Raw genomic sequence first — 72,089 nt, 5'->3', positions numbered from 1 at the left:
AAAAATTCTAAATATTCATATTAACCTATAGTGAAAATCGTTTACCGAAATTCAACCTCGAAGTGCCCCTAAAAATAAATTTCACAATTTCCAATAGACGTTTCGTCCGAAATTATGAAAATAGGCTATTGCGCCATAAAATCATAAATAATCCACTGAGTCTAATGGCGTAGATCATAACGCATTCTGACACTTCTAACTATCTTAAATAATTAAACTCATAAATCTAGCACCATAGTGAGTGATAACATTGATTATGATGACAAACTAAAACCTAAGCGATTGGTCGATTCGTAAAAACTTATGGGTTTTTCACGAGATTCCTAAAGTCAATAGAAATTCCACCAAAGAATTTCTAGCGGGCTGTTACAGTATCACTAGTGATGACCTCAATACCTGCTCTTTCTAAGTCCATTAACAACCTATGTTGAGTGGTAAGGGCTGCAACTGCCGGTCCCATTGACTTCCTACTTAAGGCGTCAGCTATAACATTAGCTTTGCCTAGGTGATAATTGATGGTGCAATCATAATCCTTGATCAACTCAAGCATCTCCTCTGTCTCATATTAATTCCTTTTGGGTGAATAAATATTTCAAACTCTTGTGATCCGTATAAATTTCGCACTTTTCCCCATACAGATAGTGTCTCCAAATCTTAAGTGCAAAAATGACTGCCGCCAGTTCCAGATCATGCCTGGGATAATTTCATTCATATACTTTTAGTTGGCATGAGGCGTATGCTATAACCTTCCCATATTGCATCAGTATGCACCCCAATCAAAGCCTTGATGCATCGCTATAAACTACAAATCCACCTCTAGTAGTGGGGACTGTTAACACTAGAGCGGTCAACAATCTATGTTTCAACTCCTAGAAGCTTTCTTTACACTTTACTATCCATTCAAACTTATTATTTTCTCTGGTGAGTGCAGTGAGAGGAACTCCTATCCTGGAGAAACCATCAATGAATCGACGGTAATAACCTGCCAATCCCAAGAAATTTCTAACCTCAAGAACATTCTTTGGTGACGACCAACTAACTACTGCTTCCACTTTTCCCGGGTCCACTGAAATGCCATCTTTCAAAACTACATGCCCCAGAAATGCAATTGAATCAAGCCAAAATTCACACTTCTTCAATTTAGTAAACAACTTTTTATCTCTGTGTGTCCCAAGTACCAGCTTCAAATGTTCTTCATGCTCAGTCTTGCTTTTGGAGTATATCAATATATCATCAATAAAAACAACCACAAACTTATCCAAAATTTCATGGAACACCCTGTTCATCAAATCCATGAATACTGTTGGGGCGTTAGTCAGGCCAAAAGGCATGACCAAAACCTCATAATGGCCATATCGGGTCCTGAAAGCTGTCTTTGCCATGTCTTCTGCCCTGATCTTCAATTGATGGTAACCCGATCGAAGATCAATCTTTGAAAATACCTGAGCACCCTGGAGCTGATCAAACAAATCTTCTATACAGGGTAGCGAGTACTTATTCTTTATGGTCACCTGATTAAGTTCCCTGCAATCAATACACATTCTCATCAATCCATCCTTCTTATTCACAAAGAGAACTAGGGCTCCCCAAGGTGATACACTGGGCCTGATGAAACCTTGTCCAACAAATCTTGCAACTGCTCCTTGAGTTCCATTAATTCAGACGGTGCCATCTGGTAAGGTGCTTTCGAAAGGGGTGTCGTGCCTGGGATTAATTCAATAGCAAACTCTACCTCCCATTCTGGCGGAAGTCCAGCTAAATCTTCTGGGAAAATCTCTAGATATTCACTCACAACAGGTATTTGCTCTAACTTCAACTCCTCTTTTGGTACTTTTACCACGCTGACTAAGAATCTCTAATAATCATCACGTAACAATTTTCCAACCTGAATGGCAGATATGACGGGTGGATGCAACCTCACTTTCGACCCTGTGAACCAAAATTAACTTTCTTTTAAGGGTCTAAAAAACACTTCTTTTTTAAAGCAATCAATACTGGCATGGTAGCAAGCCAGCCAATCCATACCCAAAATCACATCAAATCCAATCATGTTAAACACTATTAAATCTGCTGGCATTAATCTTCCCTCAATAGATAAAGGACACCCTGATAGAATCTCATCATAGATTACCAAATTTCCTGTTGGGGTTGCGACCACTAACTTGTGCTTTAACTTTTCAATTTCTAAAGTGCAAAATCTAGAGTAAGTCATGGAAACAAATGAATGTGTCGCTCCCGAGTCAAATAACACAGTGGCATTATTAGAAAACAAAGAAATGGTACCTGTGGTCATAATCAACATCATTCATGAACTAAAATTTCCAAATCTTAACATCAACCAACAGATTAATATCTTAAAACAAAACAAAGAAGTCATACCAGTGATCACATCATTCCTATCCTCAGCCTCTCCAGGTGTCAAAGCAAAAACCTGTGCAGGCGCAGTAGTACGCTGGAAGTTGCCTCACGTTGTCCCTTCTGCTCTGGGTGGTAATGGCCTGTTGCTGTCTAATTGCAATGGGCAGTCCCTGAGATAGTGACCCGTTTTGCCACAACATAAGCATAGTCCCGCCTCCATTCTGCATACTCTGGCATGTAGTCGGTTGCAAGTTCTACACTGATATGCTTATCAAGTGCCCGAAACCGGCCTCTTACCCATGCTACTACCTTCATTCCTCTTTTTCCATGATCCCTAGTCCATGCCAGAATGATACCCATATGTTGTGGTCCTCTTCCTCTGATCATGCAATGCAGCGCTCCATTGAAGGCTTCGTTCAAAAACTGTGACCTTATTTACCACCTCTGAAAAGTTTCGAATCTGGAAGCCCATTACTCACTCATAAAGTTTTTCATTTAGCCCTTGCTCGAATTTACACGCCTTCTTTTCCTCATCTGGAATAAAATACGCAGCAAAATGGGATAACTTAGTAAATTTAGCTTCATACTGATGTACAGTCATAGTTCCCTGTACCAAGGTGGTGAATTTCATAGCCTTGTCCTCTCGGACCGAGCTTTGGAAGAAGCGTTCTAGAAAAATTTGCTTGAAATGCAGCCAACTGACTATTTTTGTCCCTTCCGCTTCTCTAATGGTTCTTTCAAAAACCCACCATCTTTTCGCCTCCCCAGTCAGCTTGAACGTGGCGTATGCCACCTTTTGTTCATCTGTGCAGGTTAGGACCCACAATATCTCCTCAATGTTCTGAATCCAATCCTCCGCCAGGGTTGGTTCGCCTCTCCCATCAAATAAAGGGGGGTGGATCCGATTGAATTGTTCTACGGTACAACCTCCTTCATTAAAGTTGTGTTGGCAACATGAGGGATTCTGCGTGAGGTCATCTATTAATTGATGAGCCGCTGCTCGTAGTACTTCAGAAGTACTCAAGTTGGCTTCCCTTTCATTCTCGTTTGAGTTCAGATCTGACATACTACGTTCTCGACGACAAGGTGGCATCCTGACAAAATAACTTGAATCTTAAATAATCGTTTCAAAAAATTATAAAGTTCATATAAACATAAATAATTAGTGGTATCCATAAAACAAAACATATATATAATATTTCAAAGCAATAAAGGTACCTATAATAAAGGAAAAAGAAGTACGCGCAACAATAGTAATGATAAATCTCCAAAGTCTAAAACCTTAACTCCATCAAATATATTTAAAAAGTCTCTGGAATCAAACCAAACCACAAACAACATGAATCCAGCTCATAGACTTGTAAAATCCTACACATCAAAATCATTCCTAAATCTGCAAATTCTAAGACCTCGAATACCTACAATATTCTACCTTATAGTCCTCTCCACTATCATGTCAAATTTGAAAATAATATCTTAAAGTCTATCTATACTCCAAAATCTCACATACTATAGTCTATTGAACCTCAAACCTGGCTTTGATACCAAATGTAACGCCCCATACGCGGATGGGTCGAAGAATTACTACCTGTCACTTACAAACTTGTCTTCCAAAGTAGCTAAAAACTCCAAAGATCTCATAAATAACACACGATCTCATATTTTCCAAATAACTATAATATAAACTCCATGAGTCATCATAACAAAATAACATAAACCAAGGGGCTCCACAATATCCCAATAATCTCAACATAATAAATTGATACATCTTAAGTCTTAATAGATCCAAATAACATAAAAAACTTCAAATACTCAAGTCAAACCCTTCTACTAATAATGGTACCCTTAGATACTCGTCCTTCTATCCATATCTAGTCAAGCTCCAATTTCTATTCCTGACCCCTAGCTGGATCATCAATATCATCTGAAAAATATTGAAGATAAGGAGTGAGTTATCAACAACTCAGTAAGTAAAAAGCCTATACTAGTGTGTAAACTTGAGCCATTTTTAGAAAGTTTGGTATGCAGAAGCAAGACATTTCATTTTCATATGCACATCTAAAAACGTATTATCAGAAAATCAGAGTGAGTTTTCATTCTTTTCATATTCATAAACCATTTTCATATTCAAGAATGCTTTGGCATAACATAACTGAACATTTTCATCTTATCATATCATATTGTATCATATCATATACCATGTCTAACTTCCGTGGTAGGGTTGTGTTATCCCCGGTGGCCAAACCAGGCAGTATCATATTGTGAAACTTCCCCTTTTCAATCTCAGAGCCCCGAGTGTGCACACATGAAAGAATAAATAAAATACCACTTTGTTTCCAAAGTGGATGCACCCATATCATATCATATTATGTTATGTTGATACCAACCATATCACGTGAACCAGTATCATCATATCAGAACCATATTCAGAATCAAAATCAAAACATATAAGTATGCCAAAGGTTTTTCATATCCTTATCATATCAAACCAAGTGCATATCGTTTTCGGATGATCAATAACAAATCCAAAACATTTCATATCAAATGTATAAAAATCTCAATTTTCATATTCGCTCTTTTGTATATTTCAAAAACATGTCAAATATTGCTCAAGTCCACACTATTCATGTCAAAAAGCATTTTTCTCTTTCATATAGATTTTTATGGGTGAATGCAAAACACAAATACTGAGGTTGTTTTCATGTTTTCTTTTAAAAACATATCATGCACATTTTACAAACTAACCTCAGTTCATTTTCCTTTTTTTTTTTATACAAATCTAGCATAGGAACCCCGCTTACCTGACTCTTGCAGTGTATTATCTATGCGTTGAAAACGACCTCTAACCGTCTCGTCACCTATTCATAAAAATAATATATATAAACTAAGTATTAAAGACCAACAACACAATTTCGATCTAAAAATTAAGACCCAAATTCTAAACCATATTTCAGTAAATTTAACTCAACTCAAATAGCCATATAATCACTTGGACAACCCATACTTCAACCCAAAATACCATATACCAATTCAATATTGGCCTATACACCCACCAAAACCAACGTCAACTCAAATAATCAATAAATCAAACCCATTTCAGCAGCCTATAACTCTAAACAACCACCAACAACTCAACCCAAACAACACTACACCTCAAACATTTTTCTCCATTCACAACTCCACAAAAGAGAATCCAACACTTCTAAGGGCAGGTTTGGGGGTTAAAACAAAACACAAAATTTTCATCTCATCTCATCTCATCATTACACCTTTTTCAAATTTTCATACAAAATATAATAAACAATTCAACTTTTTCAAATCCCAATACACCTTTTTCAAATTCCAAAACAATAATAATATTAAAACTTAATATTTTAAATTTCAAAACAAAATACAAAATTCTCATCTCACCTCCCAAACCTACCCTAAATGTCAATTGGCACCCAACAAGACTCACTACTATTTATTTCCAAAGCACATAATCACAAATCAAATTTCATTCTTCTTATAGAGGAAAGGAGAAAAGAGAAAGCTTACTGACGTGAGGGACTCTCGGCGACAAGTCTGAATTTTCCACCCAAAAATTCGAAGCACCAAGAACTAACTAGAAATCTCAGGTGAGTGAGAGAGTGGACGCGGAAGAGAAAAAATTTCAAAGTGCCTGAGGTGGTTGCGAAACAAAGAGAGGGTCTTACCTTCGTTTGACAGGGCTTGGCGTCAACAACTCGGCACTGAGGTTATCCACTTCACAGACGTGAGGGAACAAGAGATAAACAGGAGAGAGTGAGCGTCTAATGAGGGAGATCAGTGTGGGAAAAAATCACCACTGCACCACCAGGAAATTTGAAGCAAGAACGCAGGAAACAAAGAAGATAAGAGGAAGGGTGTCGACTTGAGAGAGAAACCGATTGTGAGGGAAAAGAGATACGGTTGAAAGGAAGGGTTTTGGGAGAGAAGAAGACTGTAAGGAAATAAAGGGAAAACTCACAAAATGCAAAACAGAAGGAGGGAAAATCGAGTGAGGAAGAAACTGAAAGGGATCTTACCTGGAAGAGAAAACGACATCATATCAGGGTTTTTTTTTTAGGGGCTGGGCTTCAACTGTAAGGGCCACGGGCATAGGCTTCACAGCCCTAGCTCCGACTCTGACTCTGACTTTTATCGAAAGTTTAATTCGACCTCTTACTCTGACTCCGATTCGCATAGCCTCCGATCCAACTCTAACTCTGACTTGTCGAAGCGAAGTCAGATTTGGGCTTTTCTCTTAGCCCATTTGAAATTTCAATTTGACAATTTTAGTCTCTTACTAATAGGATTTGGCTTCAACATTTCAAAAAAGTATTTTTTTTTTCAAATTTCAATTTTTTTAAAACATAACCAAAATTGAAAAAACAAATCATTATAAAAATTAATGTTATGATACATTAGTATTATATGTTTTATATATTAATATTTATACATATTATACATTGATTATTATACATTACTAGTACATGTTATTATACCTTAGTTATTATACATTAGTATTACATATTATAATAAGTTTATATATTTGTGTTTATACATAATACATTAGTATTAAATATTATTATACATTTGTTATTATATAATTAGTATTGTATGTTATTATACATTAGTTGTTATTATATATTAGTGTTACATGGTCGTCATAGTTAATAGTATGAGGTTTACATATACTAAACTTTTATTAGTTAATTTAGTCAACTTATATTATAGTATAAGTATTTTATAATAGTTTGTTCATACTAGTATATTATTTAATTTAACTAAATATATAAGTTATAGTTATATAAAATATATATATATATATATGTGATATATAAAAAATACATATATTTTATAAAATATGTACAATATCAAAGTCAAACTCGGACTCGGACAATCGGAGTAGTCAGAGTCGGTACATCGCTACCTCCGACTCTGAATTTTTTGGTGAAAAATCTCCAACTCCGACTCCGACTTTGACTCCAATCAAAGCCGGGGCAGAGTCGAAGTCGGAGTTGGAATTTCATATTTTTGCTCAACACTATCCCTAGCTGTGGCGCCCCCGACCTCCATGTAAGGAAACACGGGAATCGAGACGCCGGGATGATGACAACACGGTCACACATCCCAACGAAAGTGTCAAGTGTGTGTACATGCAACAGTATACAATAACAACGCAGCGGATTAGTCAACTAAGTACCAGAATTTAAATACAATCTAAACATCAGTGAAGTTTAAAAAGTAGTTATACAGACATCCAAAATAAAGTTTAACACATGTCCCAAAGTACAAGTAAGTAAAATAAGATAACTAAGCTAGTGATCCCAGATCACTCCTCGGGCGGAGCCGTCTCCTAAGGCTCGCCCTCCTCCTCCTCATCTGCATCAAAATCTGCGTTACCACAGAATGGTACCGCAGGTAAGTATAACCCAAATAATTCTCAGGAATAAAATGCATTTAATGCAACCTACATGCATGCATATGATGAAATATGCATTTTTCCTCGAAACATCATTTTTCCCGAAAATGACAATTTTCCAACACACGCCAAAATCCCATTGGCCCAAAATAATCCGTAAAAAATTTTTTCCAGAAAATGATTTACAAAAAATCCAACTCACACTATTTTTCCAGAAAATAGCCAATTAATCCGTTATTAACCTATGCACCATGGCCTCCCCTAGGGACCATCCGCACGTCCTGGCTTCGTAGCGATGCTCGGTTCCGCGCCCAGCGCGTACGTAGCCAAGCACCTACTATGCAACGAGCGATGCCCAATTCTGCGCCCAGTGCGTACGTAGCCAAGCATCATCTAGTCCCCGCCAGCAGAAGGACCACGGAGTCGGCACGAATCTCTCGTCCGATCCCATTGTCGCCCAGCGACAATCCAGGGGATGTTACTCAGTTTATTCCGCTCCCGAGTAACCAGAGGAGCTCCACCGAGTAATGCCCCATCTCGACTTGGGGTCGTGATACACACGCACCCAAAAATATTCTCACATAAAATCATAACTTTCCAAATCACACATGAGCATGAATGCAATACATGAAAACCCAGTTTTCTTTACAAACATGATCATGCATGAAATAATGATATGCACATGTACCAACACAAATCCACATTCCTCAATAACCAATAACCAATCCAATCAAACCAACCCAAACAACTCCAATCATAAATCCATCCGACCCCCGAACTCCTCGGACTCAGTCCGGCATGTCAAACAAATACAGTGAAATGCGTTAGTGCAGAAAATACATTAAATTCACAAGAATTCTTTGAAAAATACTTACAGTGCAATATAGCAATTTCCGAAGGATCACGAAGCTGGAAGTGGTGACGTCTGAGCAACACCACAGTGTAAAATACATTGTGGCCGTGGGTCACAAATGCCAACTTTTCAACGAAGACAAACAAATACTCAAAAATGGTAGGGTAGGGCCTAGAGAGGTCGGTGAAGCCAATGGTGGTGGCGGTTTGCCGTGGGTGGCGGCCCAAGGGGTGGTTTTAGGCCAAAAATGCCGAAATCGGAGATGGGCTTGGTTGTGCTTCATCGGAGCCGGAGTTGGGTCCATTGGGTTGCCAAGAGGTCGGGGATGAAGTGGTAAGAAGATGGTGGCCGGAGGTGGTGCGACGGCGGCGCTGGAGCGAAAGTAACGCCGCGGCTTGAAGGGCTGCGTGGAGGAGAACGGTGGCGCGGATGGAGGTGAGGTTGGTAGGGTGAGGTCGCCGGCGGCAGGGGAACCGAATGGAGTGGGCGGTGATGGTCACCACCGGCTCACGGCGGCGGGCTGGGTGGAGGGGAGAAACGCACGGGGAGAGAGAGGGAGGCTGGTCGCGCGGGGAGAAGGAGAAATAAGGAGGAAGAAGAAAAGAAAGAAAAGAAAAGGAGGAAAAGAAAAATAGAGGGAAAAGAAATGAGGTCCAATCCTCATAACTTGGGTCACAAAAATGATCCAACGGAAACGATTTCAAAGCCACAAGTTAAATAAAATAATTTAAACGTAATAGTAAAGTCAAATTGAAATAATTAAATCCCACAGTAATTAATTTAAATATTACAAGCAATTTAAATGCATAACAATAAATAAATATTAAGAAAGCACATAAAATATTAATTTTCACCAAATTAAAAATCCTAAAAATAACCCAATTAAAAATCCAATAACTTTAAAATAAGAGAATAAATTTTGAATCCATAAAAATAATTCCTTCAGTAAAAATACACTAAAATACGGGGTGTTACATTCTCCCCCCTTAAATAAAATTTCGTCCTCGAAATTGGCAAAGTCAACATTAAGACTAAGACAGGAATAAGATTCAACGAGAGTAGACTTAGAACATACCGCCAAAATAGTCCGGCAAGGCCACTCTATAAGCAACAAGCCCAACCTTCTCTACAATCTGAAAATGGCCAACATATCTTGGACTAAGCTTTCCTTTCTTATCAAAGCGCTTAACGCCTTTCATAAGAGAGACTTTAAGATAAACCCAATCACTTACTTCAAAGGATAAGTCTCTTCTGCTTATATCTGTGTTACTCTTCTGGCGACTTTGCGCTTCAACCATTTTCTTCCTTATAAGCTGAACTTGATCTTTCATTTCTTGAATTATCTCAGGTCCAAACAATTTGCTCTCGCCCACTTCATCCCAACACAAGGGCGATCTACACTTCCTTCCATACAAAGCTTCATACGGGGCCATCTGAATGGAGGAATGAAAACTGTTATTATAAGATAACTCAATAAGCGGCAGATGATTCTCCCAACTTCCCTAAAATTCCATGACACAAGACCGCAACATATCCTCCAAAGTCTAAATAGTACGCTTTGTTTGACCGTCCGTCTGGAGGTGATACGCAGAATTAAACTTCAACTAAGTGCCTAAAGCTGCTTGCAAACTCTTCAAAAAAATGGGACATGAACTGCGGGTCCCGATCCGACACAATGCTCTTGGGTACTCCATGCAAACGCACTATCTCCTTGACATATAACCGAGTCAACTTACCCAAAGAGTCGGTATTATTAATAGGCAAGAAATGGGCACTCTTACTCAACCGAATAATCACCCAAATTGAGTTCTTTCCACTAGGGGTCCTCGGCAAACCCACAACAAAATCCATAGAAATATCATCCCACTTCCACTCAGGAATAGGGAGAGGTTGAAGTCTACCTGCAGGTCTTTGATGCTCAGCCTTCACTCGACGGCACGTGTCACATTTCTCAATAAACATGGCGATATCCAATATACTCGTATTAGTCTCCCAGTGGCACATCACAACCAGTATTCCCAGGGTGACTATACTATCCAAAATCTCATTTCCTCGAGAACCTTAATACCACATCCAGAAAATTCCGATGATCAATAGCCCTTACAATACTATGTGCCAACCTCAATCAACACCTATGCTACAACTTCTAAACCTCCATTGAATTCTACTTTTGGTAACCTACTAGCCACTTCCAAAGTTAACCATCAATAACAAATTGCACAACCAAATGATTAATCTCCAATTACAAGTATCTTCTCAAAATTCAAGTCACCACTAATTCTCCAAAATCAGCACAATCTGAACTCCTGACTACAACCAAAAATACCATGCTTCTGCTGCGCATTCTGATATACGCCACATGCATAAAGCTTATGTCCTCATACAACTAACACCATCGACTACAAGGTGGCTCCATTCTTATTAACCAAAAACTCTTGTCACATTTTGGTAGAAAAATACTCCGTTTCCAAAAACCACGAGTTATAACACATATTCCTCAATTAACTCCTGCTGCCTTGATCAAAATCAAATTCCATAAAATACATTCATGATCATTGACAGAAACCCAATATCAAACAACCTCGGCATCCCAAATTGAAAATAAGCAACCTCAACCCAAAATACATCCATCTCATCTACAATAAGGAACATACCTTAAAAGGCTCGATTCCAACTTGGCGAACCAATAAGAGCACCTATAAACTTCTACCTCACAACCTAAACCCCAAAAGCTCAGCACCTACATTCTGAACAACAACTAATCTAACGGTGACTAAACTCACTACGAACCACCATAGACTACACCAAGACATTATCAAAACCTTCTTGGTAACTCGCCCACCTATTTCTACTCCAATAAGCTAGCATTAACACAACTAGTTCCTCCAATAGTACATCACTATTAAACCTGAAAGCAAGCCATACTGTTCAAATCTTCAATCCACCAAAAGTCATCGCAAAGCACCCAAGGATACTAATGTCTTATTAGCTCACATACTTGATCATATTATCCACTGTTGATGCCTAAGCTTCAACTTCGAAAATCTTATCATACACCATACATGATGTCTCAACAATCTCACTTTCAGTTAAATAACAATGTCCTTAATTCAACCAACTGGGTGCTCAATCTCCAAATTAAAGTATAGCCTCAAAAATTTAAATTCCTAGGTGACCTCAAGTCACAATTAATTCCTAAAGATAATCACAATAACTATTCCCAACCATGCTTCATTGAGTAACCCACTTCAATTGCACACTTTGATCAACTCACCAAAAACTCCAAGCCAAAGTCTCTTGAATTAGTACTATTGTGTCGACTCCTCTTCAATACCTACCAAAGTCACTTCCTCCAAACCAAAATCAGACTAGGACCTATATTCTCCAAAATCCATAAACACTCACCACTACTATGCATCAATCTCATGCACTCTTAGCCAAAACTAAAAATGCTCCAAACGTGCAAGTGATCATCATTACCATTTCCTTCACTAGACCTATATCCTCGAAATCAACAAGAATCATTTCCTAAATCCGCACCATTTATTATCCTTAAAATTGATATGGATTAAATCCTTAACCTGTCACTGTAACCTCGAGCTACAAACAATCATTAACCGAACTAGATCAACATCTTCAATCCCCAGAAAATACACGAACTAGATCATTACCTTCAATCTCCAAAGAAATTCTTTTTAAAAAAAATTCTCACATTAGTAACTCAACTCTCATCAATCCTATTTTAATTCTGCCCTTCAACTCTGCAATTCTAAAACCTTAACCAGATAAAAAATCATTTCTCGAAATCCTTAAGATCGATGACCTCAAATCTAAAACATTCACCCTATAAAACTTGTAAATTCTAAAACTCCAAATGTTATCAAATTGCTTATCAAGGTCGGCAAGATCGAAAACTTCTAATCTAAGTAATCCCCCAAATGCTTGTTGAACCTACCAGCTTAAATCTCATAACTTATTTCCTAAAAACTATGAAGCCTCAAATCTCAGATGAACTTCTCATAAATCTAACCTTGAAATTCGTTGAACTTACAACCTCTTACCCCAAAGACTCGTTACCTAAATTCTACGGAACCTAAAACCTCAATTATCCTAGGCAATTTAAAACTATTCTCCTCCTTAGCAGCACTTGAGTTCCTACTTCAAAGAGTTCACCCTGACCATGATGTTCGAGCCTCGATATTAAAAAAAAACCAATCATCAAAAGTTCAGGCCTACTACACCAAATGTTCAAGCCTAACAATGGCCTTCTCAGTCGTACCATCTTCCTGTCATAGCACAACCCTTAACCCGCCTTTCAATTCCGAACAAAACAATACAAAATAAAACAAAATAAAATGAAATTCCATAAATAAATAACATACAATAAAATAAATAAAACCAATGAAGTAGCTCACAATAAAATAATTAAAACAATAAAATAACTTACCATAAAATAAAGCAATAAAATACATAACAAACAATTAGTATACAATAAACTAATTAAAACCAATAAAAACCACATACTTTAAATTAAATAATTTCAAATCACAACTTTTAAAACTTTCTGGTACTGCACCTATGGGACATGTGGTTTTACCCAGAGCCGAACTGCTCTGATACCACCTGTGGCGCCCCCGACCCCCATGTAAGGAAAACACGGGAATCGAGACGCCGGGATGATGACAACACGGTCACACATCCCAACGAAAGTGCCAAGTGTGTGTACATGCAACAGTGTACAACAACAACGCAGCGGATTAGTCAACTAAGTACCATAATTTAAATACAAATAAACATCAGTAAAGATTTAAAAGCGGTTATACAGTCATCCAAAATAAAGTTAACACATGTCCCAAAAATACAGAAGGGTAAAATAAATAAAAACAAGCTAGTGATCCCAGATCACTCCTCGGGCGGAGCCGTCTCCTCAGGCTCACCCTCCTCCTCCTCAACTGCATCAAAATCTGCGTTACCACAGAATGGTACCGCAGGTAAGTATAACCCAAAAATAATCTCAGGAATAAAATGCATTTAATACAACTAACATGCATATGATGAAATATGCATTTTTCCTTAAAACATCATTTTCCCCGAAAATGATAATTTTCCAACACACGCCAAAAAATCCCATTTGGCCCAAAAATAATCCGTAAAACATTTTCCCAGAAAATGATTTACACAAAATCCAACTCACACTATTTTCCCAGAAAATAGTCCATTTAATCCGTCAATACCCTATGCACCATGGCCTCCCCTAGGGACCATCCGCACGTCCTGGCTTCGTAGCGATGCCCAATTCCGCGCCCAGCGCGTACATGGCCGAGCACTCACTACGCAACGAGCGATGCCCAGTTCCGCGCCCAGCGCGTACATGGCCAGACATCCTCTAGTCCCCGCCAGCAGAAGGACCACGGAGTCGGCACGAATCTCTCATCCGATCCCATTGTCGCCCAGCGACAATCCAGGGGACGTTACTCAGTATATTCCGCTCCCGAGTAACCAGAGGAGCTCCACCGAGATAATGCCCCATCTCGACTTGGGGTCGTGATACACACGCACCAAAAAATATTCTCACATAAAATCATAACTTTCCAAATCACACATGAGCATGAATGCAATACATGAAAACCCAGTTTTCTTTACAAACATGATCATGCATGAAATAATGATATGCACATGTACCAACACAAATCCACATTCCTCAATAACCAATAACCAATCCAATCAAACCAACCCAAACAACTCCAATCATAAATCCATCCGACCCCCGAACTCCTCGGTCTCAGTCCGGCATGTCAAACAAATACAGTGAAATGCGTTAGTGCAGAAAATACATTAAATTCACAAGAATTCTTTGGAAAATACTTACAGTGCAATATAGCAATTTTCGAGGGATCACGAAGCTGCAAGTGGTGACGTCTGAGCACACCACAGTGTAAAATACACTGTGGCCGTGGGTCACAAATACCAACTTTTCAACGGAGACAAACGAAGACCCAAAAATGGTAGGGTAGGGCCTAGAGAGGTCGGTGAAGCCAATGGCGGTGGCGGTTTGCCGTGGGTGGCGGCGCAAGGGGTGGTTTTAGGCCAAAAATGCCGAAATCGGTGATGGGCTTGGTTGTGCTTCACCGGTGACGGATCGGAGCCGGGGTTGGGTCCATTGGGTTGCCAAGAGGTCGGGGATGAAGTGGTAAGAAGATGGTGGCCGGAGGTGGTGCGACGGAGGTGGTGCGACGGCGGCGCTGGAGCGAAAGTAACGCCGCAGCTTGAAGGGCTGCGTGGAGGAGAACGGTGGCACGGATGGAGGTGAGGTTGGTAGGGTGAGGTCGCCGGCGGCAGGGGAACCGAATGGAGTGCGCAGTGACGGTCACCGCCGGCTCACGGCGGTGGGCTGGGCGGAGGGGAGAAATGCACTGGGAGAGAGAGGGAGGCTGGTCGCGCGGGGAGAAGGAGAAATAAGGAGGAAAAAGAAAAGAAAAGAAAAGGAGGAAAAGAAAAATAGAGGGAAAATAAATGTGGTCCAATCCTCATAACTTGGTTCACAAAAATGATCCAACGGAAACGATTTCAAAGCCACAAGTTAAATAAAATAATTTAAACGTAATGGTAAAGTCAAATTGAACTAATTAAATCCCACAGTAATTAATTTAAATATTAAAAGCAATTTAAATGTATAACAGTAAATAAATATTAAGAAAGCACATAAAATATTAATTTTCACCAAATTAAAAATCCTAAAAATAACCCAATTAAAAATCCAATAATTTTAAAATAAGAGAATAAATTTTGAATCTATAAAAATAATTCCTTCAGTAAAAATACACTAAAATACGGGATATTACACTAGCACCTTGGAAATAGAAAAGAAAATATTTACAGAGAGAAACAATCATCCACGTAGATCATGACTAAGGCTGCGTTTGGGTGACCAAAGTATCTCGACACTTTTCAACACTTCTCGTACGGCTAAAAATACTTCAAATGCCAAACACTGCAAAGCCATCTTCGTTCCAGTCTTCTGTCAGACCCATGGGCATCTTAATACTGTTTCACCATGGACAACAATTATTTCTTCCACCAACATTTTCTCTCTCTCCCTTCCTCTCGACTACCCTCCCCGATACCTCACTTGTTCCTTTTCTATATCTTTCTTTCTTTCACCCATCACACTCCAAGCAGATCACCCATGTGAAAGCTGAACCTCCAGCAATCGTACCAGTTTCAAAGCCGACCCATCTCTCTATCTCCCCTTCTTTCGACAACTTCCCCCATTCCCTTCCCTTTTTCTCTCGGTAGAAGGCTCCCATCACAGTCGAAGTAGTAAAGAGTCCAGTGTGCCATCGAGGAGTCCATCGATAGTGAAAGCTGAACCCCTCTGTCTAGCGATTGTACCTCCCTCTGTTGAACCCCTTTCTCTATCTTCAAGCATCCCCATTGTTGAAAACGACTCTCCCTCTCTGTCGATTTTGGCACTGAAATGAGTTGATAGACTCTCTCGAGGGCCGCGTCCTATCTCGGACAGAATTTTGAAGCTACATGAGATTCCCAAACAAAGGACGAGCGCAAGCCGAGTATGAACACGTGAGCTAGTTTTTCCCCAAATTTCTTTATAACGCAACCATAGTCAAAGGCACAATACGCAGCTGCTCTTCTTGCATTACCCTTCGATCAAAACAACCCATAGGGTTTTCCAGCATATCCTTCATCATGGGGCCGAGAACACGGTCCTTCAAGGTAACATTAATCAACAACTCACATTTTCCCAAACTATTATGTTTATGAACTAAGTAGCAAACTACATATTACTGAGGATTTTATAGAATAGGAGTGAGAACTGCTTGCTAAATATGTGTAGAGCCTATATTGTTAAACAACACTTTATACATAGACGATTGTCCATCTTTATAACTGTTGGGAGGCCAAACATTAATCTATGGTGTTTGAGATAATATGTTTTTTACAATCGTAGATTAGGTTGATTTGAATGAAATGAAGCTGTTTTTTGTTGGACTGCCCAGGATTACAGTGTGACTACCCATGATTACATTGTTCTCAATTTGGCCATATATCCCCTACACTGTGAACATTAACAGCAATATTTGTTTGATTTGAATGAAATCAAGCTAATATTGGTTTGTTGTGTTTGAATGTAGCTTTATGACATGTTCTTTTAGCCAAAGATTTGGTAGTAGAAATGCAAATCATTGATTGAAATTATTCAAGCATTAATATTAGTTTCTCTACCTCATTGGCCTATCCCAAATCAGGTCCTCCAAAACCTAATATTGCAAACTACCTATATTATATATATAGGTAAGTACCGGCCATTTTGATTTCAAGAAGCTCCAAAAGCATATAGGACAAAGTTTAGAATCTTTCTGTTTATAGAGCTTTGTTTGCTTTAAAGAAATCAAGTTCACCAACTATTTGATTATTGCTTCCCTAAAGCTGCAAACATCATTGAGGACAGATTCACTTTTTAAAAATAAAAAAATTATATGCATTTGATTACTTGGTTTTTCTTTGTTTTTAGTTAAGTTCGACTACACTGATTTGAAGATGTATTCAGCTGCTCTTTGTGCAAGTCTAGTTTCAAATGTATTTCTGTTCAATTGGCTACTATGGCATACAAGTTGATTAATGCGTGTATGCCATAATCAAATGGTTGGAATCTCAATTTTTGTCATTGTTACAAATTCATATCTTTGGAGGTGCTTTGTTTGGTTAAGTACTGTCCAGCCATTTGCCTTCGCATTTTTTTGAGTCAAGTGTCTACTTTCTAGTCGTAGACTTTTAACTCTTTTTTCCACTTTATAAGGAGATTTTGGTTCATTATATATCTTATATTTTACTTGTACCATAAAATCATATTCTTTCTTTATTTACAGAATAACTACACTAACTATTTGCTCTAAAAAAAATCTGCACACAAGTTATTATTTGACCATTGAAGGAATTTGCTACTCCCAGTTCATCTGTGGACTCCCCCTCCCTCTCTTAGTTTGGACTAATATAGGAAACTACCTATAATAAATATATATATATATATATATATATATGCGTTTATATTAGTCACAATCTACTAGCCATTTTGATTTCAAGAAGCCCCAAAAGCATATAGGACAGGGGTTATTCTTTTTAGTTTATAGAGCTTTGTTTGCTTTAAAGAAATCATATTCACCAACTATTTGATTATTGCTTCATACATGGCGCAAACCTCACTGATGAGAGATTCTGTTTTTAAAGCAAACAGATTTGTATGCATTTGATTTCAATCATTTTTCTTTGTTTTTAGTCAAGTTCGACTACAATGATTTGAATCTGTATTTTTTTTTTTTTTTTGTGCAAGTCTAGTTTCAGATGAATTTATGTCCAATTGGCTACTATGACATACAAGTTGATTAACTACAGTTTTTATTTGCTCTAAAAAAAATCTGCACACAAGTTATTATTTGACTATTGAAGGAATTTGCTACTCCCTGTTCATCTGTGGACTCCCCCTCCCTCTCTTAGTTTGGACTAATATAGGAAACTACCTATAATATATATATATATATATAATATATATATATATATATTTATGAGAATATATGTGTTTATATTAGTCCCCATCTACTGGCCATTTTGATTTCAAGCAGCTCCAAAAGCATATAGGACAGTTTATTTTTTCAGTTTATAGAGCATTGGTTGGTTTAAAGAAATCATATGTTTTGACTATAAGATTGTTGCTTTCAAGAAGCTACAAGAGCAGTGAGGAGGTGTTGATATTTTTAGTTTGAAACCATTTGTAATCATTAAAGAAATAATTTATGGGTTGCAGATTTTAAAAATAGTGGAACACGTCTTTATCTTAACTTTGTTTGCAGTTGTGGACAAGAAAACTATACGAAATGTCTTCATCTAAACAATGTTCTTAAGCTTTTCCAACTCATAGTGAATTTGGTTCATATCTTCATGTACATGTTTACATCCTTTTGTTTTTGGATTTTTGACGTTACCTAGATCTAAGCTTTTTTTTAAACTTATAAAAAAAAAATATTTCAGTGGGAACTTCACGTAATCTCTTTGGATTTTGATTGAATAAACCCATATTGAATTTTAGAATTTCATTCAATTTAGTAAACCCATATTGGTTTCAAATGTAAACCATCAATTTTGATTTCAATTTACTCAAATTACTTCTCTTGTGCCTGACTTTTTTTGCGGTTGATCTATTACAGCGATACTATCTCAGATCTTCAACGCGTGCTTCGAGGGAGGTATGAATATTTGTTATTTTTACCATGCGCATTGGGCTATTACTTGCTATGATGTTTACTAACCACTAGATTAGTTTTTTTTTTTTGGCTTATTAATTGTACCCATGATTTTTACCATACACATTGGGCTATTAATTAACATTGGTACTATATTAGTAAAACAAATATGTTACTATTCTAATTAGTGAAATTTCGAATTGTACCTCAGCTTTTTACCATACTCATAGGGCTATCAAGTGATATTGGTACCATGTTATTTTACCATGTTCATAAATATGAGTTAAAGTTGTATGTGAATATTTTAGTGAAACCATATTTATGATTATTTCACATTTTGGAGGAAATATTATGAACATTCTTTTAACTAGTCAACTACTATATGAAGAATATGTGATTTTATTGGATTAGCTCGCATACTTATGTTTGCAATGAGCAGCACTCCATGGATGAGTCTGAGGTCCAGCATGATCACGAGCTGTGGACCGATGGATTGGAGGAGATGTTCGTAGACATCCTCTACCCAGAGACCATTGAAGGAAAATTGGTTGGGTCGAAGATCACGAACCGTGATCATCTGAGACATGCAGAACAGCTGTCTCGAGTTGGGAGGAAGGCAATTGATGCGTCACAAATTAGGGGGAAAATCACTCGCTTGAGGCAGAGGCTACGAATGTTCACAGATTTAATGGGCCAAACAAGAATGGGTTGGAACCCACAGACAAAAACTGTAATTGTCACGGACGAACATTGGGCTAATGCAATAAAGGTAAAAAAATTATTAAGAATAGTTTAATTTGTATTCCATGTTCGAGTTATATGCTTGGATTGGTTTCTTCTCATTCTCGAGTGTATATGGCAATTATAATATAAGTTTTTTAATTGGGCTAGGTGCGTAGCCAATGGAGAAAATTCAAGACTAATGGTTGTCGAGACTACAATCTCCTATGTACCATTTTTGGGCAGTCAATGGCGACGGGTGTTTGCCATTTTGCGTTGAAGCAGCAACCCCCTACGAGTGAGGAGGAGGACCGACTTGAGGAGAAGGTGAGGGCACGAGGCCCCATACAGGGAACTGCCACGGACGCACCAATAGATATTGTAACGCCCATCCTTGTGCGACCTTTTTTTTTTTTTAACAAAATATTTTTAGAAAGGACGACGGGAATTACCATCCTATTTAAAACTTTTCACTTACATACTCAGGGTGCGAGACTCCACGTTTATAAAATGAAATGTGCTTAGGATAAAAGAGGTTTACAGTGGAAAACATTAATTTTTACAATAAAAGACCTCTCGTACTTTTAAAACTCTTGCCTAGACTTCTGTGCTCTTCCCCATGGGCCGTGTCCGTCCTGATCATGCAGGTCCTATGGGGGGAAGGGACATGCATAAAAACTAAAATGAGTCAAAAACTCATAAGCATTACTTCATACAGTTAAAATATAACAATATAGATTTTCATTCATGCATTCATCATTCGTACATACTATTATGTGCATGCATACGTGTCATACATGCGTTCATTTGAAAACTTCACTGGACGGGATTTTTCCTTTCAAAAGGCTTTCCTTTCTTTAAAATGTGTCCCCCGTCAGTGCCTTCATTTCTTCAAGAATTCGTGTATACGTGCGTTCTTTTGAAAACTTCACTAGACGGGGTTTTTCTCTTTTAAACACGGGCTTCCTTTTTGTAAAACGTTTCTCTCGTTAGTGCCTTAATTTCTTCAAGAGTTCGTGCATGTTTACGTGCATACGTGCGTTCTTTTGAAAATGTCACTGGACGGGATTTTTCTTTCAAAAGGCCTTCCTTTCTTTAAAACGTGTCCCCATCAGTGCCTTCATTTCTTAAAGGTTCGTGCATTCGTGCGTTCGTACATGCATGCATACATCCATTTGTTCTTATCACTTTCATAGGCCAGTACACACTGTTACACCCCTTGTGTTGGGGTTAGCGGTCTTCCTTTGGATCCGAATTCTGCCCGTTCGTCACGGGTTGGGAATCCCTTTCATAGAGGGCAGCACTGGGTGCACTTCCAGTACTACTTACCCGGCATTGCAATCTGCCCATTCATTGGTACCCTTTTCATTCATTCATGTGGCCGTTACGTATCTTCATACATTTCATGCTTTCATTTCTTTCTTTCTTGCTTTTCATTCGTTCATTCATGTTAGCTCTAGCGAGCTGGAGCTTTCATTCAGTTCTTTCTTTCTCTTAACAGTCTTTTCTTTTCATGAGAAAGCATTTCTTTTCATGAGAAAAACATTTTTTGGGGCGTAAGCCCGAAAATAATATTTTCCTTTTTCAGTTTATTTCAGTTCTATCCTTTTTTTAACAGTTCGTTCATAAAAACATCATTTAAGAACATACATGGGCTTAAACGTCAGCTTTCATGGCATCTATAAGCGTCACCTTGAACGTCGTCAATCATGGCATCCACAAGCATCACCTTGTGGCGCACATGAAAGCGTCGGTTTGTAGGATCCATAAAAGCATCCGTTGTCATGCCTTTCATGCATTTTCATCAGTTTATGGATTTTCTTAAAAAATACATACAATAGATATAGCGTATAGTCATCCATTCACATGCGTACAATTAATACTTTGGTTGCATAAAAAGGGACTGCCAAGGAGGGGCCGTACATACTCATACCTTTAAACACTTAGCATTTTCTTTCTTAAAGCATCTTTCGTTTCTTTTCGTAAGCATCTTAAAGGAAAAGCGTTTCTTATATCTTGGAAAACTCTAGAAGAGTATGAATGTAACACTTACCTGGACTCCATGCTACTTACATACCATGCAGTCCATTCATGTGCTTGTCAGATGGCAACCTACATGCATACACATACCTTAGCGTCATTCTTATCTAATGCATAATCAACTTAAACTATAAATAGAACTACGCTATACTTGGAACACTCTCCTTCTATCCCGTGCACTTACGTGCTCTTTACTATGCTAAACCCTTTGGAGACCACTTACAGTCACCACATCTTCCAACTCAAAGTCTTGCCTTGAGTGCTCATCCACTAAAGTGAACTCATGATTCACCTTAGGATTAAGACACTAAGACATTCGTCTTACTCTTCTTACAACCTAGATAATACACCCGTCACTACCTTCATGCATCTTAGCTCATACTAATCATCATTCTCATCCATACAAGCCACACGGCTCTAAGCCAATTCTGAGGCTTAAGCACCGTGTAACTGTACTAATGACAGATTACCCATTACATATGGTGAATCCATCCGGCACTTGTGTCTAACCAGATTACACATGTGCCTTACCCCTTTATCACCTAAGATCAACATATGACACGTCAATCACCTACTTGTGTAAACAAGCACCATACTCCGATACCAACATTCTCTTAACCCGGCTAGCATGACTCTTCATGCTATCCATCCCTTTCGACAGTTCATCCCAACACTTAACACGACACAACTCCATTCACAACTATGCCTTATGTCACGTCACATAGCCCGAGATTGCTCCAGTGCTACACTGTGACCTTGTCGTGTTACCCAACATTCTGCTACGTCAACTCCTAACTCATCACGAGTACGGTTCCTCACGTACTCCCGTCATATCATGACATCTCGTCACGTTCCCATTACATCATTCCTACGTTCTAACATTTCACCCGTCATAAGCATGACTGCCAATAACCATGTCACTTTGTGACATTGCCTAGTCATGCTTCCGTTGCGTACTCTTACACTTGTTCCGCTACTTTGTCCATAGCAAGCACTACTGTCAATAGTCATGTCACTTTGTGACATTCCTCAGTCATGCTTCCACTGCGCACTCTTACACTTGTTTTGCTACTTCACGCATACTCCTAGCCATAAGTCCATCACGGTGACACTTGCCACCTTAGACTACAGGCTGCACCATAACTACTTCGGGACACTGTTCCACAGTTCCCGACACTACCCATCACGTTCCACACCCATCAATCACATAACTATCCTTATCTCTAAGACACGCCACACGGAGTGTCGCTACCATGTGGAGTACACTTTACGTATACTCCCTTCACATACGCCACATCACCACTATGGCATACCCGCGAAATGGTGTATCACTATATCACATGGAGTATACTCCTCGTGTACTTCCTTTATATGCATACGCCACATCACTATACTCGCCATATGGTGCATCAGTCTACCACATGGAGTACACTCCTCGTGTACCCCATTTATACACACTACGCCACATTATCATTATGGCATACTCGCCATATGGTACATCACTCTACCACATGGAGTACACTCCACGTGTACTCCATTCACATGCATTACGCCACATCACCATTATGGCATAACCGCCACATAGTGCATCACCCCATCATATGGAGTACATTGCACATGTACTCCCTTCATATACCATACCCCACACAGAGTACACTCAATGTGTACTCTTCCCGTTCCACACTACGCCAGGAGGGTATATTTTACATATATACTCCTTGTCTCACATTACGCCACACACAAAGTACACCCAGCATGTACTATTCCCATTTCATCTGCCACGTCACCAATACAACACATACTCCACAACCACACTACACTACATGGCACAGTCCACAACACTACACAACGCACTTCCCAATTACACCCAACACTTCACAGCACACTACACGGCACAATACATCTCCACCCAACACATATATGCCCAACACTTCACTACACAGAATGCCCAACACTTCATCACACAGCACCACATCACAATACCACAACTCCACAAATACCAACAGCACAGTCCACAACCTAGTCAACTAATCAATATCTAACATAATTAACAAGGGATAGAGGGTTATACCATCGACAGGATAACCCGTGCGTTACTTGTTGAACATCACAGTTGATGATGTCGGAAGTGTCGTACGTGGAGGCTAACTGTTTAGGCTTTTGGATAGCTAGGTGTGGTCTTCGAAGGGCTCGTGGTGGCCTTGTGATGATGGCAAGGAGCGTAACACGGCGGATCTAGCCGTGTACAGTGGCGGTAAACCAAGCGCAGTGGCTGTCCATCACGTGCAGTGACTACCCACCACTCAAAGTGGTGGTTTGGACCTAGGGTTGGGCTGAGGGGTTGCTGGTGGAGCTCATGGTGGAACTAGGGTGGCGCCATGGTGGTTCACGGCGGCGGATCTGGCCACATGGTGGAGGAGAAGCCGTGGGAGAGTGAGAGAGTGTGTGCGTGCATGGGTGGTAGGTCGGGGCTATGGGCGGTTGGGATAGCTCGGTGGTGGCCTAAGGAGGCTGGAGGTGGTGGTCATCTACCGTGGGTGGCGGTGCATGGCGGTGAGAGCTGTACAACCAGTGCGTGGAGAAGGGGAAGCCCGTGCGTTGGGGGGGCTTCTGGCCATGGGTTACGTGGAGAAAGGGGGAGGAAAGGGGAGGTCCATGGCAGCGCTTGGTGGCCGTGGGTACCACGCACGGCGGTGCTAGAGGCAGCGCACAGTGAAGCCGTGAGAGCGACGAGGAAGGTGGCTGCATGGGAGGGCCTAAGCTATCTGAAGGGTGATGGCCGGTGGAAGAGGAAGCTACCGTGGAGGTGGTGGCGCACGGCGGCGCACGGCGGCGCAATGGACACCAAGCCCGTTCGGGCTTTGCACTTCTGAAAGGGAGAGCGTGAGAGAGAGAGGCTGGCATGGGAGGACTCACCGGCATGAGGTGGAGCTAGTGGTGCCGGCGGTGTGGTCTGGCGACGCACGGCGGCACCGGGCTGAGCTACGGAAGAATCGAGCGTGGGGGTGGACCGCATACGACGTACGCTAGGGAGAGGGAGGAGAGAGAGAGAGCTACGGGAAATGAGGGAGAAAGAGAGAAGGTCTGGGTATTTAATCCAATCCCTTTGTCTGGGGATTCATGTAACGATCTAACGATGGATCTCAAACACTGATTTAAAATGCATTAACTAATAACTTAATTAAAAGCGCTTAGAGGAATTAAAGTAGAATATTATTTTAAACTAACTTTAGTTTATAAAATAATATTCTTCATCATTATAAAATGATGAAGTCTCACTTAACATATTAAAGAGAATAAAACCATTTAAGTAATAAAAGCTCTCAACATAATTTAAATCCCATAATATCTTAAATAGTTGAAATCATTTTAATGATGATATTAAAATAATTTCTGGCAATTATAATATTTTTGAAACTCTTTAAGAATATTATGATTGTCGTATTTAAGATAAATCTTAATTCAATAACACTGGGAATACTCCTTATAAATATTTTCAGCATATTTAAAACACTGGGCGTGCCTTAGAAGCCATGATATCTTTCGAAACACGCCATCATGGTTTGACATGCATAACGTGGCTCGCAGTTGCTAGTGAGAAGGGCAGATGATCACATAATCTCTGCCCTCAGGATTTGCTTACGTCATAAATAATGAACGTACGTTAGAAAGAGAGAAGCGTACATAAGAAGGAATGAGCAGGGTATTATAGATATAGATGGGCCAGACATTGATGGGCCAGCTGGGAGACAGAGACAAGCTTGTTGTCGAAGAAGGGAGCTGGTCCGGGGTAGCATATCTCCACAATTTAGCAAAATTTTGGAAGTTATGGCCGCCACCGCCTCAATGAGAAATGAGTTGGATAAGTAGTTTTTAGAGGAATGTAGTAGAAAGTGAAGCAAAGGCGATGAGACTGAGTTTGGTTCGGATACTTTATATAGCAAGCTAGGTGCCTGTATGAAGTTTTTGGATGAGATTACCCCGGCGCTCCCTACACATCAATATAACAAAGCAGTAGAAACGTTTATGCATGACAAGGCAGTTGAAGCGTTCTTAATGATGCTCCCGAACCGTAAAATTGATTGGATCTGGCAATTGCAGTGACATAGCTTGTCTGTAACCTAACAAATTTTAATTTCATTATTGCGGATGTTGTTTTCATTGACATTGTTGTTTTTGAGCTGTTTAGGTTGTTAGTATTTATTGTGCTTGTTGTGTGTTTGATTTTATGACAATGGTTCATATGAACATGTTTTAGAGGAATTTATGAATGCTGCAATTTTTATTAACTTGCGGTATTTGGCTTGTGTTTTATTGTTATTCTATTAAAGAATTACTAGTTATTATGATTGATCAAAGTGTTATTTTTTATAATGAATTTTCACACAACAGAATGGATGTTGGAAGTGGGTCAGATGATGAGCCGCAAGTAGAGGCAAACAACACTACCGAAGCTGGCTCAAGTGGTAACCAGCCTCCAAGGTGGGACGATTACGAAGCTTGGAGGAGACGTGATATATCTAGTAGTAACCAGCCTCCAATGTGGGACGAATACCTACGTTCGAGGATGCGTGATGATTCGATATGGAAAAACATGTTTATGCTTACAATAGCAGCAGCAGAGGAAAACGCATTGCCAGTGTTTGAGCAAATGCCAGAACATAATATTGGCTTACGTGGATGAGACTATATAGTTGCAATTCTCAATGGACATCCGAATAACTGTTGGAACTTATTTCGGATGGAAATATATGCATTTGAAGCGTTATGTAATACATTGCGGGCGAATGAATATCTAACATCGACAAGAGAGGTTTCTGTGGAGGAAGCTTTGGCAATGTTTGCATACACATTCACACATGCCAAAGTTCAACGAATCATAGGCGACCGGTTTCAACACTCTACTAAAACCGTTAATCGGCATGTCTATGCAGTGATGGTTACCCTATGTAATCTTGCTCCTGATGTGATTGCACCTACACATACTACTGAGATGGTTGAAAATTAAGAGACCATGGTTGGTCCCATTTTATTAAAAATGGGAGAACTCACAATTTTACAATATATGATTGCAGAAATGTTATGGTGCAATTGACGGGACTTATATCGAGGCATGTGTGCCTGTCGAGACAACTAACGCGTATCTATCTCGTCATCAACAAGTTAGCCAAAATGTGCTGGCAGCCTGTGATTTCGACATGAAATTCACATTCATATACGCTAGCTGGGAAGGCACTGCCCATGATGCACGCCAATTTATGGATGCATTGAGTCGTCTAGGGATCAATTTCCCATTGCCTCCTGAGGGTAAGAATTGTTACCCATTAATTTATTGAGTTACAATTTTTTGTCCTGGCGTAATGTATGAATCCCACATTATTTTTTTGTTATTTGGTTTTTAGGTTATTATTACTTGGTTGATTTCGCCTTTCTGTGCACACTTAGATTTATGCCCCCGTACCCCAAGGTGCGGTATCATAGGTCTGACCAGCATAGCAATAGCTCATTTTCTGGATATCAAGATTATTTTAATTATCGACATTCTTCCCTCCAGAATGTGATTGAGCGTACATTCGGTGTGCTAAAAAAACGATTTCAAATTTTGAAATCAATGAACCAATACAGGATGACACGACAACGATATATTGTCATTGCATGTTGTATCGTGCATAAAATTATTCGATCAATTACACCGAATGATAAGATATTGCGTAAATTTAACAATTTGAATCTTTCTGAAGGACAAAGTGTTGAGGATAACCCGGAACATTTGTTACATATGCCTAACATGTCATCTGCCTCAGCACAAGCCATGGTTGGAACCAGGGACTCTATCGTAATAAATATGTGGGCACATAGGGAGGCCCATTGACACTTGCTTTAATTTTATTGTATTGTATGTGATTATTTTTTTTGGATGTGTTTCCAGATGTTGGAATTTCTTATGTTTTGTATGTTTTGGGATTTTCGCATGTATGAACTAAGTATAATTTCGAAAGGATTTAATTAAATAAGTTTGGGAGTGAATAAAAATGTGAAATAGCACAGCTGCGAGTTGTCATCATAACATAATATATAGCAAAAGATTGATTTTTACAAATTTTTATTACAATAAATTTCGGTAGAAAGAATTTTTTAAATCAAAATTCATCATTATCATACTTGTTAAATGAGAAATGCAAGTGATGTTCAAGTTGGATAGGAATATATGTAGAAGATTGTATATTAGCTTTTATCGTGTTTATGAGCACATATACAAGAAAAAATTGATACTAGGGGGAGTAGTCCCAGCAATTTCAAATGGGTTTAATTAAAAAAGTTTCAGAGTGAAAATTTTTTTTTGAAATAACGCACTAGAAACATATCATAATATATAGCCAAAGATTGATTTTTTATAAATTTTTATATAAATAATTTCCTATGATTTGGTTACAAATTATGAAATGCATAATAATTTGAATACGTTATTGCCCCGGTCGTCCATAAAATTCACATTTTGATATAGGCACTTATGTTATATATAAAATTTGTATTTCAATTCATTATGAATTTTTAATTTGTAATAAAATCTAAAATTTGTATTTCAATACATTACCGAAAAGAATGCATTTGTAATTTGTAATAATACATTATCGAAAACCATAAATTTATAATTTGTAATAATATACAAATTTTTTATTTCACTATGTTACCGGAAATGTTTGCATTTTTAATCAAAATTCTCTTTTTAATTATTTTCTAATAATTATAATTAAATTGTAATAATATAATTAATTTGTATTTTTTATTCAATTCTCGATTTTTAATTTGTCTTGGGGATTATTTATTATGTCATTATATTTATCACTATAATATATAAATAAAATCATCATTCCATCATCATTATTAATAAAATCAATCATTGATGGGACCCACACATTTTTCAACTACTTATCAAAAAGTCAACAACTCAACACACTTCACACATCCAAACAACTCAAAATACTCTCAATGGGATCTACAAACTCACTCCAATCTCTACTCATAACTATTCACAAACATTCTCAACACTTCTCAAGTATTCTCACTATCCAAACGTACCCGACTAAATAATTACCACGAAAAAATTGTTTAGTTTTAATTTAATTAATTATATTTTGTCAAATGACTTTGCTCCATCACTAGACAAAGTTTATGGTGCATACGTAGGGTACGAGTACTCTATTATGTTGTTTATATATAAATTGTAATTAAATTCTGAAAAATTTGATATTATAAATGGAAAGAAAAAGAACAAAAACCAAAAGAGACAAAAGAATCACAATATAATTATAATGCAACAAATACGTACACCACTCCCTTAAAGAATTATTGTTGATTTAACGAGAAACGTACAATTAATTGAATAGCAAAATAACATTTCACACAAACTGCGTATGACGACATGAAACACACAAAATATATGCACACATGCACTAGCTAATACAATCAGCAGATGCAGCAATAATCGAGCACGGCTTGTCTAGAACTTGGACTGGACATTGGCGATGACATTCTTATGCACCTGGAAAGCCTTCACTAAAATGTCGCTTGCAATATCCGGTTTCGACCCAAACACAGCATTAGCAATAGTGATAACACCAGGGTTTTGACTGCTGAGAGCGGCAATGGCGATGGCATTTCCATTGCCAACATTTCTTTGGTAATGGATGAGGCCAACTGGGAATACAAACACATCACCCTTTTGTAGCACTTTTGTGATCTGTCGGTTTTCTGGATTAGAGGTGACGAACCCAACTTCCAGACTACCTTCTAAGACCAACAAGATCTCAGAGGCACGAGGATGGGTGTGAGGAGGGTTGATGCCCCATGGTGCATAGTCAATACGAGCTAGTGAAATGCCAAGAGTGTTGAGTCCTGGTATTTGAGCAGCTGTCAATGGGGTAACCTTTGAACCGACTGGATTTGATGTATTGCCAGCCATATGAAGTCCACTGGCGGAAAAGTCATTGGCTTGAACCGTCTTAGGATCCTTACATGCTAAACCATTGACGACCACTGCATGCAATGAAGCATAATATAGATAATAAGGAAATTAGATTGAAAATGAGTACGATATATAGGAACTTCGTGGTAGGGAAACAAAGATTCATGAAACTTCAACTTCTCGAGATCAAAGGTGAAATGCCTAGCTAGTTGAAATTTGCAAATTAATTACAACAAAAGCAGACAGATTGTTAGGTTCATTTAATACCTTGACTGCTTGCATCTGCGACGCAGAAATCTTGGAGAGGACTACTATCAGATGCCAATGCAGCAGTGAAAACCAAAGCGAGAAGTCCAGCAGACAGGAGAATAAAGCGGAAGGCCATTGGAAAATTGTAGGAGCAAGAAGCTATGGAAGATGGGTTCTATAAAGAGATGAAAGTGCTTGAGTTTTTAGCTGTGAAAGGCTTGTGTTCGCAGCTTCCATATATAGGAAGAGGGTGAGAGACAATAATATAAAAAATGGTATTAATTAAAAGAAGCAAATTAAGAAAGAGTCATACTGAAAGACCTGTTCCCTGGGAAAAATGGTCGTATTAAATGCGCAGAGTGATTGAAAACAGGGAGCTAGCTGGCAGATACGCGTAGTGTCTGATCTTGGGCTGCAGGCTAGTGTTCAAAATATTAGGCCGGCCGGGTGTCAGATAGATATGCCGGACAAGGAAAGAGTTACACGTTATCTACGTATGTAATCCTTGACCAAATTCAACGAGTCCAAGTGGAAGGGCGGTCAAAAAATAAAAATCAAAACAGTGGAAAGAATGGATAATAATTTTAATAAATCTTTTGGGTAAAAATAATTCGGATAAGAAAATGAATTATTTGAATTTACGTAAAATGACAATGCTAGGTGACTATCAAAATATACATACTAAGTGTACACACTAGCCAGTACAAATGAGTTTTCTTATTTTTTTTATTTTTCTTTAATTAGTTTTTAAAGATCCTTAATTGTTAAAAAAAAATATAAATTCATTAATAATCACTTTTTTAATTATTAAAAAAATAAATAATAAAATAAAATAAAAATATATGAATAGAGTGGATATATTTAATAATCATTATATCATTTTTTTCTGAAAAAGGACCTATATTAGGATTAAAATAAATGAAAATACAAACGTAAATTCTCTCGTTGCGGCTCGATCGTAGCTTTCCTTTTCTTCTTATACCAGAGCTCCTCATCAATCACCTTGAAATGGAGCTGCGTATGCAAACAATTTATTATCGTCTGAAAACAAATGATGAACACAAGATTCTACTTTCGTTTATTTTTAGAGAATAGATAAATCGTGATTAAAATTAAAAAATTGTATAAAATATTGTTAAAATATATTTTTTAATATTATTTTTATTTTAGAATTTGAAAAAATTAAATTTTTTATTTTATTTTGTATGAAGATTTGAGAAAGTTGTAATAATGAGTTGAGAAGTTTTTAAAGTTTTAAGTTTTAGTCTTGAAAGCAAACCAGGCAAGTTGATTTATTCGACGCAACGCGTCTCATACCCTGCTTGAATGGGTGCTAAATCCCCATTACCCCCACATGACACTTAAATATGAGTAATATTACATATAGTCGTAGAGTGCGCAAGTGTCATGCAGTTACTTTGAAAAAGAGTGAGATTTACTATTAAAAATTAATTTCTTTTCATGTGAGTCCCGTATTTATTTAATTTTTTCAAAATGATTGCACGGCGCTTGTACACTCACGACAGCAAGTATTATTTCTTCTTAAAATAGGGAAATACTTTAGATACAAACAAATTACATAAAAGTAAACTCACAAGTTGACGTGGTTTGATGTGGTACGTCAGATTCTAAAGTTACTTTTATTGTAAAGTATGTTGATGCTTAAAAAATTGCACAACAAGCCGGAATGAGGGAAAAGAGATTCGGGCCTCGATCAATGTGGTCTGGTGCCCCCAGAAGTGGTCAGGTGCAGTCGTACGGTGTCAGTGCGTACATCTATGATGATGTATAGAAAACAAATGTAAGGAAAGTAAAGAGATTGAGATACAGAGATTTACGTGGTTCGGCATAATGTCTACATACACAGGCATTTGGAGAGGAGAAATCCACTATAATATACTTTGTTTACAGTCTCTCATAGTCTTTCATTTATCACTGTACAATGGAGATTTTGAACACATTTGCTGGAGAAAACCCTCTCGTTGGAACTCCCCTTCAACAAGTCGAAGAAGCTGAAGAAGAAGTCGAAGTTGAACCCTCATCTAGTTGTCTGGTCATCCCCCTTTGTTTGATACATTTTTCCGCGTGCCCCTATAGTGGTGAGGCATGTTCCGCTTTGCGTGTCTGACCACCTTGTCAGAACCCCTAGGAAAGTGGGCCCAGGCCACACCTCGACACTGCCCTTGACATGCCAAGACAACCCCACAACCAGTCTACTTGTGTGCCATGGCCCATGTCTTGACACGCATGAGGTGCCTAGTGAGGCTACTGGTCGCGCGCAGCCCAGCATGCTCACGCCCATGCGCACGCGCTCCTGCACGCACTCCAGCGCATGCCCCAGCGTTCAAGCCCATGCTAGCAGTAGCAGCTCAGTGAGATTAGTGACATGCCTCCATAGGCATGCCATCCAACGCACGGCACCAGCCTGAGCCTTGCAGCATCAAAGCCTAAGCCACCTGCCTGGGCCATGTACAGCCAAAGCCCAAGCCACCTGCCTGGGTTATGTAGCATCAACGCACGGCACCATGTTGTGCCCACCATCAGCCTCATGCATGGCACCATGCCATACCCATTAGCAGGTCATGCACAGCATCATGCCATGCCCCAACGACCATGAGCCAAACCAGCCCAGTGTTGGGCCATGAACCACACTAGCCCATCCATTGGCCATTCCATGCCACAGGCCACCATGGCCCTTGCAATACTATTTATTGCTTTCATTTATTTTTATTTAATTATTTTCCAATAGACCTTTGGGAGGCTTTCACTTAGTAATCTTTTTAATAGGACCCTTAGTCATTTCATTTACATCTTTTGACAATTTCTCTAGATGACAGCTATGATTCTTGAGATCACATTTTCGGTACATATGCACTTGGGCTCTTTTGGGTGCAATTCCCTAAAGAGAGAATTACACCTTGTAATCCGTAAATAGGTGTGATTAATTTTATCAATATATGAGATTTCTTTTCAACTTTGTACAATTCGTTAATCGAAGTTGATTTGTTTATCTTTGTGTTCATTCAAAGTTCTTGAGTGTTCATACATTTTCTATTGTGTTTATATATTTTCTTGCATCCATTCTATCTCCCCAAATACATCATTCGGCCACCATATTGCCAACCCTACTTACCATATTCGGCCACATCCCATATATATACCCTTCTTCCATCATCCATTGACCTAGATGAAACCATACTTACCATATTGGGATTCCTAAACTTTAGAAATCCTATCTTCTTCCATCCTTAATTTACCCTAACCGAAAGTCCTACTTGTCATATAAGGTGTCCTAAACTTTAAGAATCTTAATTCCCTTCCATAACCGAATATATCCATATTTGGCCAACCGATCATACTTACCATATTTGATCCCTTGATTCTAGGAATCCTCCTAGAATCACTCATTCTTCATATCAATCCATTCCTTTTTGCCATAGCCGAAACACATCACTCCCAAATTACCTCCTACAATTTTGGAAACCCTTCTTCCATCCAAACCCTAGCCTCACTCAACATCCAAACCCTAATTGCACTCCAAGTGGCGCCAACTCCAAGGATCTCTATGCTAGCCATGCCTCCTTACTCAAGTGCTTGAGTTCATCACTTAGATCACCATTTTCATCATCATCATACATCATTCCACTACTAAACACCAAACCTCCATTAACCTAGGGTCCCATCATTGCCACGTTTTGCTCAAGGTCAAGCAAGAAGGCTAGTCACTTCGGTCATCATAAAGAGAATCAAGGTGAGGGCAACATAGTGTTTAGGGACTAGACCGAGATCCCTAACATTAATTGGTGCTTTCATTGAGAGCTTTTCTTGCTTGGTGTTTTTAAGAAGTTCTCACTTCTCCTCAAGGTAAACAACGCGTTAACTTGAACTTTGTGAATTGGTTGGAGAATCCCTCTTGGATTCCATTTTTTTTTTTTAATGTTTGTGAAACGAAGTTCAAGGGTTGAGGTAGAGGACGGAGTAATGTTACTCGAAAGGATTGACCACCCTTGAAGGTGGGGGATCCGAGGTTGGACAATTGTGCAAGAGGGGTCTACCACCCTTGAAGGTGGGGGACCCAAGGTTGGACTTATGAAGTCGTGAACAAGTTTCCACAAGCCGAGTTGTTGTCCAAGTTGCCATGTGCAAGCTCAATTTGATGCGAGCGAGGAGCTTAGATGTGGCGGGAGGCTTATGTTCGAATAAAAATATATATGCAAGTGCACAGAATCATGACAAGTAGTAAAGTGTTTTGAATAAAATAGTTATCGAACCCACATGAAATAATTATGCTATTGAGTATTGAAATTGACGAAATTAATTACTATTTGGAAAAGTGAATTTTGAAGAGTGGATTATCTAAATTAAATTGAAGAAAAGAACATTAAAATTAAGATTTTTAAATTAATAAGAATAGATCTAGAGTTTGACTTCACCTAACAAATCTCACACAGTTTTTTCTTTCTTGTTATAGAATCGCAATTATCCCAAGTTGTTGATAAAAATCCCATAACTATTCAATATTTTCCCTCGAACAATATCAAAAATATCTTTAACTAATAACTTCATATCTCTACGTGAATTTAACTAATTAGACACTTATTAAGTTTTTTAGATTTTTCTTAAAAATCACACTAGTCGCAGTAAAGTATCTCTACTTTCGTTCAACTAATGATGTTTAATCCTAGAGTTTTAATCACAAATCACCTCTTGGTCTCATTACAATCCAAAAGATCGAACAGTAGTTAGTTAGAAAATCATAAACATTAAGAACAATGAATAAACACTCAATCATGAAAATATTGAAAATAAAATAATTTGGAATATAAATGGTGTGTTCAATGCTAGGCTACATCAAAGCTCTAGAAAATAAAATTAGTTCATAATAAAACTAAAAATAAAAAAAATAAATCTAGTGTTCTTCGTTGGAGTTAGTTGATGAAGCATGCGGCCCACGCCTTTGCTCCCCCAAATCTACCTCCTTGAAAGAACACTTCAAGTATAAATTCTGAACTATCGAAACCTAAACTCAGACTCCCTAAAACTCAAAACTAAAACTAAGATTGAGAACCAAAACTCAAACTAAAACTAAAATTAAGAACCCAGACTCAAACTAAAATTAAGATTAAGAACCCAAACTCCCTATTCATCTCACAAGACAGGATTAAATAGATGTCAAAACTCAACTATGAAAATAAAATAAATGCGGCTACAATCTAACCTAAAAATCTGGAAAATAGTTTCTAAAGATAGATGTTAACATAAAAGGAAATTATCCCAAGAATATCAGAATTATCTAAAATGGAAGATTCAGTGATATGCGGCTTGAATTGTGGAGTTCGGGAAGATTTGGTCATCAATAGATTGATTGAGGAACTCGGAAATGTCCCACCAGGTATATGTCGTGTGAGCTGAATATAACTAGCGGGCATGAAGGTCACAAAGACTACACAGGCCTCTTCTCGCCTACTGAGTGGAAAGACTCCTGACCGGGATGAAAGACTCATCTCGCCTTTTCTACTTGTTGCCCACGATATCGTTTAGGTTGGTCTTTTAAGTTGGTCGTTTAGACTAGTCACCCAATCTAACCGCCTAGAGCCTTGTTGTCAAATCTTAGTGCCTTCTAGTCGCACCTTCTGGTCGCAAGTCTCCTCGCCTACCGAAAAGTAAGTCTTCTCGCCTTTGGGCTAGAAATGTCTCTTTGCTGCCCACGGGACAAGGTTCCTCACCCAAATCTCGTCGGCTCTCTTCAGATATCACTACCTCTCATCGGTCTGGATCCGTAGTCTCTTCTTTTGTACCAAAATGCTCTCTTTTTGTACTAAATCTTCTCATTCCTTCAAATTCAAGAAAATAAATAAAAATATGTAGAAATAAAATAAAATCAATAATATTGAAGGAAAAATGATATTTTTCATAAATAACAGAGTGATAAAAATCACACAAAAATAACACTTATCAACTTACTCGACCGCCTAGGATGCATAGTCAGAAGGTGTGTCTGCATGTAAGTCTGTCGTTATTGAAAAGTGTATGTTCGTCCGACGTTTTAGTTTTCGATTTATTGTTAGTGTTGGAGTTTGTGTGAAGTAACCAAGGCAAAGTGGTCAGAGGGCCCGTCAACCCCCTGGGTCCACGTTAGGGAGTTGCAAAGCCCATCGACTCATTCCCAAGGCAACCCGCGCAAGGCAGTTGTGGAGCTCAAAGGTCAGTTAACTTTGAAGGCTTGTTCTCGGAGGTAACCCGGCCAAAGCGGTTGTGTAGCTTGGTGGCCTGTTAACTCCGAATGCTCATTCTTGGAGGTAACCTGCTAGCAACGGTTATGGCTCGAGTGTGACACTCGGCATGAGTCTAGGGACTCATATTAGCGTGAAGGTCGGCATGTCAAGAAACTTGTGTTCAAATGGCCGTCTGGCCAAGTCCTAGAACTAGTATCTGGCCTAAACTTCACGACGAATCAAGGGGATCAACTTATAGCACAAAGGTCGGCAAGTCAAGGGACTTGTGTCCGAGGGGCCATCTGGGCAAGTCCTGGGACTGGTGCCCGGCCTGACTTCGTTGCGAATCAAGGGACTTGGCATGTAACTTGAAGGTCAACAAGTCAAGGGTCTTGTGTCTGGGTGATCGTCTGGACAAGTCCTAGGACTAATGCCCGGCCTAAACTTTGCAGTGAGTCTAAGGACTTGGTTTGGTGGCAAGAAGGTCAGCAAGTCAAAGGACTTGTGTCCAAGGGGCCGTCTGGGCAAGTCTTGGGACTAGTGCTCGGCTCGACTTCATAGTGAATCAAGGGACTTGGCTTGTAGCGTAAAGGTCGGCAAGTTAAGGGACTTGTGTCCGAGTGGCCGTCTAGGCAAGTCTTGGGACTAGTGCTCGGCCTAAACTTTGCGGCGAGTTTAGGTACTCAGCTTGGCAGCACGAGGTCGGCAAGTCAAAGGACTTGTGTCTAACTAGTCGTGTGGGTGAGCCCTAGCACTCTAACCCTATCAATGCATCGTGGCAAGGTGGCATGAGAGTCAGCAAGTCAAGGGACTTGTGTTCGACTAGTTATGAAGGGACTCGGCTTGGCTGGCGCGAGACTCGAAAAGTCAAGGGACTTGTGTCCGACCATTATTTCACGGCGAGTCAAAAGACTCAGCTCTACTGGTGTGGGGGTCGACAAGTTGAGGGACTTGTACTCGATTGTTGTGTCGTGACAAGTCAAGGGACTCGGCTTTGCTGGCACGGGGGTCAACAAGTCGAGGGACTTGTGTCCGACCATTATGTCACAACGAGTCAAGGGACTCAGCTTGGCTGATGGAGATGCTTGTCCGTGCTAAATTGCTCTATCGGAGCACGGTGAAGGTTGGAGATGTGTTGGTGAGGCCTGTTGGTTGTCATGTTTCGGCGATGAAGAAGATTTGGGTGCTTGTGATGCCAGGCAATTTATTCGAAGAGTTTTGGTTGCAGTAGTCGATTATTGCTTGGCTGAAATTGGTCGAGTAGAATTGGGTGAGCAAGTTGGTGGAACATGCTGAGCGAGCAGTTTGGTAGAGCACGTTGCATGGGTCATGCAACATGTGCTAGAGGCAGGGTTGTTCCTTGTTCTCTATTACGTGTACCATGCATGGCTCATGCATGGTGCACATTCCACATGCGTAACACGCTTAAACACTAGTTGTTAGCTATTGAGAAAGTTGCCCGTCAAGTGAGGTGATCGTGCCCGCATGCATGTTAGTGCCAAACAATTTGTCCCGATAGAGTTATATTGGGACATCTGGGTCATGCCCGAGCGAGACTACGTGGCCGGTGTTCCACACCACAGGAAGCAATTTTGCTAGTAGAAATAAATTCACACAAATTTTGAGAGAGACAAACCAGTGAGTTTTAGTCGATGTAGTCAATTTTTGCTTGACTAAAAATTGCCCACAGCTAGTTGCAATTTCTTTGCCTTCCCCTCTCTCTTCTTCTTCTTTTTTTTTTTTTTTTTATTACCATTGAGTGAATTTCATTATGCTGAACGCAACCGACTAGCTTCATTTTTCGAGTGAGGGCTTTGTGGCTTGTGGTTTGTTGCTTGAGTAGTTGGGGCAAGGGGCTTCATGCCCGAGCATGCTTGTGGCCAAGGTGCTTCCAGGCGACTTTAACTGTGCGTGAGGGCAAGTAGTTGCTTAGGCCGAGCTTCTGTTCGGGCAGCAGGTGTGCAGGCCGAGCGTTTGCTTAGGCCAACTACTTGCTCAGGTCGAGTAATTGCCCGTGTGCCTTTGCATGTGGCCGAGCAAAGGGGTGCCCACCACTGGATGGTCGAGCAACATGTCCATGGCACGCAGCTGACGAAGGCCGAGTGACCAAGGAGGGTGACCTCAGGCAAGGATGGCGAGGAAGTGATGCCAAGCAACTTGCCCGAGATGTATGTGGTGGCCGAGGAGGGTCCCTGGCCAATGATTCCTGCCCGTGGTTGGTGTGGCCTATGAGTTCGTGGCCGTGGAGGTGCTAGCCAACGAGTCCATGCCCTTGGATGGTGTGGCCGAAGAGTTCCTTGGTGATGAGTGTGCTGGCCAAAGAGTGATGGGCCATGGGGTCGCATGGAATGTTTTAAATTCCATTTCAATGATCACTCCTGTTTAAGTACTAAAACGAAATATTTTGGTACCGACATATTCCGGTGTACCGTTTCGGAATTAATTATATATTATATATAAATATTTATATGTATATATAAACTAACAACTAATAGAATAAATACATATATATATATATATGTAAGTGTGTATCATGTATATGTGTATATATATATGGAGGAATTGAAGATTTAAAATGAATATACGTTGAAAAAATCACAACTTGAGTTGAGAAACAAAAATAAAGAAAAAAAATAAAAGAGCGGAGAGTTATTAAAAAATAATGAAATGTTAAAAAAAAAAAAAAAGAATGGACATATTTAAAGTTACAAAAAAAATTAAAATTATAAAATAAATTTTATATTCTAGAATTAATTAAATACCATATGGATTTAATATTTACAAAAATGTCATTCAAGCACAAGAAAATTACAAAAACAGTCCGAAACGAAATAGGGACTGAAATGCCAATTCAGGTCGGAATGGCCGAAATTTGACTAGAATGGCCAGAACGGGCCGGAATTTGGAGTGAAACAATACGAGGGGTATAGTGTACCAGATACTACACCGAAACAGCTGGAACGGAACAAAATTTAAAACTATGGTCGCATGGCCGTGGAGTCACATGTCTATGGGCGAGGAGAGACCTTTGACCGAGATGCGTGGTCGTAGGCAAGGAGACCACTAGCCATGGTGCATGGCCATGGGCGAGGAGACCACTAGCCGTGGTGCATGGCCAAGGAGTGGCGATCCTCTAGCTGTGGTGCATGGCCAAGGAGTGGCGATCCTCCAGTGGCGAGGTGATCTCGGCTGTGAGCTGGTCGAGGAGTCTAGTGCACATTATGTGCACTGGGTTCGAGGCTTCAAGCTACCGTTGCCAACCATGTTTTGGGCCACGACGGTGACATTCAAGCGTAGACAAAACATGTTGGTGGTCCACATGGTGGCCGCCGGCACCCCTATTGTGCCATGACGCGACTGGGCTGAGAAGATATCAGCCACATGCATTCTCATGCGCATGGCCATGCAGTGAGGTGCCTGCCGTGTCCAAGTGGTCGTGGACCGTCTCCGAGAAGACAGACGGTGCCGACGGTTTGTATGGTGACTGCCGGTGCAGCCCCTTGCTATGCCACGGTGGGGCTATGGCTCATCTGGGCGCACGCTGTCATGCACCGTTGTGCATGACCCAAATGCTGGGTATGGCCCCGCAATTGGTGGCCACCGTGCTTTGGAAGAAAATTGCCGGCAGTCCCTGTGGTGGTCGTCGGCAGGTACTGGACCTCACGGCGAGCTGCTGCGAGGCTCCCAAGTGCACGGCGACCTGCACCCATTGTGCATTGTGCATGGCACTGTGCGTGCCATGGACAGTTCTAACGTGCATGGGCACTGTGTCAAGGATTTAGGCACTGTGCATTTAAGTGTACAATATGCTATGTGCATGTGTCCCGTGCATAAACTACACCGCCTGGGTCGAGAAGATGAGTAGCCGGTCACTTAAGTTGCAAGTGCCATGTGCAGGCACTTAGTGTACAATATTATCAACTACATGGGCGAGAAAGAGTCTACTCGCCCGATTTTTGCGATGATGTAGTCAATAAAAATAAGAGCAGGAAAGTTGGAAGTACTTATCCGGAGGAAACTTCATTTGTTCATTCAGAGATTATTCAGCACACCGAAAAATCTTTATTCTCTCACCTTTGGCGTAAAAAGTTAATTAGATCCCATAAATGGCGTCACTGTTGATGCCTAAAAAATCGTACAACAGGCCGAAAGGGGAGAAATAGTCATTCCTGGTCTGCTATGACAATTCAAGCCTCGATCGGTATGGTCTGGTGCGGTCATATGGTGTCAGTGCATACATCCATGGTGGTGTATAGAAAACAAATACACGGAAAGTAAAGAGATTGAGACACAGAGATTTACGTGGTTCGGTATAATACCTAAGTCCACGGGTGTTTGGGGATGTGAAATCCACTATAATATACTTTGTTTACAGTCTCTTATAGCTTCTCATTTCTCACTATATAATGGAGATTGTGAATATATTTGTTGGAGAAGACCCCCTCGCTGTAACTCCCCTTTGAGAGGTTGAAGAAGCTGGAGAATAAGTCGAAGTTGAACCCTCCTCCAGTCGTCTGGCCATCCCCATTTATTTGATGCCTCTTTTCGCATGCCCCCTTTAGTTGTGAGGCATGCTCCGCTTTGCGTGTCTAACTACCTCTCCATTTTCCTCTTTCTCCTGACATGACTGCCCCTTGCCTCCTTCCACCATCCTCCTTGCCTCCTGAAAAACTATTCTCCCTTACCTTCCTGCTTTTCCTCTTGTCTTCTAGTAGTGGCCTAGGCCTGATCTTGGGCCTGGATATTTTATCATTTTCAAAATAGATCTAACGAATCTCATGAAATTATATGAGTTTATAGATTTATTTTTTGTATAATCTATTTATGTATGTAGCAGTTCTCTTCAATATAATATAAAAATAATGGAGAAGTTAAAATGTAAATATATATAAGATTCAATAAAATAATTTTAAAAAAATAAAATAAAAAAAAAATAAAAGAAGAAGAGAGAGAGAAACCCCTTACCAGTACGTGCTGTGGAGCGCAGGTACTGGGAAAGGGTCTACTTCTTGTAATGTATAACAAAAGTAATTCTTGTAATCAACCTTCTACTAGTCCCATGTGGTGGACCAGGCCGTGGTGGCCGGTAGGATTGGAAGATTGTTCGCTTGATACCGTTTGATTTAAATTAAATTCAATTTGTGAAAAAAATATTCGATCGTAAAAGTAATAATATGGTTGATTAGTAAATATACATATTCGATTAACATTGATTCGACTCGATCAAGACTCTTTAAGACTCGCTTGTTTAAGTCTGACTCAAATCTTTATCTTATTTGATTAAAGGTCGTTACTAACAGTTGGATAAATAAACACGCGCCCACATATATATATATATATATATATCTAATAAGTAACTTATCTAGACATATGACATATGGTTATTAGGAATAAAATATCGTCTCGGATTGATATATAAAATGTCTATAATTAATCTATATATAGTCTGATTTTTTTTATCTGTAAACTTTATTATTTTTGTCTCATTTGTAACTATTTAGGCTGGAATTTATAAATTTGCAAGGCAATTTATTTCTAAGTTTTTATTCATTCATAATGTTTTTATAATATTATAATTCAATTATAGGGTCTATATACTAGTTATATCTAAGAATTTCATTAAATCTAATAATTTAATTGTAATTTTTATTTTAAATTATTCAATTTTATTATAATATAAATCAGAAATATTTTAAAAGAATGCAAACAAAACTTCAGAAATAAGTCAACTCGATTGGCCCGTCTCAGGAAAAAAACACGAACAAAAGCTTAAAAAATAACTAAACTGCTTAAACTAGTGTCTTCACCGGCTCGAGTTTCCAACTTAATTATTTGGGTCAAGCTCAACTCGACAATCCAAAAGGTCGATTTATAGTTTGGCTCGATTATAAGCCTAGCTAAGTGGCCATGACGGTAGGGCTGGAAAAAACCTTCCCACCATAGGGAGTACTCCACGTACAACTATTTTTGTTCTAGTTTTTTTAGTAAGAGATTTACTATTTTTATGAGTGAATTAGGTTTTCTATGTTCTTTATATTTTTTTTTAAATTTTTTTATCTTTAATATTTTTCTATTTTTTGGGGTTTTCAATTTTAGTTTTTTTCGCTTTTCTATTTTAATTGTTAATATAATTAGGGGTTTAATGTTTTTTTATGTTTTAATTTTTTTTATATACGTGTCATGCCTCGGGCACCCCGACGTCTAAATTATTAGAAATTTTGATTTTGGCATTTCATTTTGGCACTCCACCAAGGTTATTAAGTAGGAAAGTTTACATGAATTCTTTAAAGAAAAAAGGATCGTGCTAAGTGTTATTTAGGTTCAACTTTTTTATGATTACCACTTGGCACGCGTGGGAGCTATTCTCAATGATTAAAATGGTAATGTTCTGATGGCTGCCAGTAAAATTAAAAATGAAGCGGATGACCTGGAAACCATGAAAAGTCATACTTGCAGTCGTTGATTGATTCTTACCGCGGCTTATAAAAGTTATGTGCACACTTGGGAATTTCAAGATTGATTCTAGGAGGTGATTGTTTGATGATGGTAAGGATTTACAAGAAAGGCAGCATCAGTTTAAGTCAGGGGATCCTGCAGGAAGAAGTAAAGGGCTGCTGCAACTCTTTGCTGAATATAAAATCCAACATGTACATCGGATGGGGAATGAGGTTGCGCATAGACTTGCCGTTATGTTTGGATGGTAGAGAATATTGAAATGTAGTACGATGATGTTCCAATGCTTGTTTCTCAAGCTATTTGCCTTGATAAAAATCGGATGTAATGATTAATATTATTCATGATATGTTCTTGTCATAAAAAATAAAAATAAAAATCCCGCTTTTTTTAGGCTAGTGCTAAGAATCATTTAGAAAGGAATCTCTCCACCCACCAACTAACAATTTAATAGAAACTCGCCGCATAAAGATAAAATATATAAAGATATATATAAGTCTAAGATAAACTTTTTATAAAAAATTTGACAATACCATTGTGGAGGGATAACATGTTAAGTCCAAGGTTGGGCCCAGCCACGGGGCCATGTTAGGGGACTAGATAAAGGGATTGGAGTGGGGGACAAGGAAAGACATAGAACAGGCAGGTGGTAGGGGGCTTCAGAGCAGGTTAGAGGGAAAGTAGGAAAAGAAGGCATCCTGACACACATAAAGAGAGGTCCGGTCCCGTCACTGCAGATGGGTACGCGCAACAAAGAGATGTATAAAAAACCTTCAGCCAGATGACCAGCACAGACTCTCGACTTTGACTTCTTCATCTTCTTCTTCAACCTAGGAAAGGAGCGCACCAGTGAGATTTTCCCCTCCAACAAGTGGATCTCCGGCTTCCTTCATACAATAGGATGTGAGGGACTATGAGTGATTGTAAACAAATACATTTTAGTGGAAATTCCACTCCCCAAACCCCCGTAGACGTATGCCTAATGCCGAACCACATAAATCATTGTGTCTCTCTCTCTCTTTATTTTTTCTACACTTATCGGTCATGAACGTACACACCGTCGCCATACAGCTACACCGGAACACTGTCGGGGGCTACAAACAACACCGATCAAGGCCCAGTTAACTCAGTGGTCCGGGAATGACTCTTTCTCTCCTTCCAGCCTGTTGTGTAGTTTTTATAGAATCAACAATGGCGCAGTCTGTGAGATCTGATTTCCTCTCTTCGTTGGAAGTGGGAGAAGGACGATTTCTCAACACACTGAATAAATCATTGGACGAACGGATAACACCCTCCCATATGAGTATTCTCAAATTTTTCACCTTTTACATTTATGAAAAATGGGCGAATAGTGGGAGAGGATGACTAAATCTTCCTCGCCCATGCGAGGGACCTACTGAACTCCTCACTCCTGCACTTGAATCACTCTATCACATAAAAAATACACTGCTCGAGCACTTATACTTCCAAGTCGATAGTGGGCAAATAGTGTGCACTTAGGTGCACAATAGCCACGAGGCAAGGTGCAGTACACGGGTCGTCACTGTGCACTTAAGTGTACAATGCCATGCACGTCCACCATGCATGCACAATGCTCAAGAGCACTCCAAGGGTGCACCCGAGTCCTGTAGCACCGTGTCGTACGTCCAGTTGAGTCGCCAGCGACCACAACCCCCGTCCTTGGGGGTCATGAACAGTGCCGTTGGGCACCACATCTGAGCACACAAAGGGATCTCCACACGGTTCCAACGTGCCACAGCAGGAGAGGGCGCCGGCGTCCACCACATGAGTTGCTGGCGTTGTCTGCCTCCATCGGTACCTTGCCGACACCCCCCTAACGAAGGTCGTTCCACCGCGTGCGTGGCCTTTTGAGTGGCGAAAATACACAGCTCAGCACCATCATCGCACGACAGGGGCTGCTTGCAACTGGGCACTGCTGCCTCTAAGGTGGTTGCCGACCAGCCTAGTCAACTAGTGGCGGCAACTGGCCATGCATAGCAGAGACGGCCAAACTTGGCCCCACGCAACCCGAAAGCTCGCAGCAATTTCCCGAGAGCCACCTGACCCTCCGGCAGCCACCACTTGGGCCGCCAAAGGTTTCTGTCTTAGACCGGCCTGTTCTCGTGGCTCGTTGTAGCCAGGTCCATGTTCGCTTGCTTGGCGAGCCCACTGCTCACACAGAGCTCGGCACAGTGCCCACTTGCCCAGCTCCTCGGCCACTTAGTCCTAACCAGTCACTTGCATTGGCTCAAACCAGAGCACTCACCGCGTGGGAGCAAACATGCGAACTCCCCTCAGTTTGGACCATACCACTCATCATACAGGAGCAAACCTGCGAACTCTCCTCAACTCGGACCAAACCACACACAACACGGGATTGAGCCAACAAGCATGCATGGGCTCGGACCAGAACACTCACCACACAGGAGCAAACCTGCGAATTCTCCTTAGCTCAGACCAGACCACTCGCAACACGGGATTGAGCCAACAGGCATGCATGGGCTTGGACCAAACCACTCGCCGCACGGGAGCAAACCTCCGAGCCCTCCTCAGCTTGACTACATAGGGCTCAGACAGTGCCCCATTTGCAGGGCTCGGGCGAGACTCGCCTGCATGGATCAGATCATCCCTCACTTGCTCAGACACGGTTCCTCAATTGCATGGGACTTGTTGGACCCCACGTTGAGTCAAACCTGCATGTCCCATGCAATGGTGCTCATGAACTCTTAAAAAGAGAGAGAGAGAGAGAGAGAAAAGAGGGAAGAGGAGCAATTAAAGGAAAAACGACGGACAACTACGAACAATTTTCGGTCAAGCAAAACTTAACTACAACAACTAAAAAATTCTCGGTATTGTCTCTCTCAAAATTTTTGTGAATTTATTTCTATTAACAAAACTGCTTCTTGTGGTGCGGAACACAGGCCACGTGGCCCCGAGCTCTGACAAAGCAATTCAGCACGGACGAGCACCTCCGTTCAACGTAGTTGGGTCCCTAGACTCGCTACGGGATAAGACCAAGTCTCTAGACTCACTGACCCCCCGTTCAACAATGTTGAGTCCCTAGACTCACCACGAAGTCGGATCCTTAGACTTGTTGCGGGGTAAGGCCAAGTCTCTAGACTTGTCGAACCCCCGCTCGACAAAGCCGAGTTCCTAGACTCGCTGCTAGCCCAAGGCTGGGCCAGAGCTTCCTGAGCCCTTGCCAACGCCTCGCATCCAAGACAATTCGAGTCCCTAGACTTGTGCCGAGTGTAACACTCGAGCCATTGGGAACGAGCCTACGGAGTTAACGGGCTTCCGAGCTCCACAACCACCTTTTGTTAGAACGAGCCTTCAGGAACGAGCCGACGGGCTCGGGAACAACCTAAGGTGGACCCAGGGGGTCGACGATCCCTCTAACCACTTTGTGTGGGTTACTTCACACAAACTCCAACACTAACAACAAAACAAAGACATCAAACGAACATATACTTTACAAATAACAACAAACATCTGAGCTCTGCGCTTGCCCCTTACGGGATTGAGCCAGCCTCCCGCCTCATCCGAGCTCCACGCCGCACGATACTCGGTCAACGATCTCATTCCCCTCTGCCCGCCCGACCCGACCCGAATTTCACCCTTGGAGGCATTTATTACTTAACACAAGCGAATTATTTTGTTGACGACTCTATGCTGCATATTTTATTCTAAAGATTTTCAAAGTCTTTTGTTAAAACAAGTTGCCTTTAAGAATCACGGACTTTTGTGGAGGGATAAAATGTTAAGTCCAAGGTTAGGCCCAGCCACCACGCCATGTTAGGGGACTAGATAAAAGGATGGGAGTGGGGGACAAGGAAGGACATGGAGCAGGCAGGTGGCAGGGGGCTTTAGAGCAGGTCAGAGAGAAAGTGGGAAGAGAAGGCATCTTGACACACACAAAGGGAGGTCTGGTCCCATCACTACAGACAAGCACGAGTAACAAAGAGATGTATAAAAAGCCTTCAGCCAGATGACCAGCACAGACTCTCTACTTCGACTTCTTCCTCTTATTCTTCAACCTCGAAAAGGAGTGTACCAGTGAGATTTTCTCTTCCAACAAGTGGATCCCCAGCTTCCTTTGTACAGTGAGATGTGAGGGATCATGAGTGACTGTAAACAAATACATTATAGTGGAAACTCCCATTCCCAAACCCCTGTGGACGTAGGCCTAGTGCCGAACCACATAAATCTTTGTGTCTCTCTCTATTTTTTCTATACTTATCGGTCATAAACGTATGCACCGTCGCCGTATAGTCACACCAGAATACTGTCGAGGGCTCCAAACAACACTAATCAAGGTCCAGTCAACTCAGTGGGCCGGAAATAATTTTTCTCTCCTTCCGGCCTATTGTGCAATTTTTACAACATCAACAACCATGAAAAAGTGTGAAAACTCAAATTTTCTTGGTGATGCCCACTTTTTAATAAAAGGCTCGTGAATTTAGGATTTGTTCCTAACATTACTCATTAAGATATGTACTTGGTGACCCTATCCTAACACAGCACATCATATTAACTAAATTGATGATTATTTAAACAATTTTAATTACATAACATATGCATGCTATCAATATAGGATGGGAGTATCCCTTAGAAAGTACCTGATAATTTACCCTCAGTAACGTATATTTTCCCCTAGTTTTTATGTCAAACTCGGATGTGTGCCACACAACACTTCCTAAAATAGTATAGTGTCTTGGGGAATTTATTGCTGCTTTTATAGATTTTTCAGACACCATGAATTAAATGTTGTTTAAAAAATTTTATGTTGTTGTACTCAATTCATATGCCTATGATCTATCTTCAAGTTGGAGTCCAAGTTTTAAGCTCAAAAGGAGATCTTGATCCCTCTCGGTGTCAAAAACTAGCAACAAATTTTATACTCTTTTCCTTTCTCTATACATTGGCAGAGAGCGATGGTACTGTTCTTTAAATGTTACGGCATAAAAGCTTTATGGAAATTGAAGATTCTATAAAGCTTTTATATATAGTACTATTAAACTTTTTGCAAAATTAGAGGTATTGAGGTACGTACAATAAACTGCCAAAATTTTTTCCCCTATAAAGAAAAAAGCAACGTAATTCCAAACATGAGTAAAGGTCCCTGCATGATTAACTGGCCTTTTGATCTCCTGCACGTCCTGATCTCATACTGTCCGGCCGAACATCAACGAATCATATTGAAGGGCTAAGAACTACGTACATGGGATCGATGGAGCTATATATCTGGTTTTTCTTGTGGTAGTAATTAAATATAATTAATGGATTTAAGGTAATTACCGATCACACATTGCGCGTGTGTATATATATATATATATGTATGTATATATTTATATATAAGTAATGTTAAGTACAAGTCTCAAATAGACAAGTTACATACAAGTTTTTTGTAAAACAATGGGTCCACTAATAAAGAATCATTTTTTTTACATTTTTTTTAGGTGGGGTTCAATTTTTTACAAGACTTGTATGTGGCTTGTTTATTTAGAAATTGTACAAATCATTTAATATACATATATATATATATATATATATATATATATTATAGACACTACTAGAAAATCGATTTTTCCCGACTTTTTAAATTCACAGCAATAAGTGCTTAAATAGCCGCACGTCTATTGCATTTGTTTGTTCACTTCTGTTTTAACCCTACGGATACCAAAAATCACGGCAAATTCTTACTTTTTCTGGCGATATGTTTTCGCCGCCAATACCAATCAAAATGCCGCAAATGACCATTCAGTTTGCCTATTAAATCGTTGGAAAAACTTATTTTCGGCAAATATAATTCGCTACAAATAATAAAAAATTTGCCGGAAAAATGTTTTCCAACAAACATATGTTTTGACGCTAAAAACTTATGGGAACCATAAAGACCTTTTGCGACAAACGTTAATCGTCGTGATTAACTATTTACAGTGGTGATTTATCGCCGCAAATAGACCCTAAATCAATGTGAATATTCATGACCATTTTTAACAATCTTACATTTCGTTGCAAATCTAAGATATTTGCAACGGACAAGAAAATCACCACAAAAGAGATCTTGACGCCGCAAAATATCAATAGCGACGACTTTCCCGATCGTTGGAATAAATATTTGCATTAAGTCATGCATATTTGCAACGTATACAGTGATTCTTAAGGTTCCTCCCCATGGGCTGTCGACGTCGAGGGCTTCATTGAGAAGGTGGTGCTCAGGACCAATGCCCTTTCTCATGGGTTACGACTCCCTTTTTTTCAGCCGATGTGCAACGTTCTCGACTACTTGAAGTTAGAGCCAGCTTAACTTCACTCTAACACTTGGAGAGTTCTTATGTGTTGATGTGTCGCCTAGAGAATGGTTTTGGAACCTGCTGGAGAGGGGTATCTCAACTTGGCCGCCCGTGAGTTCCTTGCTACCCATGCAGTCAGGGCATTGGAAGGAAATATTTGTAGCTTTCATTCTCGCCCCCAATATCATCTTGCTCAATTCGAGGGCCGTCATTCAAATGCCAAACAATGGCAGAAAAAAAAAAAACACTTTCTTGTTTCTCCTCCAGCTCCCCTAGCTCCTTCCACTTGAGCAAGGCGTCTTTCTTTCTTGGTAGTAATAGTCATTCATTTTTTTTTTTTTTGTTTAGATTGGTATTTTGTGTAGGTGGACGTTTTCTCCAGTGTAAATTGATTGTAATAATTATCTCTTTTTCTGTGTAAATTGATGCTTTACTTTGGACATTCTGCATTGCAAGCCTTTGTTTCTCTTAGTACTTTTCTGAGTTCCTCTGATACTTGTGTTTAGGACGTCGTGATTGTGTGGGCGTCCATTTCATCATCACGAGTCTAAGGACTCGACCTCGGTGGGAGAGGGTCGCGCAGTGTGAGGAGTTGCGCACCCATTTCATCAATGCAAGTCTAAGGAGTCAACCTCGGTGGGCAAGGGTCATAGTCTGAGGACTTGCGCCCTTTTTCATCACCTCGAGTCTAAGTTCTCGTCCTCGGTGGGTGAGTGTCGCGCAATCTAAGGACATGCATGCCCGTTTCGTAACCACGAGTCTAAGGACTCAACCTCGATGAGCATTGGTCACGCATTTTGAGGACTTGGGTGCTTGTATCATCACCGAGGTTCTAAGGACTCATCCTCTATGGGCGAGGGTCTCGCAGTTTGAGGACTTGCTCGCCCGTTTCATCACTATGAGTCTAAGGACTCGACCTCGGTGGGCATTGTGATTTAGATCGGGAGATGCATGAGAGGGAAACAATCACTTTATTCATTGCTTATTAATACAAAGTCAAGGGTATAAAATCAAGGATAGTATCTCTTTAGATACTTGGCATTCCATGGATGTGGTAGTTCCTTTCCGTGGGCGTCTTTTTGGCAGTATGAGCCTAGTTGATTATTGGCAATCACGACGTACGATCCTTCCCAATGGGGGCCAAGCTTTCCTTCTTCTTGCATGGTTAATCCAATTTCTTTTAAGACCAAGTTGCCTATCTTGAAGGTTTTGGGCTTGACTCTTTGCTTGAAATAGCGCTCGGTTCTTCTTTTGTTGAGGGTTTCCAGGGCCTCGACTTTGTCTTGTTGTTCATCCAGCAGGTCGTGGTACTCTTCCAATGCTTTGTCGTTCTTCCTTTGATCAAAGTGTTGGATACTATAGCTTGGCAACCCGATCTCTACAGAGGCCACAACCTCTTTTTTGTACGTCAGGGCAAACGGGATTTCTCTTGTCAAACTCTTGATTATGGTTCTGTATGCGTATAAGACTCCTGGGAGCTCCTCTGCCCACTCTCCTTTTTTGTCTATAAGTTTCTACTTTAGGATTCCAATCAGGGGTTTGTTGATCACTTCGACTTGTCTGTTGGCCTGGGGGTGTCCTGTGGAGAGTACTTGAGCTTAATTCCTAGCTCTGTACACCATTCCTGATAATGTTCTAATTCGAATTATCTTCCATTGTCCGAGATGACGCTTTGGAGAATCCCGAACCTGTATACATTAGTCTTCCATAGGAACTTGGTGACGTTTCTCAATGTGATGGTTGCCAAGGGTTCTGCATCTACCCACTTAGTAAAGTAGTCTACAGTGACAATCACAAATCTTACTCTTTTCCCTGGTGGGAGGGGCCCTACCAGGTCAACTCCCCATTGCGCAAATGGCCAATGAGACATTATGGAGGTCAACTCCTCTAGCGGGCAGTGCAATATTGGAGTGAATACTTGGCACTTCATGCACTTTATTGATAAGTTCCTTCGTGTTCCTGAGGGCATGAGGCCAATAGTAACCTCCCCTCATGACCTTTCTCACCAAAGCTTTCCCTCTGAAGTGATTCCCTCACACTCCTCATGTAGCTCTACTAGGACGTATTGGGCTTCTTATGGGGAGACACACTTCAATAAGGGAGTCGAGAAACCCCGCTTATAGAGAATTTCGTCAATCCAGGTGAACCGTGCAACCCTTCTTTTGATCTTCCTCGCCTCTTCCTTTTGTACTGGAAGCTCTCCTTTATCTAGGTATTTCACCACCTCTCGGACCCATTCTGGTTCCCCTAGTCCCAACAGACGGGACCTCCATCACTTTGCTTTCCACTTCCCACGGTAAAGCCAATTACTCCATTCCTAAAGTTTTTCATGCTAGTTTGTCTGCTATGTTGTTATCATCTCTCAATATTTGTTCGATGCTAAAGTGACAAATTGATCAGGCTTCTCCCATATTAGTTGTGAGTATTTTTTAATTTCTCGCCCCTTGCTATGTATACTCACAGAACTTGATTAACAACTACTTGAGAGTCCACTTTTACCTTGACCTCAGCAGCTCCTAGTGCTATGCTACCGAGAGCCCTGCCACCAGTGCTTTATACTAGGTTTCGTTGTTGGTGGTTCTGAAAGTAAGTTTCGCCATGTAATGGTGTTCATGCCCAGAGTCGCTTATTATGTGGATCCCTACTCCCCCGCCAGTGTGGCAGGATGAGATGTCAATGAAGACTTGCTAGGGTTTCCCAACTAGTGCGGTCACTACTTCTTCGGGAAAGTCAGTAAATTTGGAGATAAAGTTTGTTAGGGCTTGCCCTTTAATTGCATGTCTTGGGAGGTAATCGATGTCAAACTCACTCAGGTCAATTAAATAGCCCACTAGGCGTCCAAAGTCATCTAGTTTCTACAACATCTTCCTTAGAGGAGCTTTTGTCAGGACCTTGATGGGGTAAGCTTGGAAATACGGTCATAACCACCTAGCGACTGTTATCAACACAAAGGCTAGCATCTCCATTCGAGGGTATCTCGACTCTACGCCCCACAGGGCACAACTTGTGTAGTACACTAGCTTCTGAACTGCCTCTCTTCTTTTACCAGAGTTGTCGACAAAGCATGGGGTGAGACTGCCAAAGTTCTCCATGTTGGCTTCTATTCCTTTCTCAAACATTATAAAGCCTAGAAATTTTCCCAAGTCGACACCAAAGGCGCACTTGGTAGGGTTCAACTTCATTTTGTATTGGCGTAACAAGGTGAAGGCTTCCCTCAAATCCTCTGAGTGCTTGGATGGTTCTTTGCTTTTAACTAATAGGTTGTCGATGTAAACCTTCATACTCCGCCCAATCTACTTCTTGAGCATTTGAATCACGGGGTCTTTGATACGTTGCCCCAGCATTCTTCAACCCAAAGGGCATGACTTGATAAAAGTATAATCCTTGGCTTGTAATGAACAAGGTCTTCTCCTCGTCTGTTGAGTTCACCCATATTTGATTGTACCCTGAGTAGGCATAATTGAAGCTTAGCATCCGATTTCTCGTTGTAGAGTCGACAATTAAGCCGATTCGTAGTAGTGGGAAACTTTCCTTTGGGCACGCCTTGTTAAGGTCGATGAAGTCTACACACATACTCTATTTTTCGTTGGATTTTTTCACTAGTACAGCATTGGACAACCACTTGGGGATAGTGAGCTTCTCTGATGAATCCTGCGGCGAGTAATCGATCGAATTCTTCAACCATGGCCTTGTACTTCTCCGTGCTAAATGATCTCCTCTTTTGGTGGACCTTCTTACTGGCGGGATCAACACAAAGGCTATGCTCAATGATTGTGTTGTCTATCCCAGGCATGTCTTCATGGCTCCATGCAAACACATCCTTATGTTCGACCAGGAGTTGCTTTAATGCCTCTAGGATCTCAAGCTGAAGCCTAGTCCCGATCCATGTTGCAGTCTCTAGCCGTTCTGGGTGCAGCATCACTAGCTCCAGTGGCTCATTTGCTCCAGTCGAGAAGGATCGATGGTCGAGGCGGGACTTTGCCCCGACTCTAGTTTCCTTCGGTATAGACATCTACTCCCTCTAACTTAAGTTCTTGCACGTAACACTTCCAAGCTAGGTAGAGGTGACTTCTCTGAGGTTGTTCAAGAATGGACGCCCCAATATAGCATTGTAGGATGAGGGGGCCTTGACTACTAGGAAATTGGTCATCGTGGTGGCGGTGTGCAGCCGTTTCTCGGCTGTGACTGGTAGGTTATCGCACCCAGGGGTTGTACTGCATCTTTGGAGGATCCCTTCAATGGTGTGGGCGATGGTCGAAATTTGCTAGGATCAATGCCCATCGTGTTGAAGGCATCCCAAAAGAGGATATTTGCTGAGCTCCTATTGTCGATCAAAATCCTTCTGGTGGTATTTTTGGTGACTAACAACATTTCGATCTCCCTCTGTTCTCCCCCCAGGTGCTTGTTTGATGGCCTTTGAATGTTCTGCAAGCCTTTCCAACTCGTCGCTTCCCTACAACTCTTGGCTCTTATTTTCATCGTGTAGCAGTCCTCCATCCAATGACTATCGAACTTATGGTCGGTGCAAAAACGTTGCCCTCTCCTCACCTGGTCACCCCTTGGTCCGATGACCCTTCTTCTGACTGCACATCTAGACTGTTGTGGATGAATCTTAGGTCGCATTCGTGAGGGGGTGCTCGCCTTTCTCACCTTTTGTCATGCTGGCTTCGCCCAGTTTTCTTTGAGGTTCTTCGTTCACTCGACCTTTAAGAGTCTAATTAAGGCTTGTAATGTGTCTTCGACGATGACAAAGTCGTTGACCCTATCCATGAACTCTCTCAATGTTGACGGAGTTTTTCATGCTAACTCTGCCATGAATGGGCTTCAAGGCCATACACTTCTCAAAGGGCCGCCAGCATAACTTTCTCATCTTGATCATCGACGGTTAATCGGTCCTTGTTAAAATTGGTGAGGTATGCCTTCAGGTTCTCTTCTTCTTTTTACTTGATGGTTAGAAGGTATGTAGCTAGTTGTCTTCACCTCCTACTGGCCATGCGTCAGGAATTGCTTGGCCAATTCTTCAAAGCTATCTATCAGTCTCGGTCGTAACGCCCCAAACCAGCCTCTCACCACACCCTTCAACATCAATGGGAAGGCTCGACATGCTTACTCTCTAGGGAATCCATGGAGGGTCATGTGTGCTTTAAAATTCTCTAGATGGTCTATTGGATCTCGTGACCCGTCGTACAACTCCATTTGCAAAACCTTGAACTTTGGTGGGAGCGGCACGGCCATCACCTATGTGCTATAGTGTAAATCTGTGCGGCTAAGTAGTTGATCAACTGAGAATGACCCCCCATCTTCCTAGCCATCTCCTCATAGTTATCAAAAAGATTGTGAAATTTGTCGTGTAGTGTTTTCTTTTCCGCCTCCTCGGTATTCAGTCCACCTGCATTGTGTGCCTCTCCTTCTGGATGTTCGTTGTGGTTTGGTGTGGCGCCCTAATTGTAGTCTTGGTCTTTTCATCTCAGGCTCTAGTTTTCTCGCTGGAGAGCTTCTATCGCTACACTCATCTTCCTTAATTTTTCGTCCATCTCCAACAGTCATGCTTCCATATTCATGGAAGTGGTTTCCTGGTCACGGGTTGTGTGGGAGTGTGTTGTAGCAAGCATGTGAAAACCACGTTAAAATGTCTTTAGAAATTCTGTTACGATCCCACAGATGACGCCATTATTTCAAACGTGTTTCACCTCCAACCGATCTCGGCCACTAACCTGTGACAAGAAAATATGGTGGCCCAGTGTGCCTAGTGCACTTTCAATACCTAAGTTAGAAATTAAAATGCTACTTGTAACTGGGAGAGGTACCCCCCGCTTACCCGTGGTTCCACGTGGGATTATTAAAACGGTGCGCTTTCACACCCTTTTGTCATGCTCTTCTCTCTCCCTCGCTTTTCCCACAGTCACCTTATACTCCTCACCCATTACTACCTCATCACAATCCTATCCCAGATCAAGACCAAAACCTTTTTCGTCCACAATTGACAAAATCCGCAACACCCATTTCATAGAACATGTAAAAATCATGGCCCAGACCTCGTTTCCTTGTTCAGGTTTGGCTGTGAAGTGTGGGAAAGTTGAGGAGGTGGAGAACCAAGAAGAAGGGACTACAAGAAAACCCATGGTTGATTATCACGGGATTGATCAAGTGTTGCTCGATGAGATGGTGTATGACGCTCTTGTTTGGAGCTCTCTCCATGGCCTACTTGTTGGTGACAAGTCTATACAGGTCACTGGACAAAAATAATGATTCTTTTCATTCTCTCTATTTTTTTATCAGTTTGGTGGTGCTTAAAGGATTTTATTTTGGTTCTTTATGAGAGCACAAAAACTCTGGGAGTGATTTCAGAATCCTCGATTTTCTTTTCAAATGCATAAAACAAAGTAAAGAATGCTCATACCCACAACAAAAAAAACTTAGATTCCTTCCATGGGGTGCCAAATATCAAGAAAAATAGAAATAAAAATGCATAAAACAGAGCATACCCACGACGGCACTCACTTGATACCTGTTGCTCAGATGGCCAAGGAAGATAGCACGAAGACGACGAAGACAAGGTGAGACGATGAAGATGGACGTCCTCACTTTTCTTTCTAAGAGCACAAAAACTGGGTTTTGTATTCGAGTCTTCTTCCTTTTTTTGTTTAATAATAATATAAAGCTGACGTCAAACGATTCCGTAGCAGGTACCCAAAGGCAAGTACTTGTAGCAGAATTGATATATATATATATCTATATAGGAATTGCTTTGTAACGAGGGATCAGGAAGTCACCTTGGATTGCTAATATTGGCCGTGGATTATTGCTGATAAGGATAGTCCAATCCTTTCTCCAAATTTCGGAGATTTGATTATCAAATTTTCGGAATATGCTTTAATAAGGAAATGATTAACATACCGAGGGCAGGTAGCGCTAATATGTTGTTGTTTCCTTAGGATTAGATATCTTAACTGGCAACAGTCGTCGTATTAATCCTATTATGCGGTGCGTTGATCCCCTGGTGGCGAGCATATAATACACCCGCGCCCTTTTAACTCGTTGGGCTTTACTCAGTAGAGCTAGGCCCGTTTGGTGAAAGATAGATGAACCTCTTCCAAGAATGAAAAAGAAAAATAGACCGGGATGAGGGTAATCGATAACATATTGCATATACACACAAAAGATGAAGTTATTACTTTTACATAACTTTTTATTAAATTACCTATAAAATATTAATTTAAAAAAATTACATTTATTTTGCCTTTAATGTGTTTGAATTAAAAAAGAAAAAGAAAAATATTACTTTCATACTTTATTTTGACACCTCAAATATTTTAATTTTTTTTAATTTTTTTCTTTAATTAATAGTTAAAGAAATAATTATTAGTATATTGATATATTTTTATATTTTTTAAAAATGTTTTTAAATAATATAAAAATATAAATATAAATTTGTGCTAGGCGATACGTCCAACTGTCAATGCTGACCGGCAGCCTAGCACTATTCTTTAAGAAAAAACAAAAATAAAAAACAAAAAAGACCGGAAATCTGAAGATCAGTACGTACAAAGTTGCGTAAACCCCTATCTTGCCTCTCACTCTTTTTAATGTCGGATAAAGTGTATGCCCTCTCATGGTGTTTTAGCGCAAGAAAGTAGAACGTACTAATGATAAAAGAGAGATAAAAAAATAATAACAGCGGAAAGGAAATGGAAAACCTCTAATATATCATCTTGTATTACACGCACAAGCATGAAAGAATCATGACTAATTAATGACCCAACAAAAATAATAAATATTCCCAAATTATAGGATAAGCTCAAATTTTCCATAATCAAAGATCACATAAACAAAAGTGCACATTAATTAATTGCTACAAAAAATACATTTGAGTTTTAGAATTTGGACTGCAGGTAAGTGATAACAGTGTTGTCCACTTGGAAAGCCTTAACAAGAATGTCACCAGCAATATCCGGCACAGACCCGAACACAACATTTGCAACTGTGACAACTCCTGGATTTTGGCTGCTAAGAGCTGCAATGGCAACTGCATTTGCAGAACCTGCATTTCTCTGGTAGTGAACGAGACCGATGGGGAAGACAAAGACATCGCCCTTGTGCAGCACCTTGGTGATGTGACGGTTGTCAGGGTTGGACGTGACAAACCCAACTTCGAGGCTGCCTTCCAAGACCGTTAAGATTTCGGAGGCGCGAGGGTGCGTGTGGGGAGGATTGATGCCCCACGGTGCGTAGTCTATGCGTATCATTGAGATGCCAAGAGTGTTAAGCCCCGGCATCTGTGATACGGTAACTGGGGTCACCACAGACCCCACCGTATTCGATGTGTTTCCCGCTAAGTGAAGCCCGGTGAAGAAGAAATCATTCGCTGCAGCCAGCTTGGGATCCTTGCAGGCCAGACCATTCACAAACACTGCCATGAAATGCAATCATAAAATGATCAGAATAAAGCATGTTAATAAAGATTAGCTAGTATCCTGGAAAACATAAAACCAAGTTTCTTGGTAATTGAACTGCGTGCATGGCTAAAAGAAACAGAAAAGAAACTGGATTATCTTCATATTTATGTACGTACGTATGTAGATACCTTGGCTTTGTGGGTCTGCAACACAGAAATCCTGAAGGGGACTGAGATCAGCTGCAAAGGAGAGGGACAAAGATAATGCTAGAAGCCCATATAGGATAATTTGTGGAGACATTTTCTAACTAGCTACAAAGATTTACAGAGGAAGAACAAGAGGCCGCAGAGCTAAATAATTATCCGGCTCTGTGTTTGGAAGTTGTGAGCGCAGAAATCTTTCTTTATATATACATAGGTAGAGGATGGGCATGTGGGGTACTAAGAAACCTAGATATCAAGTGTGCAGAGAAGAGATTCATGAGAATGTGGGGTGCTACAAACCTCAAGTGTGCATGCGGTCCAAAGCAATGAAATTACCATCTTTTTATAGTGATGTGTTGTTATTTCAACACCGCGTGATGATACAGGTAGTAATGCAGGTCGATCACGCAAACTGAAACGGTGCTACTCGATTCTATATTTTGGGAGTCAAATAATATTTGTGCTGCCCCCATTTAGGGTTACGTACCGACGACCAAGGAGCATTAATGAGAGGAACATAGTTATTAGTTATAATGCTATGCCATGCGCGCTCTGGCTGCCATTATTGTTGGTGGAAATTGGGTTTCATGAATAACTAGATAACGTGGCATGCACCTGCACTTTGTAAGCTTTCATGACCCTTCTCGTTTTTTAATTGTATTGATGAGTTTTCTAGCCCTAGCTAAGGCAATATGTCAAGGGATAGCTTGGCAAAAACCGAACCCCACAAAAAAATGAATCAATAAATAAATAAGTTCAATAAAAAAAAGAAAGTGTGCATGATAGGGGCCAAGTAGGTTCGTTGTGGATTGAATTAGTTCTTTTGGCCATTACAACAAATGTGATCTTAACAACGATACTAACATTAATTAAGGTTATGTTTGGATAGTGAGGTGATATCACCTCAGACTATTTCACTATTATTCATAAATTATTCATTATTTTTTTATTAATATTCACTACTTTTTTATTACTATTCACAGATGATCTAAAATTATCTTAACATCCAAACGTAGCTTAAGTACTAGTTGGTCTAAAGATTTATAATGTTATCTTCGTATTGGGTTTTCAAAGTGAAATCATCACTTGTTACAAAATTTTAAATTATTAAAAAAAGGCTGAATTTATTATATAAATTATATTTTTAATATTTTCCATCACTTGTAGGTCATACTCTCCCTTAATTAGTAGGCCTAACACATAAAATATTTTTATCAATAGAGAGAAATGTAGAGTAAGAACTCAAACTTGAGATCCCTACTTTCATTACACCGTGTGCAAAACCTAAATCTCAATTGGATTCTACAACATAGGAGGGGCCTAGCTAGGGTAGAGCCCAGAGGCACCACCTGGATTCTTTCACCCAAGCGGTCTTGGGGTGCAAAACCCCAACACACGCTAGCTTGAGATTTGCATGAATATTGAGTGCTAACAACATTCCCGATTCATTTTAACAAACCCATCATTGTTGGGTGCGTCCACAATACCACTTTGCTCTAAAAGTAAGCCTGCGGGGTATGATGTTGAGTTCTAACACCAGTTGGTTTTAGGTGGATTGGCAGCACATGAACAATCAAGTCATGGCCAGGTGAGTCATCACATGGGAGGGGTACAGCTTGTTAGGGCTTGTCCACGTACAATACCAATGACTAGCTAGCCAAATAATGTTAATTTGCTCCAACAATAATTATATAACATGCTTGAACAAATAATGGTTTCACCTTGGCTTAGGGTGCGTTTAGTGAATTGAGTTGAGATGATAAAATATTATTAGAATATTATTATTATTTATTATTATTATTATTTTAGAATTTGAAAAAGTTGAATTGTTTATTATATTTTGTATTGAAATTTGAAAAAATTGTAATGATGAGTTGAGATTAGTTGAAGTTCCAAACAAAGCCTAAATCTTCATATATATATATATATATATATATATATATATCAACTATTTAAATGAGCTTTAATTGGTAGCTAGCACAAATGCCTACTGCAAAAGTACTTCTTGTACATTAAGATAATTGTTCAAACTGCTGTGAATGGTTTCAAGTTATTAAAATCGTTCAAAATTTATTTTGAATGTAATTATAATTAAATATTTCAAATAATTTACAAATAAAATACCTAGTCAAAATTATTGGATATATATAAGAGTGGTGCTAGATACCGTCCTAGATGTGCAAGGCTCTTGTATCCCCTTTTTTTTTAAAAAAAAAAATGGGGTCTACTAATAAAAAAATAATTTTTTCATATAGATCTCAGATTTGACCACCTTTTTCAAACAAAATACGCGTGACTTGCATATTCTAAAACTGCAAATATCATTTCTCTATATATAATGACTATCAAATTGAAATATTCATCAATTTGATATATAGTCAAGGTCACACAACAAAAACGTTGAAGCTAATCATGTACTTCTTCTTGCAAGTCTTTCTGCATCTCCTAAAGTTACTGTTGCATGTAGTCTTGCCTCCAACTTTAAGTCCTAGCATATTTTTACTAGCTTGTCGTCTCCTCAAGGTCCATCCTAACCTTTTTATGTTCCTGTCTTGCCTTGTAATACCCAAACCTATTAGGGAAAATCCTATGTCATTAATTTATTTAAATCAAATTCCTTCTCCATGTATTTTAATTTAAGGGTCTTCATTATTATGATTTTTAAAATATGTTCTTTAATTCATAAAATGATTTTATGCCACATTGAAAGTTATTTAAAAAAAAAAACTCTAAAAAATATATTTTCCATGTTTAAATATATTCCTTCTTCTTCTTCTTCTTTGTTTATATATATATATATATATGTATTTTGTGTTACCGATTGACCCTCTAGTATTATTATTTCGTGTCTTAATAATTTTGATCATTTTAATCTGATCATCCATAGATAGGGTCTGAGAAGTAGATAAATATCTACTTATTTTACATCCTAGCCACTCATTTTTATGAGTACAATAGACAATTCAGCCCCATCACATGTAACCCTTGCTCAGAAATGAGGGTCATTTCTTCTTCCTTGCTTCAGGCGTTTGTTTCTTCTTGCTTCTCTTCAACTCACCTTTCAGCTCTTGGAGTGGAACCCTAGCTTAGATCTCCTCAAGAAGAAGACTAAACTCATGTAAGTACCCATTTTCGATTCATTTTTCCTTAGAGATTTTGCTCTACACACAAAATAGCAACCAAGAGTTTTATTATCTGAAATTTCTGCAAGTTCCAGCCAAGAACCTCCATCCTCCAATTCTTTCAGCTCACACCTCTATCTTTTGCTTTGATGCTCCATTTCACACCCTTGGGAAGAAGACTAAGTCAGGTAAAAACCTATTTCCAAATCATTTGTTTGTTAGGTCTATGCTAAGCACAAAACAGCAGCAACACCAATTGATTTCTGGAAAAAATCCTGCTGCTGTCCAGATTTGCTTAGTGATTTCCCACTTCGAATTTTCTCACATATTGCTTCTAATACTTGTTTAGTTGGGTGTGTAACCAAGTGTAGGGAAGGTAGAAATAATCATAAATCGTGCAACCTACAGCTTGAAGAGGTGAGATAATTTTTCTGCCCTGTTTTGTTCCAAGTTGTGCAGTTCTACAAAAAAATCTGTTATAGCTTTACTATGCTTCTTCCTGAATTTGAATCACATTTTTAACTATGTCTAAGCCTTCATTTTTATGTGTTAGACTAGTAATGATTAGAATGTATTTTTCACCTTTTTCCTTAAGCTAATAGCCTAAGTAAAGCATTCACATTCAAGGTTGAGATAATGAGATTTATCATGTACATGTTTTCTTAAAAACTAGTGATTATCTTAATATAAAGTTATAGCATGAAATGCATTCTTTTATGAAAGAAAACGCATACTACATTGGACTAAGAAAGATAATGAAAATGTTATTAATAGAAAAGGGAAAGAAAAAGGAAATGAAGGTTTTATGTACAAAAATACGTAAGGGCCAAAGATGGAATGATGATGGTACCAAAGAAAGGGGCAGATTGCAATGCCGAATCAATTCCATTGGTAGTGCACCTAATGGCGCCATCCTGACTGAGAGATTCCCAACCGGCGGCCACATGCGTAATCGGGTCCAAAAGATCGATAACCCTAACACACAGGGCATAATAGTGTGTACCGGTCAAATGAAAGTAAAAACCTACTCAAAATGTTTAATTGAAATGTTTTAAACTTGTATGATTTTCAAAAGAAATGACTAACTGATGTATGCTATTTTAACTCTATGGTGTACTGCTTACTGAGTATTAGACTCACTTTTGTATTTAATGTTTTAAACGTCCAGATAATGACGAAGATGAGGTTGTAGAGCAAGACACTACTCAGGAAGGAGAGACGGATGTTTAGTAGTAGCCTTGGGTTGGGTCTCTGAATGAAGTTTAGTTTTTGGTTGATTTTGTGAAACTGTTTGGTCTATGTATTTTTAGAAGTAAAGCATTTCGTAAACTAAGTAAATGTTCCTACCATGAAAGTAGTTATGGTTTTTAATATGTAGCTAATGAGACAGTGACAAACATGTTATTTTGAGTTTTGAAGTTATAAAAGAAAAATGAGAAAGTCCCTTTTGTTATCATATTATTTATGTATAGAGGAAAACAAAGTAGGACGAAATGTAGCAGCTCATTCCATCTCTAGGGATGGGTTGTTACAGGCCTCCTCCAACTCAAAGGTGAACTAGCTTATTCTATACTCGAGCAACCTCAAGGACATTAATATTTTAGTATATTGTTTGGTCCTAATGCTAGCATATATTTTGTTTGGTCCCTTGAACTTGCTTGAAGACGTGGGTATCACTCTTCAACACACTCCCAAAGGTGTGGAAAACTAGATCTTACAAGCTTAACAATATAAGAGCAATGCTAGATAGAAATATAGGATGTGCACGTCTTGTATAGTCCATTTGAAAAAAGTAAATCACACCAGGAATAGGTTATGAAAAAGTCAATTTTTCATAGTGGTCCACTTTAAAAGAGACTGTGTAAAACTTACATATCCTAGACCTACACAAATCATCTTCTTTTTGCATAACTCAACACTAAATAGTAGCACAAGACATTCATAAGCCTGACTGCCAAGTGCTAATGGTATCCAAGTGTATGACGAAACAAAGACCATGTAACTTCCAACCAAATAGACGTAGAACCATAGCTTTACCTAATACGACATATGCAAGAAATATGAAACACCAATTTCAAATGGCAAGGGTGACATTGTGCCAAGATTTATAAAGCAAAGGCAATACATGAGTCCCAAGCTTGCAAGATTATCAAAATCCTATAAAAATTTCAATGAGAAGCTAAAGCAAAACAGAAAATGTTTCTATATGTGTGTGTATATAGGTATGCGGAAATAAAATGAAAAAGCAATCTAATTTCATGGAAAGAGATGTTTTTCAATTTGCTCAAGTGCTAAATGTGTAATCTTTGGTACAGAGTGTCACCAAGAAGACTTTAGAAATTTGAATCAACTTGTAATATAGAGTTATCCTAAAGATAAGTTAAAAACTCAACAATACTAGTATAACTTACATGGATGATAGCTAACATCTCCATGTCATATATAGTCATATTCAAGTGATATGGTTACAACATCTTATTTAGTACTATGGTTAACATGGCCTTTTTAAGACTTGTCACAAGGCTTTTTTTTTTTTTTTTTACATCACTCCATTAGAATACATATTTTTCAATAAAGCAATTAATGGTATTATCATATTCCAATAATCATTTATGGATTGGCATATGGGTTGTTGTTGTTCCCTTTATTTTGGGTTGGAGTGGGTGTGGGCTTTGGATTTTGGGTATTGACAATTTATTTTTGTACTCAGTGGATGGTTGTTGTTGATGTGGTGGTACTTGAGTTTCAATGGCTTTGAAAGTCTATGCTTTGGTTGGTGGATGGGCTAGTTGCATTTCAATTTTCATAGCCAAATTAACATCTTCTGCTATTGTTCATACAGTGTGCAACGTAACCTTATCTTGGATAGCAAGCCAAAGGCCTCCAAAGAATCTTGCAACTTGTTGCCCCTCGATCTCCGACAGATTGTTCCATGAGTGTAGGCGATAAAATTCCTTTGTGTAATTAGTAACAATGGAATTCCCTTGCCAGAAATTATGATATTGCTGATATAAGATCTATTCATAATCTGGTAGTAGAAATCTAGCCCTCATCAAGCATTTCATCTTTGGTCATGCTTAAACTGGTTGTTTGCATTGTCGTCTCCAATTATTTTGCATTTGTTCCCACTATGTTATAGCACCCCCTCACAATTTATATGCTACCAGTTTAACTTGTTATGTTTCCAGTATCTGCATGTAGTCGAAAAAATTCTCTACTTCAAGAAGTCAGTCGAGGAAGCTTTCGACGTGAAGGTGGTCGTTGAAGCAAGCAAGTCAATTTTTATGCGATAGTTGTTGGTGTTCTTTGGACCTCTTCTGTTATCATTGTCTCCCCCCACATATCCTTCGAGTTCCTCATCACTAGAAGAATCAACTTGTTCGTGTCGTTTACGTCGTGGCAAAAACCCTCGATCTTGACCAAGTCAATCATCATGGTTTCTAGAGCGTTCAACTCGTTGGCCTGTGATGGTTTGTTGTATCTCCTGCAGGATACATTCAATACTTTCAAACCTTTGTTGGGACTGTTTTTCTTGCGTACGAACAACTACCCATAGGGCTTGCACTCCACGTCCTTCGTCGCTAGAGTGGTTGCTTTTGTTATTGTCTCTTGCCATCAAGTCAAGCGAAACCAGGCTCTTGATACCAATTGATGTTGTGAAAAGCGCCAAGAAATGAATTAAAGAAGATCCGCGTCTTCCAAACATGAATCGAGAGAAAAGTGAACGATTTCTTTATTTCCAAAATCAATATCCCCCTTTTATTACAACCTTGCCCTTTTATAATCTAATCAGTTAGGAGACAAAAAATGGAAATATTAAAGAAAAGGAAAACCAATAGCTTGATAACAAGCGTAAAAAGTAAAATGAGATTGAGTCAAATATGGTGGATCTTGATGTCTTGAAATCGTGCAACCAGCTGTAGAAATATTCTAGAGAATTCTTGACTTGTCCTACATCAATTACCTATTAAAGAAATCTCTATCATGATTTATCATGTATATATATATATATATATATATATATCCAATTACATCACGAACAAGCTCGTGACTTATGCTAGTTCCAATAACATATATCTTTGGAAGAATTCTCGATATCTCCCTCTCACGCCTAATTTTATGAATTTATAATGGATGTGACCCATCTCTCATTTTATAAGAGATTGAGGATTCTCAAACATCCCTTAGAGAAAATGGGATAAATATCATCAATTTGTGAAGCCATCGACCCTTTCTCTATCACATAATAATACTCATTTACTCATAAGAGAATTTTCATTATAAAGATCCATAATCATTGTTTGTGTAAAAGAGGTTGGTAGGTGCTCAAATGCCCATGGTTGACTTGGCTTGGCCCTACAACTCAATTGTTTTTCGTCTATGAAATGCCTATATAATATCTAGTTGATTACCCTTAACCATGATATATATCACCATTCATTATGTTTCCAAGTTAAATTGTCTTATTACACTGCTGCAATGCATAAAGTTTTCATTACATGCAAAGATAGTCAATATTTAGGGTAATACGAAAAAAACACCTTCGATATCAATGGTTGCACCTTTGTTATGGCATAACTTATATATACCAAAGTATAGTTTGGCAAGAACTAGGCCGAAGCCACAAAGTTCTTGTAAGCAGGGTTCTTTAGTTCGTAAAGATAGCCAAGTTCTTACAAAGGATAATATATACACTAATGATACATAAGCAACAATAAAACTTCTACTCATTACAGACATCCCCGAATTTGAATTACAATAATTGTCACCAAAATTGACCTCTCATACATAGATGCACAAAACCATACAAAATACACATGTTAATCTAGCTTGACTACTCGTTAAGAATACAAACTTAATCACATATTGAAAGTATGCCAACATGACAATTTCCGGCTAATTGAAAACTTAATAAACAGGGATCTAGATCATGCAATGACCTCCTCTTCCTTTTCCTCATAATCAGATGTTGCATCCTAGTATTGCTAATACTCGGCCACTAGATCGTTCATGTTACTCTTAGCCTCAATGAACTCCATCTCATCCATTCCTTCACTAGTGTACCAATGCATGAAAGCATTGCGCCTAAATATTGTTTGTAAGCTACTCACTAACCCTATGTAACATCTCTTGGATTGAAGTTGAGTTCCCAACAAAAGTGGATGCCATGTTTAGACCCTTGGGTGGGTAGTCACACACACACTAGACATGACATTGTTAGATATCCATTCAACAAAGTAGGATGAATTCTTGTTTTGGATATTGATAATCAATTCATCAACTTCCTTGGTGCACATCTGACCACGAAAATGACATAAGCAGTTAGGTAACGAGCGAGATGTGGGCTAACAGCACACATCATGTTTTTGGTATCCCACATTTGTTGTGTCAATTGTGGCACAATAAGAGCACATATGGGCACGATACTACTGCTATCTCTTGATGTTAAGGGTGCAAATCTAACCATAAAAAAGTGGAGACGTGCAAATGGAATGGGATTGACTATAGGTTTTCTAAGGTTAGAGTTCAACTGCCCAGGAAATAGAAGACATCATGTGACACTACTCATTGTAGTAAAGATGAGGTGATTGAGATCACCAACTGTCATTAAAAGCAATATATATATATATATATATATATATATATATATATATATATATAAAGGTCAAGGGTTGTGTATGATCTTCCATATATATCATAATGAAGGAGTTCTAACTTTACTAAAAAAGGAAAGGAAAAGAGAAAACACTTCTTTACCAACTATTCACTTCATCACAAAGAGAATATGTGTTAATGTAAGCAATAGGTTGATAGGTAGGGTGGAGAGATATTAGGAACCAATTGATGATAAAAAGATTAACCACTAGTGATGAAAAGTGACCAACTCCAAATTTAAGCATAGCCACCTCCAACTAGTGAGACTCACTACAACAATTATTAAGAAACATTGGGACCTATCTGGATATATGAGCAATTAGTTCTTGTAAATAGCTTAGTACATTGTTGGAAGGTAAAATATAAATCATATTATGTCTCTTCTCATACTTTATTTGGAAAAATGCATATAAATGCATAATAGTTGTTGCAATAGTATAGAAAGTAGTAGTAATGATTCTAATCCTCAATATCTATTTATAAATAAGTATCGAGATTAAAAACTATGAACTTTGAACTTACAAGAAGGGGTATCAAACTTCAGAGTACGGAAGCAGATGATGTATAAGGCCTCGTTGTCCGGGACCATTGATCGTGTAGGGTCTCAAAGGGAGTCAAACTATATGGTTATTGTACATGCACTTTTATATGGGGTAACTAAGCATGTCGAACTATCGGTAGTAATAGGAGAACCCAACATGAAGATGAGAAGGAAGTTTCTGGTGAAGAAACTATGGGGTAACTAAGGAGTATGAGAAATCGCTTGGGAGACAATATGAAGGAGCACTACATTTACCTCTAGGATATTATCGTTTAGTAACAGTGTGTGCAATGAACTGAATTTAGGATATTACTTCTAAGTGATTGATCTAGTTGGATGAATGGTTTCAAATTGATTAGGAGAGTTTACATAACCTCCCTTCTTATTGCGTAGCATAGGTTTTATTGTTAGCAAATTTCGAGGATGAAATTTCTCTTTTAAGAGGGGACGATGTGAGATCTATGGCAAAAGCCCTTGGCAAACCCCATTCAAATGTTAGTATGAAGCTTACGGAATAGTGACTCAATTGTTGGTTTTAAAACTCGTAGTCTTGGGCGTAAGAGAAAAGTCTTCTAGGCGAGCAAACAAACTAAGTGAAGGGCGAGCAAAGACTTAGGCATAGCACGAGACAAGGCGAGCAAAGCATTTGGGTGAACAAAGTACTATAGTGAGCAAAGCATTTGGGAGAGCAACAGCTTAGCAAGCACATGACTAGGTGAGGAATACGTTAGCAACAAAGGTTGACAATTAAGGTGGAAGACAAACTTGACAATAAACGAACAATGTACAAGCCCGAGCTTGTGTTTGGAAACTGTTTTCGAACTTTGTTCAAATACATAACAAGTATTCTAAAGGCGCTTCCATCCTACTTCTAAATTTAAGCGAGTGCTCTATTCTTATCATTTCTTGTTTCCCGATCCAAGATCAAGCAAACACATTGAATCTCATCTTCCAATTTGTAACATAAGTCAGATCCCCACATGCAGAAGATCTGTTTTCCATGCCATGATGTAGATCCGAGCCAGCAATCAGAAATCCGACCGAGTACCCAAATGCACTAGTAACATTCATTTGGAATCCACCTTGTATCAGCGTGGTGTCATATTGTGAATAGTACGTGTAATCAAAAGAGTCATAAACTTTACCCTCACCTACATGACCGACCATGCACAGAGACTTCACTACACATGGACAAAACATTCATGGGTGGCAAGAATTGGACGACACCCCCTTGGTCAAGCTCCATGGCATTGCAGAGCACGCTTCTACCCCTACCTCACCTCTAGACTAACACATGGATTGTAACGCCTCGTCCCTGTGGATCCGAAGAGTTAACTCATGTCAACTAAAATCATCTCCAATAACACTTTTAAAATAAACCAGAGTCTCCATAACATAATAACCTATTTGTCCAACACAAATATCCATGTTTTTACATAAGGGCACATCAGAAGTGCCTTAATAATATACATAAACAGTTCCACAAGGACTTAAGAATATCCATTACTCAAAATACCGAAGCAACATAAAATATCAATACTGCCAAAAGACTCTCCAAAAGCCATTGTACCCTAAGGCACTTAGTCTTCTATGATCTACAAAACTTTCAAGTACTCCCTATTCCCGACTTTTAGTTGCTGCACTAAAATTATCTAAAACATATTATGAAGATAAGAGGTGAGTTATCTACAACTTAGTAAGCAGAGAACATATACTAGTATGCAAACATGAGCATTTACAGAGTTCAGAATGCAGAACAAAACACTTTTTATTTTTAGAATGTAGAGTCAGAACATGTTATCAAAGATATCAGAGCGAAAGTTCAAAAATATTCTTATTCAAAATTCCCTTGGCACAACAAAACTGAAAAATCAAATCTGAACAGAATTCCATGTTTGACCCCTGGCGACCAACTGAGCAGAAACATAATGTAAATTTTTCCCTTATCATTCTCGAAGCCCCGAGTGTGCATATAGGAAAGACCACGTAGAAAACCACTTTATTTCCAAAGTGGGTGCACTAAAAACAAAAAAGTTAGTACCAATCCGAATAGAGGCCACAATTTTATACCCGTGGTAAGGTCAGAACAGAATATAAACATAATGTCATGCTAGAGGTTTCGTAAATTAAATCATATTATATCAGAGTACAAAATATTTTCAAAACAGAGCAGAATCAGATCATAAAAATATAATTTATGCAAAATTTCATATTCGCTCTCTTTTGCACAGTTCGTAAACAAAATATCAAAATAAGCTTATGTCTACACCACTCATGACAAAAAAAAATATTTTCTTCTTATATAGAATTTCATGAATAATGCATAACCAATAACTGAGGTCGTTTCTAAAATTTCTTTTCATAACAAAACATGCATATTTTCTAAAATCAATCTCAGATCATTTTATTTTATGCAAAATCTAGTATAGAAACCCCGCTTACCTGAACTCCTTAGTCTTTCAAAAACTTTTCTCAATAATGCCGAACCAATATTAATCGTCACCTATAAAGGTCACGTAATTCTCGTAAATTTTCAATCAACTACGTATTTCGATATTTAAGCTTAAAATGCTAAAAGAACCTATTTTTAAAACCTCAAAACTTAAAATTCTCATAATTCATAAAATACCATCATTTTCTAAAACATCAATATACACTTAATCAAATTTGTACCGAAGAAGAAATTTATTGAATAAGTATTATGATAATTACGGAACTCAATAAATACTGATATTTAAAATATCCAAAACACCAACAACGTATTATAGATTAATAGAATATTTTGGCTACTAAAAAATTCCCATAAAATAAGTCATGAAAAGCTCCTCTAAAAAAAATAGGTTTGCTTCATTTAATTAACAATATTATCAAAATATTATCTACACAAATATAATATTTTTTAGAATTAAAACAAAACCCATTTAAACTAAGCTCTAAACAATAAATCTGGAGGCATATACTAAGGGGTAAAAAAGTAATAGCACTTCCTTCTATTAGGTTAACATAGTTACATATATATATATATAACTTATAAGAACATGGAAACCAGACGAACAAAAAATACACGGAGGTAAAAACAAGTATGTGGCGGCAGGGGCTTACCCAAGAGAAACCGAGGCACGCGTGGAGGGGTAAGGCGCGATGAGGCTGGCTGGAGAGACTGTGGTGGTGCGGCTGAAGAACATGAGTGCAGCGGAGATGCCATCGAGCTGGACTGAGCATGAGAGAAAGAGAGGGAGAGGTGAGCGCGAGAGAGGGCGGAGAGAAAGGAGGGAGTCACCGAGAGAGATACACACTGTGAGGGGTTGCTACAGGCTGAGGTGGTCTGTGGGTGTCTGACGGCCCCCTTTTCACATAGGTGGTGACAGCTTGGAGTGCCTGGCGAGGTACGGTTGTCCGGTGGTAAGAACTCTCTGTTTTGTGTGAGAAAAACAAAGGTATGGTGCTCTGCTTTTCTGTGGTGCAAACAGAGATGGCGTTTTACGCGAGGGTGGTGGCGCACGGCTGGAGTGGTGGACTTTGAGTGGCGGACTTTGAGTGGCTGAAGTTCCGTGCGTGGACTGAGTTTGGTAAAGTAGCGACGAGTTGCTTGGCTGTAAGGGTGGTGGGGCTGTTGAACTCAACCGAGGCTTGCAGTTTGGTGCTTTACGGAAGAGTGAGGACTGGGCTGTGGTGGCAACAGTTTCGTGTGCTGGGTTGGTAACTAAGACACAAAGAGAGCTGGCTTCGTGGGTGGTTGGGTTGTGGTTTGACTTGGAGGAAACAAGTGCTTTGATTTGAGCTGCAAGAACAGGGTGGTTTTCGATTGTTTGTCTCTCGGTTGAGGTGGTAGCCATGGTTCACATTGGAGGATGGATGCTCAGAGGAGTTTGGATGGCTGAGGGAATGAAAAGAGGGCAGCGGCACTTATTCCAGGGTTGAGAAAGCTTAACATATATAAGAGCTATAAGATGAAACATATAAAACCTAAAGAAGAGGAAGGGAGGGACGTGCATGAAAATGGAAATGGCTTGAAGCCGTGCGACGTGAAGTTTGGACCTGTTTTCACTGGACTGGGCTCTTTAGCTTAAAAAAAATTTGGCCCACGACTAGATTAGTTTTGGGATTATTGCATGACCTTTTTTTTTTTTTAAAAAATTTTTGGGCCTCGACTCAATCTAAAAAAAAATATACCTATCCCATAAATTTTTTGGGTGAAAATCTTTTTGGTCCATTAGAAGATTTTAAACCTAATTATCAAATCTATAGAAAAATTATATTCAGCCAAAAATATCTTAGGCCCAAACTCTCTTCAAAAAAATTTTACTCGTAATCCCAAACGATTTTTCATAACTATAAACTCAAAAATTTTGTAAAGTGGCTTGGCTGGGCCCGGATGTTACATGGATTGTTCTGATCGACCATCACCCACTTGTGCTGAGCACTGTTCACACCTTGAGACCACTTTCCACCTTGTAAATAGGAGTAACCACCTCTGATTAGCTTTTGGAGTACTTGTTCTCTGGATGTGGTCTTGGCCTCAGGGTAGAACTTTGGATGTGTGGATTTTGGGTTTTGTTGTCGATTGGAACTGCAAATTTATAAATAGTGTTTGGATGTGAATCCGTGGAAAAAATGCTTACTATTAACCTTTGTTACTCTCTATTTTGGGCTAAGAAGAAAAACTAATGTCATGTAAAGGCCTCAGTGGGTATAATTTGTTCCCAAGTCATGTATTAAATCCTTCCACAAAAGTTGTCTCTTTATTCACATACTTTATAGTTTACCCTATCTTTTAAATTTAACCATTAACACTATGTCATGACATTTATTTTTCATCCAACTTAATGTTCAAGTTAGGATAAATTATGAGTTTTTAAGAATGACTGAGAAACCCCCCCAGACTCTTTCTTCTTAGGCTCTTGCGGCTCTCTCCAAACCTTCGATCAAAACCCCCCCAGACTTAGAGTTAGCGAAAGGGGGTGGGAGCTTCGGCTCCTCCCCCCTCATCTCTTCTCCTTCCGATCCCTCTCTTATTGTCTGTGTAGTTTTTTTGGTTAGTTTTTTGTATTTTTCAGGCCGAATAAAGGAGGATTGTCGTTCGGGTCTTTCCGTCCGTCACTTGTCAACACGCACCCCTCCGGGACGATTTGCCGATGCTTGCGGTAGGCGTGACGTCCGGGTTCACGCCATTGCTTGTGGATTTGTAGTTTGGCTATGAGTTTTTATTTGTAGTTTATTTGTTGTTATTTTAGTTAGTATTATAATAGAAATAGGCTTTTGGATTTAATATCCATAGCAGTGTCCCGTACTCTTCCTCCTTGAGAGGACAGAGGGGGTCGTGAAGTTCTGTTTTTAAAGA

General features: G+C 39.5%; 4 protein-coding genes, 1 long non-coding RNA gene and 1 pseudogene across 8 annotated transcripts; 2 read left to right on the top strand and 4 right to left on the bottom strand.

The window, feature by feature from the left end:
* Positions 1-2,833: 2,833 nt before the first annotated feature.
* Positions 2,834-3,424, bottom strand: LOC108981961. The gene has a single exon (XM_018953224.1). It carries the CDS (start codon positions 3,422-3,424, stop codon positions 2,834-2,836), a length of 591 nt encoding a protein of 196 aa, XP_018808769.1.
* A 22,969-nt stretch (positions 3,425-26,393) lies between these two features.
* LOC108981962 lies at positions 26,394-27,524 on the top strand. The gene is made up of 4 exons (XM_018953225.1): positions 26,394-26,618; positions 26,728-26,959; positions 27,055-27,228; positions 27,394-27,524. Exons 1-4 carry the CDS (start codon positions 26,394-26,396, stop codon positions 27,522-27,524), a joined length of 762 nt encoding a protein of 253 aa, XP_018808770.1.
* A 1,442-nt stretch (positions 27,525-28,966) lies between these two features.
* On the bottom strand, positions 28,967-30,078 carry LOC109018022 (putative germin-like protein 2-1). Its single transcript, XM_019000209.2, has 2 exons — positions 29,886-30,078; positions 28,967-29,689 (listed from the first exon to the last, which is right to left on the bottom strand). Exons 1-2 carry the CDS (start codon positions 30,001-30,003, stop codon positions 29,154-29,156), a joined length of 654 nt encoding a protein of 217 aa, XP_018855754.1. The 5' UTR covers positions 30,004-30,078; the 3' UTR covers positions 28,967-29,153.
* A 26,433-nt stretch (positions 30,079-56,511) lies between these two features.
* LOC108990674 (putative germin-like protein 2-1) lies at positions 56,512-57,599 on the bottom strand. Of its 2 annotated transcripts, none has more exons than XM_018964706.2 (2): positions 57,416-57,599; positions 56,512-57,241 (listed from the first exon to the last, which is right to left on the bottom strand). In XM_018964706.2, the coding sequence occupies exons 1-2, from the start codon at positions 57,525-57,527 to the stop codon at positions 56,706-56,708; spliced, it is 648 nt and encodes a 215-aa protein (XP_018820251.1). In that variant the 5' UTR covers positions 57,528-57,599; the 3' UTR covers positions 56,512-56,705. The 2 variants fall into 2 exon arrangements, with proteins under 2 accessions (XP_018820251.1, XP_018820249.1); XM_018964704.2 differs by having other exon boundaries at positions 56,549-57,241; positions 57,404-57,588.
* A 2,793-nt stretch (positions 57,600-60,392) lies between these two features.
* LOC108990675 lies at positions 60,393-63,078 on the top strand. Of its 3 annotated transcripts, none has more exons than XR_001996034.2 (4): positions 60,393-60,548; positions 60,648-60,740; positions 60,924-60,969; positions 61,721-63,078. It is a non-coding gene; the product is annotated as an uncharacterized LOC108990675 (long non-coding RNA). The 3 variants fall into 3 exon arrangements; XR_001996035.2 differs by having other exon boundaries at positions 60,902-60,969; XR_004801367.1 differs by having other exon boundaries at positions 60,642-60,740.
* A 2,459-nt stretch (positions 63,079-65,537) lies between these two features.
* On the bottom strand, positions 65,538-66,796 carry LOC108990671 (annotated as a pseudogene).
* Positions 66,797-72,089: the final 5,293 nt, after the last annotated feature.

This window comes from Juglans regia, chromosome 4 (genome assembly GCF_001411555.2).
Source record: "Juglans regia cultivar Chandler chromosome 4, Walnut 2.0, whole genome shotgun sequence".
In the NCBI taxonomy this organism is placed as follows: Eukaryota; Viridiplantae; Streptophyta; class Magnoliopsida; order Fagales; family Juglandaceae; genus Juglans; species Juglans regia.
The sequence above is the reverse complement of the archived record's forward strand: the minus strand, read 5'-3'. Positions and strand labels throughout refer to the sequence as shown.

What these genes read in the sequence shown, in the direction of transcription:
- LOC108981961 (XM_018953224.1), bottom strand. Translation starts at nt 3,424, where the DNA reads ATGTCAGATCTGAACTCAAACGAGAATGAAAGGGAAGCCAACTTGAGT.
- LOC108981962 (XM_018953225.1), top strand. Translation starts at nt 26,394, where the DNA reads ATGGAAATATATGCATTTGAAGCGTTATGTAATACATTGCGGGCGAAT. An exon ending in TATGTAATCTTGCTCCTGAT is followed by an intron (nt 26,619 to 26,727) that starts GTGATTGCACCT and finishes ATATGATTGCAG; the next exon opens with AAATGTTATGGTGCAATTGA. An exon ending in TTTCCCATTGCCTCCTGAGG is followed by an intron (nt 26,960 to 27,054) that starts GTAAGAATTGTT and finishes TTTGGTTTTTAG; the next exon opens with GTTATTATTACTTGGTTGAT.
- LOC109018022 (XM_019000209.2), bottom strand. Translation starts at nt 30,003, where the DNA reads ATGGCCTTCCGCTTTATTCTCCTGTCTGCTGGACTTCTCGCTTTGGTT. An exon ending in CGCAGATGCAAGCAGTCAAG is followed by an intron (nt 29,690 to 29,885) that starts GTATTAAATGAA and finishes CATTGCATGCAG; the next exon opens with TGGTCGTCAATGGTTTAGCA.
- LOC108990674 (XM_018964704.2), bottom strand. Translation starts at nt 57,527, where the DNA reads ATGTCTCCACAAATTATCCTATATGGGCTTCTAGCATTATCTTTGTCC. An exon ending in AAGCCAAGGTATCTACATAC is followed by an intron (nt 57,242 to 57,403) that starts GTACGTACATAA and finishes ATTTCATGGCAG; the next exon opens with TGTTTGTGAATGGTCTGGCC.